The sequence below is a fragment of the Euprymna scolopes genome, chromosome 46 (assembly GCF_053919585.1).
Source record: "Euprymna scolopes isolate OS-2025 chromosome 46, ASM5391958v1, whole genome shotgun sequence".
Lineage (NCBI taxonomy): Eukaryota > Metazoa > Mollusca > Cephalopoda > Sepiida > Sepiolidae > Euprymna > Euprymna scolopes.
In genome coordinates, this window is record NC_136527.1 from 65,288,531 (window position 1) to 65,360,619 (window position 72,089).

Below are 72,089 nucleotides of genomic sequence, written 5' to 3' on the forward strand. Positions count from 1 at the left end.
CTTGATTGTTGCAGGGAGATATTGTTTCATGAGTAAACTCACAATCTTTTGAAAACTTTCGAAATATGTTGGATGAGAATTGGCGCCCATTGTTAGAAATGAGAATGTCTGGTCTACCATACTTCGCAAAATGGCCTCTAAGATAACTGATCACTTCATCTGAGGTCGAGCTGTTCAGCTTATTCACTTTAAAAAACTGCTATGCTGCTCTATCTTGATTAGATATTCTCTTCCATCCCATGAGAAAATGTCAGCAATAACTCATTGCCAGGTCACTTTTGTGGTTATGAGTAGCTCCACTGGTTGACGATCTGCATATGTTGCACAAGTGGCACAATCTTGGACATATTGGCGTATTTCAGTGGACATACCTGGCCAGAATAACAGTTCACTTGCTCTTTTGAGACAAGAGTTTATGTCTAGATGACCAGCGTGACATTTTGGTTTCATTTCCGATCTCACAGAATGAGGTAAGACTATTCTCTGTCCTTTTAGTATTAGTCCATCTTGTGCTGTAAACGAAAAACGCTGCAATCAAAGAAGGGTTTTACTGACTCAGACTACAGTCTTTTGTTGCTGGGTCAGCCTGTCACAATAACCTCGACCAATATCTTCATGATAGGATCCTCCAGTGTCTTGGATCTGATCTTAGAAAGCCTGTGGTCTTTGATGGGGTGCATTGTCAGATTATTCACTGTCATAAGTTCTTCTGCTTTTGGTTTGTCTGTGGACGTACATGAGAGGGTGTCTGCTAATAGGATTTCTTTTCCTGGCTTGTATCTGTGCCGTTAAATGGGCTGGTAAACAGTGAACAAAATAAAATAAATACAATAAGCAAAAGTTCAGATAGAATTCGTCACTGTCAACTTTCTCTCTCAACTTCCAGCACGTGTTCTCCTTACCACCTCTGCCAATTGGCATTTTACTAGAAAACTGACTCCATTCCATTTGCAGTGGAAGATGAGATCTCGTGAAATTCCACGAGATTACACCTTATAAATCCATGGCTGCCATCTTTAATCTCTCTCTCTCTCTCAGATCCCATCAGAATATAAGTTGTATAACCACACAATGCACACACATGCAGGCGCTTTCTTTTTTGCTTATTACATTCAACTCTACACTCCCCCCCCCCTGGTTTCCAGAACACACATGTGGCATTGTGGACGTGGTCGTTTGTTGCGGGAACTCCTACAAAGGACGATTGGCTGGACTACTTTATCTTCATTTGAGCTCTCAGAAGAGACATCGGAAACATTGGCATCAGCGTTAGGGTGTACAGTCATACCATCAGGCTGGACTTCTTCATCAGAGCTCTCAGAAGGGGTGCTGGAACTATTGGCGTCAGTGTTGATGTTCACAGTTGGACCACCATAGGGAATAGTTTGGAAGCGCCTTGTCTAATTTCTGTTTAGGGAAGAGGTCAACGCTGGCACCTGGTCCCCAACCCCATTTTCTGCACAATCCTAGGCCATATGACCAGTCTCATTACATCGCTAGCAGTGAACAGCTGTCAGTCGCTTCCGGCAGTTCTTCACAATGTAACCCTGGCCATTGCACCTATAACACATGACTTCACCACGCAGGCCGGGCCCCTGGGACGGTTTATCATCACTTGGTGTGGGCTGTGCAGCAGCGACTACTGGTTCTCTCATCTCATAAGTATTCTTCATCACGGTCCTGGCCCGGTCTACCAGGCCATTAAGGGACAATGAAGCTATGCTTGAGCTAGCCTGCAGGAGTTGCTTTGCTCTGATTGGGAGCCCTGCCAAAAATTTGCATGCCAAGGCCTGCTCAAGCAGCCCACCAAACAATACCATCAACTTCATCAGCTCGGCCAAATAAATGTCGACAGTTTCGCCGGGATGTAAGGTTCTTTCCTCAAATTGCTCCCAAGTAGTGGCGGGATTGATAGCGAACACCTTGTATAATGCTGCCTTGATCCTTTCATAATCCTGTTTTTCCACAGGACTAAGCTGTTGAGATATCGCGAAAGCCACGCTGATTAGACGTAGAGGAATCACATGTTCAATGCTCTTCAGACTAGATAACAGGCAATGCAGTTCCACTTTCTCCACTCAATCAAGTACCAGGTTCGAACCGCCGAATTCTGGTATTAATTTAAGGTTGAACTTGTCCCCCATTATGCCGAAATAGCTTGCAGTTAAATGGGCTGGTAAACAGCAAAACAGAATAAAATAAATACAATACGCAAAAGTTCAGCTAGAATTCGTCACTGTCAACTTTCTTTCTCAACTTTCTTTCTCAACTTCCAGCACGTGTTCTGCCAATTACCTCTGCTAGGCATTTTATTAGAAAACTGACCCCATTCCATTTGCATACGCGTGCAGTGGAAGATGAGATCTCGTGAGATTCCATGAGACTACACCTTATAAATCCATGGCTGCCATCTTTAATCTCTCTCTCTCTCTCTCTCTCTCTCTCTCTCAGATCCCATCCGAAAGTAAGTTGTATCACCACACAATTTGTACACATGCGGGCGCTTTCTTCTTTGATTATTACATTCAACTCTCCAATCTGATAGAGAAATGATAATGTTGAGTCCATAGTAGCAAGTTTTGGAGCCGTTTAGGTGCTTTTGCTAGTGGCTTCTGGCTGGGAGATCAACACAAGTGGTTTGTGGTCAGTGAGGACATTCACTTTCCTTCCATGCATGTAATGGTGAAAGTTTTCCAAACCATACACCACTGCAAGCATCTCTTTTTCAATTTGGACATATTTTCTTTTGGTGTCTGATAGTGAACGGCTTGCATAGGCGACTGGTTGCCCTTCTTGGATCAGGGCTGCTCCCAACCCATACTCACATGCATCATTTTCAAGTGTGAGTTCCCTAAGTGGGTGGTAGTAGGAGAGCACTGGTGCTTTGCTTATCATGTCTTTGGCCGAAGGTTGATTACTATGCCTCTGACCACGTCCATTTTGTTAAGTCCTGGAGGGGTTTAAGATTGGCGTGAGGTTAGGGATAAATTTCTCAACAGTTTATCATGCTGAGAAGTCTTCGCAGATTTCAAATAGCCTCTGGGGCTGGCATGGCTCTGACTTTTTTCTGGGTCGGATGTTATACCCTCCTTGGTGATGATACTTCATGAAAGCGATAGCATCTAGGCCTATTTTAAACTTTTCAGGGTTTAGCTTTATCCCTATTGTCTGGCATTTTTTGGAGAAGTCTGTGAAGTCATCTATCGTGTTTTTCCTGGTTAGTTCCATAAGCCACCAGGTCGTCAGCAATGATGATGATTTCTTTTATGTCCTGGAATTGCTCTACTAGCTTCCTTTGAAATATTTTGGCTGGCGAGTTTGAACCAAAGGGTAGTCGATGCCAACGGTATTGGCCGAAACATATGTGGAATGTGTTCAAATTGCTGAAGACTTCATCAAGTTCAATGTGCCAATATCCTAAAGATAGGTCTGCCTTGGTGAATATCTTTGCATCCCTATAATGTCATAAAGGATATCCTCGAGGATAGGCATGATTTAGTGTTCGTGCATGAGGGTTTTCTTGAGTTCACGAGGGTCCTGGCATATTCTTAAGGCTCCACTCTTCTTTCTTGTGGGGACTATTTAGCTGACCAATGGAGCAGATTTTTTCACTGGCTCAATGACTCCAAGTTTTGTCAGTCTGTCCAGTTCCTTCTTAAATTCTGGTCGTACTGTCACACTGCCACAGGTGTCCTCCTGTTGGGCATTATAGCTAGAATAGCATCTGACTTAATTTTAGGGCTGTAACTCTTTTTCCATCAAACATTTCTCGATAGTTCTTGTCTATGTTAACCACTGTGGCATGGTGGATATTTTGCTGTTTTACCTCCACTAAACCCATATGTTTTTTTTAGACCCAGAAACGGTTGACAGTCGTCTTCGTCTTTCAATACGACAAACTCCATAGAATATGTTTTGTGCATCTTAGAGTTTTTAAAAATTTTTGTGACATATTTCTAGTGGTTTCATAAGGGATTTGCTCCACATCATCAGAATCCAATTGTATAGTTTTATTTTATTCGCAAACTTCAAAGAGAGTGTGTTGATGGTTGCTCTTGTGTCGATCTTGAAGACAATTTTCTTGTTGTTAAGAAGCATGGGTCACTTGGTTGGTATCCCTTCTTTGCTTCTTCTTTGATTTCATTACGTTCACACAGTAAATGTATTCACCCTCGTCATACTCTGAAGTGTCAGTGTAGTCGGGGCGTACTGTACCTTTGTTCTTTGCTTTGTTGCTTTATTGCTCTTCTGAACTTGCTGAGGCATTTTGATTCAAAATGTCCCTTCTCCATACATGCGTTACATCGTTTACCAAAAGCTTGATATCTGCTTTGCTTCACTGCATGCAAGTAGCCACAGAAAGAGTATTCTTTCTCTAGAGCTATTTCCCTAGCTAGACTAGTTTCGTAGACCCTCATTGTCCAGGCAGTAGCGCCTTCTGTTCCCGTGTTTTGACTTTGAATCGAGGCTTTTTCAGCTGACCCGTAAATATCTACACTCTTCTGTAGGGTAAGGTTTTGGAGTTTTAGAAATTTCTGCATTGTGGTTGGACTTCGGATGCCTTCTACAAGTTGGTCCCTTAGCATCAACTCAGCATTTGGAGCAAAAATTACAAAATCCCTGATAGGAGTCTCAAGTCATTTTAGAAGGCGTCAATGGCTTCACCCTCCTTCTGCTTCCTCTGACGAAACATGAACCTCTCCTATGTTTCGTTTGTTATTCCAACAGCGTATTCACTTAACGTTTGAAGTATATCTTGAACAGTGCAGTCTGCATCCGGGGGTGTCGAACTGTATAACTGTATATCCTCATGGCTTCATCGACTAAACAGTTTTCCAGTACGGCAACTTATATTCTCTAGGTTTTCAGTCAAGTCGGGTCAGCAGTGTATAGTTGGATAATTTTTTGAAAACCAGGTTCCATGAATCTGCCTTGTTTCTGCTGAATACCAGTCTTTCAGGGGCCCCCACGTGTAGGTCAGCTATGTCAGTGGGGACAGGTTAGTGACAGTAGTAGTGGCTACTGTGTCCTCGATAGACATCTTAAAAGTGTGAGTAGAACAAGCAAACAGTCACAGAAATAAATTAATTCTAGTAAGTACTAGAAGTAGATCAACAATCAGCAAAATAAACCAAACAATAATAATAAGCTAATAATAATATACGGTCACAACGTCTTGAGACGAAATGGATTATGTTCCTACAAACATAGAAATAGCAGAAAAACAAAGTTGAAAAAAACCCCCAGCTTACTCAGTTTTATGACAACCTGTAATTCTGCTTTTATAGTTGAGAAGATGTGTTTTCGTTTACCAAAAGCTGCCACCATGTTACGTGTGTAGATATTGGCATAAAAGGACACATAACACAGATCTAGGTAGAAATCAAATATACTTTATTGCCGGTCATGCAAGAAGTAGCACTCTCCCATTCAAGGTGAGTTACCCCAACCAGGGGAAGTCAGTAGGGGAAGTGTTGTTGCAGAATCCAAAGAAAAAATTGATGAGTCAGATGTAGAGATCCACATGAAATAATTCAGTAGAAATAATGATGATCTAAGTTTTTTGATCGTAAATGGGATTAAATTCTAAAAGTGAAAACCACAACCTAAAAAGGGTAGAAAAATTTCACAGTAGGAGAAGGAGCTGTTATTGACTTCCTGATGAGAGGGAATAACTCGGTCTGCTTCCAATGGCCGATGGAAAAATTTTTTTATTATTTCTATACGAATATGACTAGGTGTGTCAGAAACTGACCATATGAATGCGTGAAAAAATATTGAATAATTCGACCCCCTGTTTTTCCAAGCTTATAACCACTCAAAAAATGTAATTCAAGCCCTATTTGTTTTTCAATTAAAGGAGCAAGGACCAAGGTGTCATTAAAAAAAACTTCGGACTTTACAGGTAAATTTCTAAAAAAAATCACTTCTTTTTTTGTTTTAAATTTGAATATATTATTTATTGATCTTTTATCTTCAATTTGTGATGCATAAAACTTTGGTGAGTAAATTAATTATTTACTTTTTAATAGACATTTCAAAATGGGGGGGGATTAAAAAAGTTTGTCTAAAATATATTCAGTTTATTGGAAAGAGCATAAAATTTCACATTGATCCTGAAAATATCGTACAAATTGAATCAATAGAAAAATTTTGATAAATTTTAAAGTTTAAAAATTGAAAAATATTTAACTAGTAAAATTCAATTGATTTCATTACTGTTTTTTTTTTAAATATTTCTATTACTTTTTATACAACTTTAATAATTTATTTTGGAAGTATAATCCATAAAGAAAATAAACAACCGAGTTTTAAAAGAGAAATTACGAGTCTTTTATATTTTATTTGCAGTTTCGTGTTAAGGGTGTAAAAAATTTCCCCAAACTTCTGATACACCTAGAATATGACTTCTTGCATAATATATAGTTTTCAATTTATGTACTGATTTATGTACTAACCTGCAAAATTTTTTATTCCTATGAATATCATATTGCTAACTTATTCCCCCTGAGGATAAGTGATCATTCTTTGAAAAAAATGGGCAAAAATCAGAAGCTCACAATGCTGGAGTCCCTCAGGGGTCCATCCTGGGCCCAACTCTTTTCCTGATCTACATTAATGATCTTCCAAATCACATCCTTACATCATTTGTAGACATTTATGCTGATGACACTACCATCTATGGTAGCACATCTGTCAGTAAACGACCAAGTTCTCTCCGATTCTCTCTCTTCTTATCTTGAGCACATGGTACAATGGGGAAAGTAGTGGCTGGTTACTTTTAATGCATCTAAAACCAAGCTTCTCTCTTTACATCATTAACGTTCTGATCCTCATCTGGCATCAGTTAAAATGAATGGCTCTCGTCTTGAGGAGACCTCAAGTTTTGACAAGCTTCTGAGCTTGACCTTTACTCCTAATCTTAAATGGAACGCATACATCAAATCTGTTGCCAAGATCGCTGGAAAAATGGTGGGATCCTTCTATCGATCCAGTAGATATCTCACTGTTGATGCAATTCTCTATCTATATAAGAGCCAGGTACGTCCAAGGATGGAATACTGTTGCCACATCTGGGCAGGAGCTGCTAGAAAGGACTTGTCCTGCCTTGATAGAGTTCAAAATAGACTTCTTGGTCTCGTACGAGATATACTTTTCTCTTCCCTGCACCCTCTATCTCACAGAAGAGATGTTGCTAGTTTGTCTCTGCTATATCGTTATTTTCATGGAAAGTGTTTGACTGAGCTTCAATCTATGGTCCCACCTCGCCAAACTTTCACAAGAAACACTCATCTAGCTGAAAACACTATCAATAATTCCCTCCACTCGTTATCTAAACCTAAACATAGATTCCATGAACAAATCTTCTTTCTTAGAACTGCACGCCTGTGGAATTGTCTTTTGTTTTCCTGCTTTCCAGCTGATTACAATAGGGTTGTCTTCAAGTCTAACATAAATAAGTTCTTGATGAACCGTTCCACGTATTAACAAATTTACTGAATTTCCATTTCTAACGATTACTATATTGTCCAATTTCTACTGTACACTCTTTAACCCTTATCCTCGAGTGGCTTCTTGGCCTTGATAATGTGGTGATGCCTATGTAAAAAAAGAACTTATTCTAAGTTTTCTTTTTTTGCTTATAATGTTTTATATCATTTTCTTAAGATCTATTACAGATCTGTTTCGTTCACAACCAACAAGCCAGTAAAATTACGTTCCTTACTGCATATTTGAGTATTTTTACCCTTCAGATATCAATCCTAAGTTCAAAGAAAAAATAGTTTTAAAACGAAACAGAGGTATTTTGCTGAATGAATAATGTAAAATGTTTTTTTAAGTCTTGCGCGTGTTTCATTGAATAGTTGAAATTCATCAAATCTTCAGAGATTTTAGTTCCTTGCAAAAATGTACAGCTTTTATTTGTTTGTTTCTTTTTCTTTTCCCTTCGATTTGGAGAAAAAGGATAAATAATGATAAAATGAAATGAGAATCCTGAAAACTTTTGACTTTTAACGTGTTTCATTTCATTTTTTACCATCATTTGTTCTCACCAAGTCAAAAAAAAAAAACAAACAAAAAAAAAAAAAACAGAAAAAAAAAAAATGTATTTTCCCGAGGAACTGAGATCTGTAACTGAAGATTTTTTTGGTGAATTGCGACCATAAATAAATCAATTAATAAACATATCTCAATAAAAAAAAATTAATAAACATATCTCAATAAAAAAAATTAATAAACATATCTCAATAAAAAAAATTAATAAACATATCTGAAAAAAAAAAATACGGGTTTGTATTACTGTACACATAGATTCGAAAAAGTTGTCAAAAAACAAATATATAACAAATAAATGTTATCAAAGGCAAGATAAGTTACTTTTTTTACCAAACTGGATATATTTTTCGTGTTTTTATTCAATGTAACATGTTTATTCAGCTCGAAAACCATACAGTGTTTACCGATGTATTGGAACATTCAAGATGGCGTCTTATTCTCTCTTTAACACGGTAAGTGTGGGAAAAGATGTTATAAATAAAAAAACGGATAAAATACTGTTAAAAACTCGCTCAATATATGTTACCGTGACATAGGTTGACATATATTCGGCGGGTTTTTAATAGTATTTTGTATAGTTTTTTTTTTAATTTATTGATAACACCTTTTTTCATACTTACGGTGTCACTGTCAAAGAGGGTGTGAGACGCCATCTTGAATTTTCGAATACATCGGTAAACACTGCATGTTTTTCGAGCTGAATAAACATGTTACATTGAATAAAAACACAAAAAATATATCCAGTTTGGCAGAAAAGTAACTTATCTTGCCTTTGATAATATTTATTTGTTATATATTTGTTTTTTGACAACTTTTTCGAATCTATGTGTACAGTAATACAAACCCAAAGATACTTATCAAATATTATTTGTATTCATGTTTGTTTTCGTATACTTAAAAAACAAAATTCACAAGATCATATATTCAAGATACACGGGCAATTTCAGGACACTTTCTTAGTAGGAAGTAGCTTATTTTAGTCACGGTCAACATACCTTCCACAAATCGGCCCTGTCATATTTTGTTTTGTCTCGATTAAGCTATTAAAATATTATGACAAATAATATTTATTTATTTTATTTTTTATTTTTGTTGGTGCAATATTCAACAAAGAGATCGACCGTTTCACAATGTGGCATTTTGATTAGCTCGACTTGAATTTTATGCTAAATAGCTCTTCCAGCCGCCATTTTAAATTTAGACTTCGAACTCGGATCATTTTAGTCAACACATTTTATAACCGTTCCTTTCTGGCAAACAATTTATCAAACAAAAGGTAATTATTATTTAAATTTAATTGTTTTTTGTTTTTGTTTTTATTACACCAGCATATTTAAACCATTGTGATTTATTTTTGTTTTTGATATAGAAATTAGTCAGCGTCCCACATTTACATGTAAATGAAGACTGGTAATTTTCTACAATCGTCTACAATTGAATAATAATAAAAAAAAATAGTTTAATGTTTTGTTTATGAGTGCGATGTGAAAGATGTTGATATTGGAAACCGTTGCGAATGTGTCGTTTGGAGGTTTTAATGTTTCAATTATGACGTCACACAAAATAAGCATATTTTACGTCGTTTTAATTAAATTTATAATTTTACCATTTTTATATTCAAATATTGTCTTGCATACTTTTAATTCGGTGGTTATGCACTTATGTTACCGTGCTATTTCTTTAAACAGTATTTTCAAGTTAAACTGAAGTTTTACGATATCTTTTATTTTCATTTTTTTAAGTAAATTGTTAACGTAACGTTATTGTTAATGCAATGTTATTGTAAATTGTACGGGCAAAAATGGACAAATAAAGATTGGGAATCTAGTTTTGAAAGCTGATTCATAATTTTTTTTTTTTTTTTTTTTTTTTGTAGGTTTCCGACTACTTTTGATTGTATTTGAAAGATTAACGACTAAATTTGATTCCCAAAAGGGTGTATATATATATATATATATATATATATATATATATATATATATATATATATATATATATATCTGTACACGTAAAAACAAAAAAAAGTTATAAAAAATGTTTTGACAGCGGGCTAACCAATTCAGCTAAATTTTGTAAGTTAAATAAATTCATATTAAAAATCCTTTAAAAGATAAATATTAGTTTTCTGGGTTTTTTTTTTTAAATCTAATTCATTTTAAGATCTAATTCATTTTAAAAAAATCTAATTAATTTCTTTAAATAATTTTTTATATGAGGATTTGTTATTCGTATGTTTTGGATTATTCAGACTTATTGGGAGTGTTATTTTCATAAGGGTTTCGTCGATATTATCTCCTGCTTTCTTCAGGTGTGTCTTGTTAAATTCGGAAATTTTTCTGTCAAACTCGGGAATCGGGAATTTTTAGTTGTAAATTTCGAACAGACCCTTTATTTATTACAATGCTCTCATTTCATCAACCATGGCTGGATAGCGGTCCTAAATAATTTGCAATTGCATTTTTCCCATCGTTCACACTGAGAACTGAACCTTCAATCTTCAGGAGAATATCACTTTTACAATTGATGTTTTCCATGTTCTACAACCACTGCACCATGGGTTCTTATGAACAGTTCTAGTACAACTTTTAGGAGCCTTAAACCTATTTTACTATTTTATTTTTAGTTTTAAATATCACTATTATTATCACTCTATATTGATATATATATATATATATATATATATATATATATATATATATATATTACTGTATATGTATTATTGTTTTTGTTTACTTTTTATTGTTTCACCTTTGTATAATTTCCCACATTTACATGGGATCTCATATACACAGTTCTTCATCATGCTTTTTTTTCTGTATGACAAAATTTTTCCAGAGAGATGAATAGCTTCTGAGTACTGTCCTAATGATCAAATATACAAAATGTCTTGAGTTTTCAAATGGTGTCCTTTGGTGTCTCGTCCAGATTTCTTGGAGCTGATATCATGCTCTCTTGGTAGTTGTTTTAGGAAAGGATTTTTCTTAAACTGTCCATATCCTCTAGAAATGCATTGCTATTACTACATATTGCCTTTTCTCCATGTTGTAGACAATGGACAGTTCCTTTTCTTACATTATATCGATGGTGGGAGTTGATGTCCAATGAAAGTTGGCTAACCAGAGCGAATTATTAAAACATCTAGGAATGAAAATTTGTTTGCGAACTGTAATGTTGGACAAATAAAGTTCACATGATCTCGTAATGTTTGAACATGTGTGTGGACAGGCCAGAGTATGACTGTGTCATCCACATATTACTACCATGTTGTTGAATTTAGTGGTGTTCATCCTAATGCCGATTCCTCAATGTGTGAATTGGCCAGTGCTAGGGACATTATTGATTCTTTTTGCTGTAAAATAACAGACCCCATCGCAAAATATAAATAGAAGGTCAATATTTTCATTATATGTAAATTGGCATGAAAGTGTATTCTTAAAGTTAGCCTGTCCCATACCACAATCAGTGTCTCCTCGGTGTATACTTTCATGAACAGGCTTATTACATCTAGACTTACCATCTAGTTGGAATGAATGGAAGCATTGTTGATTATTTTTACAAAGTGACCTGAATTTTTGACATATAATGGAGATTTGTCTATGATTTGGGTGATCACTCGGCCTCCAAAGTTCTCTTTCAGCCAATCTCTGGACAGGCTTGAGGTGTGAGAACTTGTTCCGTCCTTCTGGAACCAGAATTTGCTCATGAGCTACGGATAGATGGTCTGGAGCTCACTCTTGAAGGTTTTGAGGGCCTCCACATACTGCTCCTTGGTGACTGTCACTGCTGCACCAGATTCTTCGATGAAGATTGGTCCGATGATGCCTCTGGCCGAGATTGCAGCCCACACCGTGCACTTAGGAGAGTGCAGGGGCTTGGTGGCTACTTCATTGGGTCTGGAAGACCTCCAGAAAACATTCGTTTTGGAGTTTGCCTTTCCATCAAGATGGAAGTGGGCTTCATCTGAGATCCAAAGGAAATTAAGGAAACTTGGTGTCTCCTCGAGCATCTTGACTGCCATAACCCTCCTCTGCTTCTTGTCTGAGGCTGTAAGCGTCTGTATTCTGTGTGGGTAAGCCCTGATATCGTTCACCAGCACTCTCCTACAAGTCTCACGGGACATACCGAGGGACTGACTTCGCGTACACACAGAGCATTTTGGACTCTGCTGGAGAGACTCTCTCACTCTTTCAACCAGCTCGGCTGTTAGCTTCTTGGGACGTCTCGAGTGGCTTGGACGGTTCTCTCTAGCAGCGTCGAGGTTCTCAATGGTCCTATACTTGTCGAAGTGGTCCACCCAGTTCTGAATTCTGTTTTTGGATGGAGCTTTTTCACATTTGAACTGACGCATGAAACTGTCCTGGGTTTTCTTAAACAAGCCTGTCTTGTAGTAAAATTGACTAGCCTTAATTTAAACTGTCACCACTTCCGGTTTGGCGATGGATGCAATGCCAAAGATGTTGCTTTTTTTCACATTCTTTTTCCCCCTTCATGCTACGGGTTCGAGCCTGCCTGCCTGTCTACTACCACTTTTTTTTTTGCTCAACACACACCTCAAAACACCCGGGCAACGCTAGGCAACGCTAGGCAACGCCAGGCACCTTGGCTAGTCATATATAAAACTAAATTATCTCTTTTGTTGAGGCAAGCAACTACAAATGAGTAGATTGTTTGGAGTGATGCTATTGTTTTCAGGAAGAAAGTATCTTTAAACGTTTTCTTTCATTTTTGAACAATTATACTGTAATTAGATAAATTACTCATGCTTTAAACATCATTGAACCTGTTAAATTGAAAGTGAACTTGATTTCGGCAGAACTTCAGCAGCATAAAATTAAAGTTGTAGAACAAATGATAATCGTTTAGTGTTTCGATGCATTGATAATAGTGGAAATGATGAAGATGTATAAAACGCAAATGGTGTGTTTGCAGGAGAGCAGTTACCATTTTCTCAGCATTTGTTGACCTATTATCTACAGATTGTATTATTTAATGCAATTGTCAGAATTATTCAATGTTCATGTGGTCCTGGATATGACCTTAAACTATATCCGATGGTGAGGCCTCAGCTTGCAGGCCTTAGGGAGTTTGGAGCCACCCTTTGATTACCATTGCTCCCAGGTCCACTCTGACCCGGAGTGGTAGCACCTGTTAGGGTACCAACTATGGGTTAAATAGAATACGACTTAAAAAACAAATATACTATATTAAAAATTCGTTCTTTAAAATCACCAGATTCGGCATTAAATAACCTGAAAAGGGTTGATATGCCGTAAAACAAAACAACCAACCAATCAATGTTCATGTGACATGCATGTGAGATTGTTTATGTCGGATTTTCATTGAAATAAATGGAAAAAAGAACCTGTTGAGATCTAAGAAATATGAATTCCCATAAGTTTTTCTCCTTGTGCTTACTCCTTTCAAAACTTTACTTCAGTGTATGACAACATCATGCTTCAGTTGTTTCTCTTATTTTTCTGCAATGGAAGTTTCCTGCTTTAAACATTATAGTAGTGGTTGAAGCACTAGATTTAAAAAATATTTAACAACTTCCAGACACTTAATACTCTTTCAAAACTACTATAAAAACAATGCACTCAATGCTAATTTTTGTATTTTAGCTCAACAATCATGAAGCAACCAGAAAGCTCATGATCACCTGGAATGGAAATAAACGAAAAAATGTCAGCATTACTGTTTACATGGGTGTCACATTAGACAAAACCCTGTCATTCAATAAGCATTGCAAGAAGACAAAGGAAAAGGTGTATATCAAGAACAATTTGCTTTTCATCAGATTACTGTTCTTATCTCTTGAGTGTGGTTTTCAAAACTTTTTGATCGATATAACCTCTGACCTTTTCAGGTGTATCTTGCTGAACTCAGGAATGTCTCTGTCAAGCTCAGGAATTTGGATAAATTTTGAATTGAACCCTTTATTTACTTCCATGAGATAGCATGCTATTGTTTGGTCAGCCATGACTGGATAGAGGTGTTAAGTAATTCGCAATTGTATTTTTCAGTCGCCCACTTTGCGGATTGAACCTTTAGAAGAATTTCACTTTTTACAATTGATTTTTCAGTGTAACCACTGAACCACAAGCCTTTGTGAACAATTCTGGTTCGAATTTTAGGAACCTTGAACCTATTTTTATTTTTAGTTTTTAATATCACTATTTATTACTAATTATTACTATATATTAACGTATATAAAAACATATATTAATTTTTTTTACTTATTACTATTTATTACTAATTATTACTATATATTAACGTATATAAAACATATATTAATTTTTTTTACTTATTACTATTTATTACTAATTATTACTATATATTAACGTATATAAAACATATATTAATTTTTTTACTTATTACTATTTATTACTAATTATTACTATATATTAACGTATATAAAACATATATTAATTTTTATTACTTATTACTATTACTAATTATTACTATATATTAACGTATATAAAAACATATATTAATTTTTTTTACTTATTACTATTTATTACTAATTATTACTATATATTAACGTATATAAAAACATATATTAATTTTTTTACTTATTACTATTTATTACTAATTATTACTATATATTAACGTATATAAAACATATAATAATTTTTTTACTTATTACTATTTATTACTAATTATTACTATATATTAACGTATATAAAACATATATTAATTTTTATTACTTATTACTATTACTAATTATTACTATATATTAACGTATATAAAAACATATATTAATTTTTTTTACTTATTACTATTTATTACTAATTATTACTATATATTAACGTATATAAAAACATATTAATGTTTTTGACTTATTACTATTTATTACTAATTATTACTATATATTAACGTATATAAAAACATATATTAATTTTTTTTGACTTATTACTATTTATTACTAATTATTACTATATATTAACGTATATAAAAACATATATTAATTTTTTTTACTTATTACTATTTATTACTAATTATTACTATATATTAACGTATATAAAAACATATATTATTTTTTTTTACTTATTACTATTTATTACTAACTATTACTATATATTAACGTATATAAAACATATATTAATTTTTTTTACTTATTACTATTTATTACTAATTATTACTATATATTAACGTATATAAAAACATATATTAATTTTTTTTACTTATTACTATTTATTACTAATTATTACTATATATTAACGTATATAAAAACATATATTAATTTTTTTTATTTATTAATTGTATATCTTATCTATTGTTTATAATTGATGGCCATAATTTTCAAATGATGGAGTAAATATTCTTCCAAAATGATTGCAACATCTAAACATAGAATTCCATGGATAAACAATATTCTACTTTCCAAATATTTAACAGTTAATTTACGATAAACTTTAAGAAAAGAAGAATAAAAATAAGAAATTTTCAATGAAGCAAATAATTTATTAAACGAAAACGAAAAAGAAAATTTGACGATATGAAACTAACTCCTTACCACAGTTGTTTTAAATTTATCAACGAAGCAAATAATTGAATTAATTTAGTTGCAATATAAAAAATATGTACGTCAGATCACCGAAGTTAAGCAACGTTGAGCCTAGTCATTACTAAAATGGGTGACCAATTTGGGAAGTCCAGGTGCTGTATGTAGGAGGACATCGACACCTCCCTGTAAAAGTTTCAAAAAACCTAACGTCGTCATCCCCTCTAATGGGGATATACATGCGACTGAGGACGGCTTGTGAATTTCATACTCCCATGGAACTTCCTCCTTCGGAGGAAGCCGATTAAACCCTGAATAGGGTTGGTGCTGACTGCACACAATATCTAAAAATAGAATTCCATGGATAAACAATAATTTACTTTACAAATATTTAAGAGTTAATTATTTTACTTGCCTCCCCATAAGGGCAGAGTTAGACATGTGGTTGGTTTTTAATGTGGCGGAAACCAGCTCCCCAAAAAGGAGCACTCTGGTCACTAATAAAAATAAAAAATTATCAGTTATGAAGGATTTCTCCTCCATTAACTGAGACCTAAAATGAAGTGCAGCATCAGAACAGATACTACACTTTGATCTTGGCAATCCTTTTTAAAACAATATAAATGAGAAATTAAATTTATAATTAATTTTATTAAAAAAGAAAGTGCTATAAAACAAAAAAAAATAAATAAAACGAGACGGGGAAAATTACATTATTAAAAAAGGTAAAACTATAAAACGACCATTTTTATAAAAGTAGAAAATATTTTGAAATGTTTACAATGTCTTTTTAGTACTAATTTAATTTTTTTAAAATTGTTTGAATTGCAAAATAATAATTAATAATAATATTTTATCTAATTTCTTTTTAGTATTAATTTCATTTTTTTAAATTTGAATTGCAAAATAATAATTGATAATAACATTTTATCTACTTTCTTTTTAGTACTAATTTGATTTTTTAAAATTTGAATCGCAGAATAATAATTGGTAACAATTTATTAATGATTTTTAGTACTAATTTCAATTTTTAAAAGGTGTTTGAGTTTTAACCTCTTTCATAGTGCAATGGCAAAATTCAGTGTTTTTTATATAAAATCATGAAATACCAAGTGTTTTTCATGACATAAATAATACAATTTTATTTAATGTTTTTTAATACTAATTTCATTGTTTTATAAATGTTTGAATTTAAGCCTCTTTCATTTGACAATCATTTTTTTTATATTTTTGCAGATTTTTTCTGTAATCACAAATCATAAATTTCTTTAATCACAAATTCAGATTGCCATAGAGCTAGAGGACTACAAGGAATTAGAGGCCATATTTATAGAGGTCTCTGGAGTGGGGGTTTGGTGGTAAGATGTTTGTTCGCATTTTATTTTTATTTCTGTTGTTTGTGTAGTCTAAAGAACAGGGAACAAAATTAAAAAAGCCAGCATTTCCGAAAATGATCTGTTAGAGTAAACAGCTTTCTGCCATCTGAAAAGTAATGATCATTTTGAAAGTTTCTGATTGCTTGGTGGTATTTATTTTTTTGATGGGTGGAATCAGTGCAGCAAGGTCATGAAGTGCCAATTCTATTGAAATATATATTTCTGAGTGCCAATTCTATTGAAATATATATAAATCATGCACGTGGGTGCAACATTGCATTAATGGGATAAAGGTTGGAGTTTTTTAGACAATATAGGATGTATTAAATTAAAGACTCTTTTTCAAGATGGTGTGATAGTAAGAAGAGTTAGAGACGCACCAGCATTTGCAGCCACAATAAATCATGCATTGGCAAATTGTGGTTTTGTTAATATGGGATAATATGGCGAGTGTGAGAAGTTTTCAAGTATTGTATAGGGAGCTCACCTTCTTTGAAACAAAGTTGGCAATAGGTTTTGAGTATTCAGTTCATGTTAATTGTGAATGTTCGGCCGAGGAGAATAATTGAGTTTTATGTCCATCCATAGCCCTTCAGCCCTTCGAGGGGCATAGGCCATCTACAACTTTTGTAGATGTTTTTGTAGCGAGGAGTTCTTTTTGCAGGTGCATATAGCGTCTAGCCTTCCCAAATGGTCACCCATCTGGTACTGGCCAGGCTCAACATTGCTTAATTTCGGTGATCTGGTGATTGTGCCACATGAGTTTTATGTATTATTATCATTTGTTGCTTACGAAAGTTTGTTTAAACTGTTTCAGGAAAGGAGTTGAATCGTTGTAGATTTTATATATTTTACCATCAAGTTGTCGTATTCCAGTAAAACTGGATATCATTTTGGTATTCATTCAATCATAGGCTTAGATATGTTTGTTTTTCTATCCTGTAAAAATAAGGATCAAATGCTCGATTCCTGCAGCTCATTTGCATTAATATCATGTTCAGATGTGCAAGTCATCAAAGAAAATCTGGATCTCTTTTTTGTTGAATAAGGATATGAATATAATATTCACTATTAATAGGATACATGTTAATTTTCATGAGAACAACTGAATGTTATATGCATTCACACATAACGATTATAACATTTGTGGTGGAATGTACTTAAAAAAAAATAATAATTAGCAAAGATTCAAAGATTTTAGACCATGCTGGTATTCTTAAGATTTCTTGAACACTGTAATTAGTCCATAAAAATTTTGTGAAATTTGGAGAAGCAACTGATGATAAGTACATTAAGAATACATAACACCAGTTTAGAAGGAAAGTTTTTTTTAGTTCTGTTTTTCTAAATAGTATTATTCCATGCATACAATAAGCAAATCATATAATCTCCAGTTTCATTCATAAAAAAATCATGGAATTTTCAATTTCATTCATAAAAAAAATCATGGAATGTCCAGTGTTTATTGCATTTAAAGAAAATTTGATGAACTACCAAGATTCTATACACTTACAACATATATTTGCAATACAGGTTTTGCCTCACCATTCTCTAGTTATACTATGTTGATATAGTCGATTATCATATATCAATGAAGGATTATTGACCTAATCATCCTATCCTAATAAATTAGGAAACAATCCAATTCCAAAATTCTTAATCAATTCAAAAAATCGAAAGAGTGACAATTGTTCAGAAATGTTTGTTTCAGATGATATCCGTTATATATATGTTACTGACATATGTTAATATGGATATAAGGTGACATGTGTAATAGACCTTTTCATTTTCAAAATAACCTTAAGACCAAATGCAACCCTAAATACCTACTGCTATTGTAAACAGTGTAATAGATCCAAAATGGGAAATTAAATCTATTTTCTCTTAATTTTCTGATGTACAAATCAGTGCCAGCACTATATGCACCAACATGAAGGTTAAGGTTTTAGTATCAGATAACATGACACACTTTTTATTTGTTCTACTTGACGCCATCAGCAAGCATAGGCATTTAGAGAGTTTAAGCGTTTGTTTATTATGGAGATATAACTAACCATTCTTTATTGCTTTAAATCTTCATGTAAGTGTCTCTTAACGTAGACCAACATTTATACATAATTTGTCTGCTTGCTTAGCATCTTGGATTCTGGTCACCTACATTGTTTCATAGCTTGATTAATTTTGCATCAAAATCAAACAATTTCACAAGTTCATGTACAGCCAAATATACAGAAACTAGCTCATCAGGAATTTGGGCCCTCCTAACTTAGAGGTAGATGCTCTCTCAGGAGCTTACATTGTATCTATTTCATTAAGGTCGAAAACCCAATCGTGCCTTTAACCCTTTCAGAACTTAAATTAAAACACTGTTTTCATTCTCTATCTATACATGTATGTAACTACACAACATATAACAAATAAATGACAAAACGTACTTAAATGTCAAAGGTATTTAAGAAATAAATTGTAAGATGGTCAACATCTGGAAATTTGGAATATAGACTTTCATCATTTATTTGTATTTATATATATATATTACGGAAGATGAGAGCAATTGGTTTCCCTTATTGAGCTCTCTTTAGCCTTTGTCGAGGCTGAAGAGAGTCTGATAATTATAGGCCAATTATAGGTGTTGTTTGTTTAAATTTGAAACCGACGGTACCAATGCTGTTCTAATATTTTGTAATACATAAATAAATATTACGCTCTTATTTAAAAATTCCTTTAGTAAACAAGCATTCTGCTGGGGTTCTCATCCGTAAGTTTACACACACACTATACACACATACCAATATAATTCATGTGAGATAATTTTGATTATATTTTAGTTGGCTTATTCTCTCATTGAGTCTGATGCAGGAACATTCAGAATCAATCTTTCTATTAAATAACATATACGTCTACAAGACTTGCCTTTGTGATTTATATAAATGTTGTGAATAAAGGTTTTTTGTAAAGATAACAATTTTTCGCTTTCACACTCAAACTTGGATTGGCTAGGATTTGCACTAATAATCTTTTTAGTTTAAGTAAAAGTTGTCTTCACGCCAGTGAGATAGTTTTTAATATTTGTAAGTAAAACTATTTTACTTTTTCTCACTTTAAATCTTTCTACAAGCATGTTTACGTTTTCATTCAACAATAAAACGAATCTCGTGAATTTGTTAAATATTTTTACACAAAAACTCATAATAGAAATTGAGTAATTAAATAAAAATATTTTAAAATATTGATACACAAATATGTATTTCTTATAAAATATATTGTAACTGTTTATTTTGTCAGAATAAGTATAAAATTAATCATTTTTTTACATTTATATTTTATTTTTTTTATTTTGCAGAAAATATTAAGAATCATTGGACTTGAGGATTTATAATATGGAATATCTTGCGAAAATATAATTTTTTTACAATTTTTATGTAAATTGCTTTAAAACGAGACAAATTATGCAATTTTAAACTATATAAAACTCTTTGTTGAATCAAATTTTCTGTTTGCATGTGATTACTATACCGATTTATTCACAGGATTAAATTTCTAATCTATAAAAAATTCTACAAATGTGAATAATTCATATAAATTATTTCGTATCGTGCATAAATGTACAATATAAAAATACCAAAACCTAAATTATATTAAAAAACTAAGATATTTCAACTGCAATAATGAGCGATACATCTTACACTGAAAATGATTCATATCCATGTGAAGTGTGTGGTTCGTATTTTTCAAAAAAACACAATTTGGCTATTCATATGCGAATACATACTGGAGAGAAACCATATTCCTGCGAAGTATGTGGTTTTTCATTTACACAGAAACAAAATATGGTGTTACATATGCGAACACATACTGGAGAGAAACCATATACTTGTGAAGTGTGTGGAACTTCTTTTACAATAAAATACAGTATGCTACAACATATGCGGACACATAGTGGAGAAAAACCATATTCTTGTAAAGTATGTGGCACTTCTTTTGCAAGGAAAGATTCGATGTTGGAACATGTACGAAAACATACTGGAGAAAAACCATTTTCTTGTGAAGTATGTGGCTCTTCTTTTACACGGAAAACCCGTATGTTGCTACATATGCGGATACATACTGGCGAGAAACCATATCCTTGTGAAGTATGTGGCATTTCTTTTACGCAGAAACAAAATATGTTGCGACATATGCAAACGCATACTGGAGAAAAACCACATCCTTGTGAGGTATGTGGCATTTTTACATTGAATAAAAATATGTTACAACATATGCAAACACATTCTGGAGAGAAACCATACTCTTGTGATGAATGTGGCTCTTCTTTTACACGGAAAAACAATATGTTGCAACATATGCGAACACATACTGGAGAGAAACCATATTCGTGTGAAGTATGTGGCTCTTCCTTTACAACAAAACGATATATGTTACTACATATGCGAACACATAGTGGAGAGAAACCATATTATTGTGAAGTTTGCGGCTCCTCTTTCACAATGAAACACAGTATGTTGCAACATTTGCGAACACATACAGGAGAGAAACCATATTCTTGTGAAGTATGTTACGTTTCTTTTGCAGTAAAACAAAATATGTTACGGCATATGCGAACACACACTGGAGAGAAACCATATCCTTGTGAAGTATGTGGCATCTCTTTTACGCAGAAACAAAATATGTTGCGACATATGCAAACGCATACTGGAGAAAAACCATATCCTTGTGAGGTATGTGGTTATTCTTTTGCAATGAAACAAAATATGTTGCGGCATATGCAAGCACATGCTGGAGTATGATATATAGAATCCAATGTCTGTCCACATTATCTCACTATTGTGAGCACCATGAGATTTCTGATGAGCTCACAAGGTCCAAACCTCAACAATCTACATCAGCATTACGAAACAATAACAATCAGAACAACCACCGTATTGAAATTGACCAACATTTTTGGATAATACTGTTTTATCAATAAGACAGACCTAAAATACAGAGCCTGATATAGTGTTATGGGACAACAACAAGAAAGAAGCAACCTTCGTAGAATTTAATGGTGTAATGATGCTGGCCTCAACCGAGCTGAGGGTGAGGAGGAAATATACCCGATAAACCAAGTTCAAGACGATTCAAACATGCATTAAAATAAACAGTTCGAATCTTTCAAAAGATTTCATTGTGTTGGAACATATAACAGGTAAATTATTTGTTTGAATGCAGGAAACCGAAAAAAGGAAGATTAACTAGATGTGGAAAAATATGCAAACACATACAAGGGAGAAACCATATTCATGTGACGTATGTGGTTCTTTTCAATGAAACAGAATGTTTGAAACATGTGAACACACTGAAAATTAACTTGACTGTCTACTAGACCTTTCCTTGAGTATTTAAGGTTTCTGTGTATCAGAGTTTATCAGAACAGCTTTGAAACAGAATACTTTTGGCTACACATAAACCCTGACGAAATATTAAAAATTACATAGTATTTGAGGCTCAAATAAAATATTCTCATTATGGCTAGCCCAAATTGGACAGAAACTATATTCCTCTTTAATATTTGTGTCTTTACGGAGGAAATTAAATCTGTTACATGCTAAAACATACAGTAAACATACTTTTATAATTGTCAAGTATATATCACTTGCTTTTTACTTTGATGCAAACTATTACATATTAGATTCCTGAAAACAAATGTTATATGCTGGTGCTATCAAGAATCGATATTCTCATAAAGTATTTCCATCATTTACGATGGAACAACATATGTTGCAACACATTATTATTGTTATAAAGGTTTTCCATCATTTACCATGGAACAACATGTGTTGCAACACACAACATATAATATGATAGAAATTATATTTGCAGGCTTACACATAAGCCTCAGGAGATGCAACATATGCATAGACATAGTTAATTAGATTTATATCGGTGGGAAGTTCTTTTGGCTATTTTAAAAGACAACTCGATTACATTACATGCAAAATTATGTGAGAAACTATTCTTGTGAAATATGTGACGTTTCATTTTCAAAGAAATTTGATGTGTTGCAGAATAACGAAACTAAAATTCGACTGAAATATAATTGTTAACACAAGTTGAATATTAAACGAAATCGTGCATGATAGAAATCAAAGTTTTTCGATTGCAATAAAAAATCTGAGACTTAAAAAACACATATTGTCAGGTATGCACTGTTTCTCTTACAATGAAATCAGGTTTTCAACACATCAGACACATACTATGCAACCAAGGCCATCAACTCCCCGTATTTCCTCCTCTAAACGACAACACGCTATGCAACATATAAATATCTTTGCATGATGTCGCCAAGCTAATCAAGAACCTTGATGCCAGTAAAGCAACTGCCCCTGATGGCATTCCAATTATAGTGTTAAAAAAGCTTCAACCAGAACCCATACTTACAAAAGTGTTTAAGCGTTGTCTTAAGGAGAATTGCTTCCCAACACCCTGGAAACCCTCATCAGTATGCCCTGTATTTAAGAATTAAGGTAACAGGATATCTCCCTCTCAATACAGACCAATAAGTCTCCTGTGTGTCATGAGTAAGTTGCTGGAATCCATATTAAATAAAGAAGTAGTCAACTACCTCAGCAGAAATAACCTTCTTAATGACATGCAATATGATTTCCGTTCTGACAAAGGCTTCCTTTCTAGGGCAATTGCTATTGACATAGCAAAGGCCTTCAATAAGATATGGCATAAAGGCCTACTTTACAAGATTTCCAGCTAGGATATAACTGGAAATGTTTCTCAATTATTAAATCATTTCTCTCTGATAGGCTCACAAGCGCAGTGGTTTATGAGCAGAAATCAGAAGCCCACAGTATTAATGCTGGTGTCCCTCAAGGGTCCATCCTGTGCCCGACTATCTTCCTGATTTCTCAAAACACAGTACCAAAAATGACATAAGTACCCACAATTTTATTTTTATTGTTCAAGTTTTTTAATATCAAATTATAAAATAAAATATATTTGATCATCTTAAAACTTCATCTTGCATTATTTGTTAAACAACGTGGTTGATTTAAATTAAATTTTAATAACATGACGATCACATTTTTAAAATTATGTTATTATATTTTACTCATTAAAAGTTTGTGAAACATGAAAAAAATAAAAAGCTTCTGCTCGATACCGGTGTCGACTTTTAAGAGTCCCTTTTAGTGATTACCTGGTTTGAGGATATTTATACAACTAAACGGCAAATCTGCCAAATAATATTTTTTCCTGTAAGAGTTTTCTTCACCATGTAAGTATTCTTTAAATGAAAATCATAAAGAGTTTAATAACGTTTTGATTTATTTGAAAATACTTTTTAGGAAGATTCTCTCCGCCATGTAAGTATTCTATAAAATTTAACCCAAATACATTTTGTATTCTTAGATATAGATATGCTTGAATTTCACAAAATATTTACAAAGCTTTTATAAACATTTCTACTAAGTATGAAAACACTTATTTTTAATAAATTTTGTTTTATAATGTTTTAACTAAGAAACTTTCAGAGCAGCGCATCATAAAATTTCTTAACATTTTTGCCAAGTAAGCTGATTCAGTCAACACATTTACATTGAATGTCGCATCTATACTTATTTCTACCGCTCCCATAGTAATTGTGAAACTATTTTTCATAGTGTCACTTGTGTTTTGCAGAATCGCAACTATTATTTAATAGTTTCCTTTCTATTGTTTTGATACTACTTTTGATTTTAAATATAAATACATAGCTCTCCAATAAGTACCGCTATCATTTCTGTCAAATTTTAGAATGATACCCGAATAGTGGTTTACGTTAAAAAACGCAGACACATTTGACATTTTTCATATCTGAAAAGCTCTTGACAATACTGAAATATGAACATGACAAGAAAAGGTAGAAACAGCTAATTACTGCATAAAAATTCTCAGTGTTATTTTCATAAGAACCAGAATTAGCGCCCATAATTACAAAGCTGTTTAAGTATTGTCTTCAGGAGATTTGGAAAATCGCATCAGTATGCCCTATATTTAATTCAGGTGATATGTCATCTTCCTCTCAGTACAGGCAAATAAGTCTCCTGTGCATCATGAGTAAGTTGCTGGAATCTGTATTCAATAGAGAAGTAGTCAACCGTCTCAGCAAAAATAACCTTCTTAGTGACATACAATATCACTTCTGTTCTGTTAGATCTACAGCAGATGTACTTACAGTTATATTTCATAAGATTAGTGAATCTCAACGGAGGCTTCCTTTTTATGACAATTACTCTTGACATGAAAAAGGCTTCTGATAGAGAATCGCATAAAGGTTTACTTCACAAAATCTCCAGCTATGGTATAGCTGGAAATGTCTTCTCAATTATTAAATCATTTCTCTCTGATAGGCTCATAAGAATAGTGGTTGATGGGCAAACATCAAAAGCTCACAATGTCGGAGTCCCTCAAGGGTCCATCCTGGGCCCAACTCTCTTTCTGATGTACAGTAATGATCTTCCAAATCATATCCTTACATCATTCGTAGATATTTATTCTGATAACACTATCATTTATGGTAGCACATCAAAGACCGTAAACGACCAAGTTTTCTCTGATTCCCTGTCTTCTTATCTTGAGCACGTGGTACAATGGGGAAAGGTGTTTCTGGTTACTTTTAATGCATCTAAACCCAAGTTTCTATCTTTACATCATCAAAGCTCTGATCCTCATCTGGCATCAATTGAAAATGCATAGCTCGTTTTGGGGAGGCTTCCTGTTTTGACAAGCTTCTGAGCTTTACACCTGATCTGAAATGGAACACGTACATCAAATCCGTTGCCAAGGTATCTGTAAAAATGCTGAGATCCTTTTATCGATCCAGTAGATATCTACTTGCTGATGCAATTTTCTATCTATATAAGAGCCAGATACGGCAAAAGATGGAGTACTGTTGCTGAATCTGGGCAGCATCTGCAAGAAAACATCCTGCCTTGATAGAGTTCAAAATAGACTTCGAAGCCTCGTAGGGGATGCCCTTTTCTCTTCCCTGCAACCTCTTTTCCACAGAAGAGATGTTGCGAGTTTGTCTCTGCTTTATCATTATTTTCATGGAAAGTGTTTGACTGAGCTTCAATCTATGGTTCCCCCCTCGCCAAACTTTCACAAGAAACACTCGTCTAGCTGAAAAATCTATCAATAATTTCCTTCACTTTTTATCTGTGCCTTAACCTAAACGTAGATTCCATGAACAAAGTTTCTTTCTTAAAACTGCACGCCGGTGGAACTGTCTTCCGTTTTCCTGCTCCAGCTGACTACAATATGGTTGTGTTCAAGTCCAACATAAACAAGTTCTTGATGAGCTGTTCAACTTAAATTAACAACTTTACCGGATTTCCATTATTAACGCTTACTAACATTGTCGGATGAACTACTGTACACACATTTACACTTACCCTCGATTGCCATCTGGGCCTTGATAAGTGGCGATGTTTCATAAGTAGTTTTCTCATTAAAAGGAAAGTAAAAATATTAAGTAGAGGAAAAGGATCTAAGAAAATTTTATGAAAGATCTAATAAGTTTTTCGTGGAATAATAAAGAGGCTCTTATTAATTATTCTTATTAATTGTTGCATTTGTCAAACAATTACTGTGTAAACATACAACCCACAAGTCACATATTTCGTGTTTTATTAATAAAATATTAAAAATCATGAGATCAAAACTAAAAGGACCATATATACATATATATTTATATATTAAATATATACAAAACTAAAAGATATTTTTGAAGTGAAAGTGAATTTCAAAAATATTGCGTTACGAATAAATGACGAAAGTGAATTTCAAAAATATTGCGTTACTAATGACGAAAGAGAATTTCAAACATATTGCGTTACTAATAAATGACGGAAGTGAATTTCAAAAATATTGCATTACCAATAAATGACACAAGTGAATTTCAAAAATATTGCGTTACTAATACATGAGGAAAATGAATTTAAAAAATATTGCGTTACCAATAGATGACGAAAGAAAATTTTAAAATATTGCGTTACTAATAAATGACGAAAGAGAATTTCAAAAATATTGCGTTACTGATAAATGACGTAAATGGATTTCAAAAAATTTCAAAAATATTGCGTTACCAATAAATGACGAAAATGAATTTTAAAAATATTGCGTTATCAATAAATGACGAAAGAGAATGTCAAAATATTGCGTTACCAATAAATGAAAAACGTGAATTTAAAAAAATATTGCGTTACCTATAAATGAAGAAAGAGAATTTACAAAATATTGCATTACCAATAAATGACGTAAGAGAATTTAAAAAATATTGTGTTACCAATAAATTACGTAAAAATATTGCATTACCAATAAATGATGAAAGTGAATTTCAAAAATATTGCGTTACTAATAAATAACGAAAGTGAATTTCAAAAATATTGCGTTACCAATAAATGACGAAAATGAATTTCAAAAATATTGCATTACCAATAAATGACGAAAGAGAATTTCAAAAATATTGCATTACCAATAAATGACGAAAATGAATTTCAAAAATATTGCGTTAGCAATAAATGATGAAAGTGAATTTCCAAAATATTGCGTCACTAATAAATGACGAAAGATAATTTAAAAAGAGTGCGTTACCAATAAAAAACGAGAGTGAATTTCAAAAATATTGCGTGACTAATAAATGATGAAAGTGAATTTCCAAGATATTGCGTTACCAATAAATGACGAAAGTGAATTTCAAAAATATTGCATTACCAATAAATGACGAAAGTGAATTTCAAAAATAGTGTGTTACCAATAAATGACGAAAGTGAATTTTAAAAATATTGCGTTACCAATAAATGACGAAAGTGAATTTCAAAAATATTGCGTTACCAATAAATGACGAAAGAACCTGAACATGAATGTAAGTACGTGTATGTACGTATGCACGAATGTGTGTGTACGACGCATGACAAGAAACGTAGTTTTAAATGTGAACAGGTGTTTTGTGTGTGACTAAAAAAGCTCGCATATATTATATATATTATGTATATTATATATATGTATATTATATATATATATATATATATATATATATATATATATATATATATATATATGTATATTATATATATAAGGGGAATATTATATATATTATGTATATTATATATACAATATATATATTATATAATATATATATATATATATATAAAATATATAAGACATTATATATATATAATGTATACATATTTATGTATACAAATTTTCATATATATATTATATATTATATATATAATATATTATTTATATATTATATATTATATATATTATATATTATTCATATATTATATATTATTTATATATTATATATATTATATATTATTCATATATTATATATTATTTATATATTATATATATTATATATTATTCATATATTACATATTATTTATATAATACATATATATTATATATATATTATATATTATTTATATATAATATATATATATTATATATTATTTATATATAATATATATATATTATATATTATTTATATATAATATATATATATTATATATTATTTATATATAATATATATTATATATTATTTATATATAATATATATATATAATATATTATTTATATACTATATATTATATATATATTATATGTGTATATTATATATATATTATATGTGTATATTATATATATATTATATGTGTATATTATATATTATATATATTATATATTATATATGTATATTATATATTATATATATATTATATATACTATATATATTATATATATTATATATGTATAATATATATTGTATATATATTATATATTAATATTATATATATTATATATGTATATGAAATATTATATATATTATATATGTATATGATATATTATATATATTATATATGTATATTATATATTATAAATATATATTATATATTATATGTGTATAATGTATATTATATATATTATATATTTATATTATATTATATATATATTATATATGTATATTATATATATTATATATGTATATCATATATTATATACATATATATTTTTTATATATTATATATGTATATTATATATATTATATATTATATATGTATATTATATATATTATATATGTATATTATATATTATATATCTATATTATATATTATATATTATATATATTATATATGGGTATTATATATTATATATATTATATATGTATATTATATTATATATATATTATATATGTATATTATATATTATATATATTATATATGTATATTATATATTATATATTTATATTATATATAATATATATTATATATATGTATATTATATATGTATATTATATATTATATATATTATATATGTATATTATATATTATATATTTATATTATATATAATATATATTATATATGTATATTATATATTATATATGTATATTATATATTATATATTTATATTATATATAATATATATTATATATGTATATTATATATTATATATGTATATTATATATTATATATGTATATTATATATTATATATATTATATATGTATATTATATATATTATATATATTATATATGCATATTATATATTATATATATTATATATTATATATATCATATATTATATATATGTTGTATATTTTATATATATTATGCATTTTATATATTAATTATATATTTTATCTATATATATAACATGTATAATATATATATTATATATTATATATAATATACATATAATATATATATTGTATATATTATATAAAATGCATAATATATAATCTATACATATATTATATATAATCTTAAAATATATTACATATATTAAATATATTATATATATACATATTATGTATATTATATACATATATGCATACTATATTATATATTGTATACATATATTATATATATATATTATATATATATTACATTATATTATACATATATATATTACATATTATATATATATTATATATATTCTATATATATTATATATATTATATATGTATATTATATATATATTGTATATATGTATTATCTATATATTGCATAAATATTATATATATTATATGTATGTATTATATATATTATGTTTTCAGTATATATATATTATATGTATATATTATAATTATTATATATAATGTTTGTATATATTATATATATATTGTATGTATATATAATATGTATAGAGTATATGTATATTATGTGTTCTTGATATTGTATTCATATATTATATATATTATGTCTATATATTCTATGTATATATTATATTTTTCGGTGTATATATTATATATATTACATATATTATATATATGTATTATATATACTATATGTATATATTATATATATTATATGCATATATTATATATATTATATTTATTATATGCATATATTATATATATTTATATTTTATATAATTAATTTATATATTATATATACTCTATGTATATATATTTATATATTATATGTATATATTTTATATATATATATGTATATATTATATAATATATATAATATTTACATATACTATGTATATATTATGTACATTTTATGTATATATTATATATATTTTATGTATTATATATATTTTATGTATGTATTTTATATATTTTCTATATATATTATATATATTTTATATATATTTATTATATATATTTTATATATATATTATATATATTTTATGTATATATTGTATATATTATATAATATATGTATATATTATATATTATATAATATATGTATATATTATATGTATATATTATATAATATATGTATATATTATATGTATATATTATATATTATTTGTATATATTATATATTATATACATTATGTATATATTATATATAACTTATATATGTTATATATTATATATATTATATATATATATATTAAATATATTTTATACACATTTTATGTATATATTATATATATTGTATGTATATATTATATATATTGTATGCATGTATAATATATAGTTTATGTATATATTATATATATTATATTATATATTATATATATTTTATATATATGTGTCTGTTATATATTATATATATCATGTATGTATTATATATATTTTATAATATATGTCATGTATATATTATATATATATTATATATAATTCATGTGTATATTATTGTGAAATATATTTATATATTGTATATATATTATATATTACATATACGTATTATATATATTACATAATATATTCCATATATATTATACATATTATATAGATAATTATATTATATATAATATATATTATATATATATAATATATATAATGTCTATATACTATATATATATATTTTATACTGTGTATATATTATATATATATATTTTATGTATTGTACATATATATATATATTATATATTGTGTATATATCTTATATATATTTTATGTATTGTACATATTATATACATTTTTATATATTTTATATATCATATACATATTATATACATTGTATATATTGCATATTACATATATATATATTGTATATATTATATATTTTATATATATTATATTTAAATTATATATATATATTATATATATTATATTTGTCTATTATATATCATAAAATTATATATTATATATAGCTCATGTATATTATATATATTTTATATCCACTTGCATACATTATTACAAGGTTCACCTAAACAATCTATTACTCGCTTGGTTCAAATAGGTATTTATTTAGGTTTGTAATATTATAACTGCTTGAGAAAGTATAATATTAACCGACTTATGTAATCCATAGATGTATGATCATAGTTAAGATCTTACTTATGTTTGGGTGTGGGCATGTATGTGTTTATGATCTGTATATATATATATATATATATATATATATATATATATATATATATATATATATACGTGGGTTGAAAAAATAAAGAAAGAAAGAAAAAATAAAGGGAAAGAAAGATAATAAAAAAGTAATACAAAAATAAATAAAATAAATAAATAGATAAATAAATAAATAATAATAAATAAATAGATAAATAAATAATAATAAATAAATAAATAAATAGATAAAAATGTAAAAGTGAAAGAGAAGAAAAGGAAATAAAGAAATAGAAACAAAGTCGAGTGCCTCCTGGCCTTCCGGGCCAGGACGTTTTGAAGGCAAGTAGCTTTGATCAATGTGAGGAAAGCCCTCATATCAGACAATTGCTATTCATTTGGATGCGCCAGAGTTCCCTCTTTTTGGGAGGAGCTCCCCAACATCGTGGGGAAACAAGTACTGGGCAGAAAGCTGAAAGCTTAACTGGCCTACAGCCAGACGTTTATTTTTGTGCCTGCGTGATTCTTAATTAAATTAACAGCTCATTCATTTCTTTTTCATCGCGAAATTTGAACACTTTACATTTCCGTTCGCATCATGGTGTAGCGGTAAACTCTCAGCTTTTCTTTCACTTTTTTCTGCCTTTGCGTCACAGGTTCGAGACTGCCTGCCTACTAACACTTTTTCTTTTCACACACCTACAAACACCCGGGTAACGCCAGGCACCCCCACTAGTTTCATATAAAACACATTCTTAGACCGAAAGCCAGAAGAAAATTTCATTATAATATTTTTTTGTTTTCATCATTTTTATCAGACTAAATATACGACATTCGAGGCCGCCATATTGTTTTTCAAATTTGGTCGTTCTAAGATTTGACAGATTGGCCTTTTTAAGGCCAAATTTGGCCTTTTTAACATTCTATCATGAACTATATTTTTGGCCGCCATATTTTTTTGTAATGAAAGAGCGTAAAAAAGGCCAAATTTGGCCCTAAAAAGGCCAATCTGTCAAACCTTAGAAAGGCTGAATTAAAAAAAAAAACGGTGCCTTGAATGTCGTGCAAAATACATGTCTAAAAAAAAAATGTCTAAAAAAACATGATAAAAAAAAACATAAAAATTAAATTTTTTCTGGTTTTATTTCAACCTTTGGGTCTAATACTGTGTTTTATAATAAAAGTTTTTATAATTTTTTTTTTGTCAAATAATTTACGACGTTAAACTACATATTTACACGAATTTCTTTTATATTTGTATAAAAACCATATGGTAAATGTGTAGTTTAGCGGCGTAAATTATGTGACAGACAAAAAAATGATTAAAAAAGCAACTATTTTTATATAAAACATATTATAAGACCCGAAGATTGAAATAAAACCAAAAAATATTATTATTTTATTATTTTTTCAATATTTTTATTAGACTAGATGTAGGACATTCGAGGCCGCCATATTGTTTTTAAATTTTGGCCTTTCTAAGATTTGATAGATTGGCCCTGTTTACGTTCTTTCATTACAAAAAATATTGCGGTCAAGAACAGTTCCATGAAAGAGCGGAAAAGGGGCGAAATTTGGCCTTAAAAGGCAAATCTGTCAAACCTAAAAAAGGCCAAATTTTAAAAGCAATATAGCGGCCTCGATTGTCCTACATTTAGTCCAATAAAAATGATGAAAAAATAATGAAAATGATTTTTTTCTGGTTTTATTTCAGCCTCTAGATCTAGTAATGTGTTGTACATAAAAATAAATAGTTTTTATAATTTTTGTCTGTCAAATAATTTACGTCGCTAAACTACACATTTACCAGATATACTTTTACTACTAATTGTCTCTGTAAATAAACATATTCCAAGAAAAAATGCTGCTTTTATTATATTAACCCACCTTTTCGCATTGTTTAAAAGGCACTTTGCACAGTTTAGTCAATACATTAAAAAATGAAAATATCGAAAAAAAAAAAAAAAAAAAAAAAGGTTATACTGTACGCATCTGTTTTGGACTGAAGATCTCCGAAAAAAATTTCATTTAATTTGATCGAGTATTTTTATTTTTTTTTATTTTTTTTTTTACAGCGGAAAAACACGTTCTTATGAAAGCGCGTTGAAGTCAGCCATTGTGAAATTTGCTGGAGCTGAACAACATGCCACGGGTGAAACATTATGTACAAGAATACCAAAACATGAGATTCATTTATGAGAAGCGGAATACGGTCTCCATTTTTTTTTTATTGAACTCCAGTTCCGTGTCAAAAGGAAGTGAAGGTAAATCCGAGACTTCTTTACTGAAGATTTCTTTAAGGGGAGGTAATGGTTCATACTATCACAACGGGGAGATAACTCAATGGCGACTCAGTGGCGACGCTCCCTTCCCATCTTTAATTCTAGTTTTTCTTCCTAAAAATCGAACCTTTTGCTCGGTATCATAACAAATTGTTTTTTCGCTTAAAAAAAACAAAACAAACAAACAAACAAAAACTACTTGATGAAATTAAGTAAAAATTTTTTTCGGAGAACTTCGTTTCATAACGGATACGTGAAATATATCCTTTTTTCGATATTTTGATTTTTTAATGTCTTTACTAAACTGTACAAGTACCGTTTAAAATACAAAACATGGCAAGTTCGATCGTAAAAATTTTCCTCGTTCAACAACCGATTTATAATATTTTGTTTTGTCCCATCAAACTATGAAAATAATGCAAGAAATTAAATAATAATTTTACGTTTAATATTCACCGAAAAGATCGACCGTTTCACAATTGAACATTTAAATTAGCTCGGCTTTAATTTTCTGCGAACTTGCTTTTCCGGCTGACATCTTAAATGTCAACTTGCACCGGCCACTCTCGTTTCGTTTTAGTCCTTTTTCCTGTGAAAATAATTTCTTAAACAAAAGGTAAGTATTACTTGAATTTTATGGCTTTTATAGATTCTGTTTTTCCCCGTCATAACCATCATGATTTCCTTTATTATTATTTTATTTTTATATTGAAATGGATTTGGATTCACCGTCCTAAGTTTGCATGTAAACGAAGATTATTTTTTATAATCTCCATCGGTCGAATTAAAAAAAAAAAAAAAGAAAAAAAAAGGGCCTTGCGGACGATTTTAACATTGGAAATCGTTGCTTGTAATTATTTTGATTATTACGTTTTTAATTTAAATTTAATGACTCTAAAAAAAAAAAAAACTGTTTGTAGATGTGAATAATTCAGTTCCCCTTACTTAAAACACATCACACAAAAATAAACGGCGCTTCTATAGAATTGGGACGAGATTTTGTAGTCGATAAAACCAATGGTTTCAACTGATTTTTTTTTTTTTTTGTCAATTTATCAATTCTAATAAATTACAATGGTAACTTCCAAATTATACAGTCGAAATTACCTGAATATACTGAATTATTAAACAACAACTTTCGTGCTAGTTCAGAGAGAATGATCCGCGCTATTTTTAAATCGTATTTCCAAGTTTAATTAAACTTTATATGTTTTTTTATTCAGTTGTAAGGTTGAAGTATAGAACAGGTACAAAACACCCTCCCCTCCCCATGTTAAGAATGGCTTTTTAAAATATAACGTTATTATTTACGTCCGGATCACTTGGTGTATCAGAATTTTTGTAGAAATTTTTGACACCCCTAACACGAAACTGCGAATAAAATATAAAAACTCGTAATTTCTGTTTTAAAAGTGGGTTGTTTATTTTCTTTATGGATTATACTTCCAAAATAAACTATTAAAGTTGTTTTAGAAATATTTTTTTTAAACAGTATTGAATTTTACGAACTCAATATTTTTCAATTTTTAAACTTTAAAAATCTATCAAAATTTTTTATTGATTCTATTTTTACGATATTTTCAAGGTCAATGTGAAATTTTATGCTCTTTCCAAGAAACCGAATATATTTTAGACAAATTTTTTTTATTCACGCCCCCCCCCATTTTCAAGTGTCTATTAAAAAGTAAATAATTAATTTACTCACCAAAGTGTTATATATCACAAATTGAAGAGAAAAGGTCAATAAATAATATATTCAAATTTAAAACAAAAAAGTAGTGTTTTTTAGAAATTTACCTATAAAGTCCGAAGTTTAAAACCTTTTAAAAAAAACAAACACGTTATTTGTTTTTTTGTTTTTTTTTTAATGAAACCTTGGTCCTTGCTCCTTTAATTGAAAAAATGAAAAAAAATTAGGGCTTGAATTACATTTTTCGAGAAGTTATAAGCTTGGAAAGATGGGGTGGAATTATTCACTATTTTTCACGAAATTTCTGACACACCTACCGGATCACTCTCTGCACTAGTACCACAATTTTAATTGTGTTAGGAAGTGAAAAATTTCCGCCATTTTGTTTAAATCAAAATGGAAAATTATTTCTTTTTCGAATTCTCCTGTATTTTACGATCGTTTCATCAAATTCTCTTTTTATTTTCTTTAATAAATAATTTTCTGCCTGATCGATTTTCGTAATTTTTGGATATAATCATATTAAAAATACGAGGAATACATAGGTATCATTGTTTCCATGTGAAAGTCAATTTTATGATTTCCGAAATTGTGTCCCAATTGTGTAGAAACGCCAAATAAATGTCAGAGTATCCATTAAGTTGTAAAAATAGCCTCGAACCTGCTATGAAAAAAAAAATGACCCAACGACACTGGTATATATTGCTTAATGTAAACAGAAGTTTGTTTAGATTCACGTAATTATTAAAAATATAATCCTGTGATGAAAATTTAATTTAAATTAATAACGTTGTTTAACAAATAAAACAGAGAAATAATGGAAGATGAAGTTTTAAAATGATGAAATGTGTTTTATTTTATTATTTAAAAATAAAAACATTGAACAATATGAATAAAATGTTGGTTTTATTCCCGAAAAGAAATAAGGAAAGATGGAGTTAAATATTGATTAAATGTCTTTAATTTAATCACGTGATTATTGAACATTTACATATTTAATTATAAAATAAAGCGCATTTCACCATTTTAAAATTTCATCTTCCATTATTTCTTCTTTTATTTGTTAAACAACATATTATTTGTATTATTTAATCTTTAAAATTTTTAATTAAACAATAAAAATTTAAAATAATTAAATAAAACACATTTAAACCTTTTATTTGGTAAACAACGTGATTAATCTAAAATGAATTATATGCAAACAAACTTATACTGGTGGCGACCCAATGCGCCCCCCACCTTTTTTTTTTGATAGCAGGGTTGTACAACTAAATGGCATATCTGCCAAAAATAGTTGTCTACAAGTACATACATATGATTAGATTGTTTCCGGGAAGAAAAAACTTTACATATTTTTCTGTTTTTCTTCAGTTTTTACAAAAAAAAAAAAAATCAACCATCGGTTTAGATACATCATTTATTTTTTAAGTACCTTAAACGTGAACAAACATGCAAAATTATATGCAGACCTTCTACATAATAAGCGTTGCATAACAAAGGGTGAACGTTTCGATGCAGATATTGTAGTAGAAATGATGTATGTTCCTGTAAAAAGCCATTTAATGTACTTACAGAAGAATAGTTACCATCTTATCGGTGTTTGTTGACTAAACAGTTGTATATACGGTGAACTACAATACACTACAACTGGAGGTAGTCCAGATTGTTAAAGTTGGAATTATCGAACTTGGTGTCTTTTTTTTTATATATATTTTATTGTGTCTCTTGCCTTGAATGGGTATTCAATATGCCCTCTGGCCAACAGTAACATGTGTTTTTTCTATGCAGTAGGAAGTACTAAGTGCCGTTAGATATGTTGGTAATATTAGAAAGTAAAATCCAAAGAAAGAATTTCCAACCGTTATGCTTTCCTTTTCACAATTCTCGGTATCGAACCCTAGCGCACATTTGTCCGAGACTTACTTTTGCCAAAGAAATACCCTCACTCTCTGACACACAGGCTTTTTTAAAAACTGGCTGCATCTCATTCGCATATTTCCCCCAACTCTCGTTACCTCACATGGCCACCACTCCATAAATAGTAAGAGCAGCCATTTTTTTTTCTTTATCCCTTCCCTGAAATGGACAGCACATTGTATGAGGTCAGAGTTGTACTACTTCTTAATCACATACCCCCTAATTGGTCTCATAGTCCACCATTTATGCTGAGCATCTTTGTTTGCGGTGCAACCGTTGTATAAGTTCTTCAAGAACTTCATCAACCTCCTCTTCTTCTGCTGGCAAGGAAACTTTCCAGATGTCCAAGGTGTGATGTAGTATTCCATTAACTGCCACTTTGTTTTTGAAGAGTACTTCAGTTACAGTACCTCTTCCCCAATGGGTTGCACAATGAAAATTGGGTGGTTTCACTCACACCTCTTCACCACTGTTACAACTAATGGATGTCACCATTTGTATGCGAAAAGAGATCGGTTTGGCACTGACTTTTTATCTTGGCCAATCCTTGGTTCCATATTATACCAAAATACAGCTTCTTGGGCCAAAATTTGGTTTCTCAATGCCACAGTTTTTATAGTGCAATGATGGCACTCTATAATTCCATTACCATTTGGGTGGTATGCAGCACTAAAATATAGCCTAATGTTCCAATTTGCACATAAGTCTCTAAAAACTTTCGAGCAGAAAAACAAATTTCCCAACACCTCTTCTATTATCCCTCTTTCCATAAAACACATTCTCGACAATTCTCTTCACTTCTGCTATTTCATTTCTGATTTTTCACTTTGTTGCTACTCTCTCAGCCCACAGTTAATCATAGTTAAATGCACGTTATGTTGATAACGTGTAATATTAATAGGCAGTCACCGCCATATAAGAAAGTAAAGTCCAAAGAAATAATTTCCAACCATTATGCTCTTGTTCTCGCATTTCTCATATTTCTGCCAAAGAGATACCCCTCTCTCTCTCTCTCTCTCTCTCTCTCTCTCTCTCTCTCTCTCTCTCTCTCTGACACCACAGGCTTTTTATTTAAAAAACTGCTGCATCTCATTTTCATATTTACCCCCACTCTCGTTACTACACATGACAACCAGTCCATAAATAGCAATTTTCTTCAACATGCCATTTCCCTTTCTCATGCCTAGCTGATGCAGGGTTAATCGATTGACATTCCCTACATTGTTCTACCACCTCATTTGTTGCATTGTGATGTGCAAATTCACTTTTCTTGCTAAGTATAACGTCGTTCCTTTCCAAAATGATACAGGTCTTTTAGATGCTCTACTGCACAACACACCGAAGCCATGTCTTTCTCTTTTCTTAGCCTTTCTTCACTCTGGTTGTTTGCTTTATTCTGTGATGGAACCAAGGTGACAGTTGCCTTCAGTCCAAATTCCTGGATCTGTAATCTCTGAACGTATATACCATGCACTGGATAAAGCAAGGGAGAGCAGTAGCCCTAGATATATCTATGGCTTTTGAAAGGGTATAAAAGGAAAATTAGATCCTATGGATTCTGGACGAATATTTAACATAATTAAATCCTTTTTCAATAAGAGAGGAATCCAGGTTGTCCTCGATGGCCGTACATCTAAACAATATGATATGAATGCAGATGTACCTCAAGGGTTGATCCTTAGACCTTTATTATTCCTGATATTCATAAATGACCCTCCTGATAAAATAGTCTCAGAGATGGGTATGTTTGCTGACGACACCACACTCTATAACAGACACGAAGGGAAAACAATGGCAATAGCGGAAACCCTAGAGGAAAACTTCTAATCTCTAGTGAAATGAGGTCAAAAATAGATGGTCACATTCAATGCTGCTCCTTTTGTCTTGATCCACTTATCATCAGACACATCTGATTTAATCCATGATGCCATTGTTGTGGAGTCTGTCCTAATGTTCACTATCTGTAGCACCCATTTTAAAGCCCTTCATCATAGCATCGAGTTCTGCAACATTGATATGGACGCTATCATTATTTTTTTTTTTAGCCAAGCAGCATCTTTAACAGTCACTCCTCCTATTTCCAATAATATCCATAATGTAAAGCTGCTTGCATCACTCCATATTACTTTTTTATTATTGTTTTATGGTTCCTTTTTATATGCCATTCTCCTTTTACAAGGGGTCTATTTTTTCACTTTTAAATGACTTCTTGTATCATGAGCAGCACTTCTTGATCCTCCCAACTGTCTGCACCTGTCTGCCTTTTAATAAAACTGCACACAGTTTGCAACCATCTAACTACAGGGCAATGGCCAACCAAGTTTCCACATACAGAGAAAAGCTCTCTCCTGGTCAGGCCATCTTTGGCTTCGGAAATTTCGTTTCATCTAAAAATCTACTTTCCTGCCTTATTGCACTGTAATCTTAATCCCAAAGCCATTCCATTTTCCAATGACTTGGATGGTTTTGCTGTCACTCCATATGTCACGACATGACCTCTTACCCTCTCGCAGTCATCTTAGTTTCGTCACCAGTACATCATCAATGTAAGAGCAGGTATCTCTCTTCACCGCATCATCTTTAGCCAACACAGTCTTAGGAACTGCTGTCATGATTTTCGGTGCGTAATTCAGTCCAAATTATTTTCAGTTTTTTCTTCTTTTTTAAAAAATAATATTGCATAAAGTTCCATTTTATGATAACGTGAATCCGATTCATTTCATAAAAAGAAAAGTTCAATATCCGCTGCTTGTCCAACCTGCAAAGGGTGTTTATTCAAAAGTCATGGGGAGGTTGCACATAAGAAAATACCTTTCGGAATTATCATGCCCAACCTTCCCATGTTAAGACCAGCTTTCGGAATGAACACCCCTAACCTCCCCATGTAAAGAATGGCTTTCAGAATAAACGCTCTTTGCAAATTGGACAAGCAGCACACATTGCCCCCCCCCCTCCAAAAAATGTAAGGGAAATCATTTTTTAGAAGTTTCTCAAACATTTTTTAATTTATATTATCGACTACTGCTAGATTTGTTTGTTTCTTAATTAATTAAACTGGAGTAAAAAGGTTAAAACTAAATCTTAAATAAACCAAAGTGAGTTTTTCTTTAACTGATTTTTTTTAACACAAACACTAAACCTTTGAAACGAAAATTTATAAAAAAAATTTGAAATATCTCACAACACAAATAGTTGTATTTCTATTTATTTTGTTTACTTTCTGGCTTAAGAGACAATATTTAAAAAACAAAAATGGAATAAAAAACGTAGCACACAAAAAATTTGAAAAAAATATTTAAAAAAACAAAAACGGAATAAAAAACGTAGCACACAAAAAATTTGAAAAAATATTTAAAAAACAAAAACGGAATAAAAAACGTAGCACACAAAAAATTTGAAAAAATATTTTAAAAAACAAAAATGGAATAAAAAACGTAGCACACAAAAAATTTGAAAAAAATATTTAAAAAACAAAAATGGAATAAAAAACGTAGCACACAAAAAATTTGAAAAAATATTTAAAAAACAAAAATGGAATAAAAAACGTAGCACACAAAAAATTTGAAAAAATATTTAAAAAACAAAAATGGAATAAAAAACGTAGCACACAAAAAATTTGAAAAAAATATTTAAAAAACAAAAATGGAATAAAAAACGTAGCACACAAAAAATTTGAAAAAATATTTAAAAAACAAAAATGGAATAAAAAACGTAGCACACAAAAAATTTGAAAAAATATTTAAAAAACAAAAATGGAATAAAAAACGTAGCACACAAAAAATTTGAAAAAATATTTAAAAAACAAAAATGGAATAAAAAACGTAGCACACAAAAAATTTGAAAAAAATATTTAAAAAACAAAAATGGAATAAAAAACGTAGCACACAGTATTGGAAAAAATATTTAAAAAACAAAAATGGAATAAAAAACGTAGCACACAGTATTGGAAAAAATATTTAAAAAACAAAAATGGAATAAAAAACGTAGCACACAGTATTGGAAAAAATATTTAAAAAACAAAAATGGAATAAAAAACGTAGCACACAGTATTGGAAAAAATATTTAAAAAACAAAAACGGAATAAAAAACGTAGCACACAGTATTGGAAAAAATATTTAAAAAACAAAAACGGAATAAAAAACGTAGCACACAGTATTGGAAAAAATATTTAAAAAACAAAAACGGAATAAAAAACGTAGCACACAGTATTGGAAAAAATATTTAAAAAACAAAAACGGAATAAAAAACGTAGCACACAGTATTGGAAAAAATATTTAAAAAACAAAAATGGAATAAAAAACGTAGCACACAGTATTGGAAAAAATATTTAAAAAACAAAAATGGAATAAAAAACGTAGCACACAGTATTGGAAAAAATATTTAAAAAACAAAAACGGAATAAAAAACGTAGCACACAGTATTGGAAAAAATATTTAAAAAACAAAAATGGAATAAAAAACGTAGCACACAGTATTGGAAAAAATATTTAAAAAACAAAAACGGAATAAAAAACGTAGCACACAGTATTGGAAAAAATATTTAAAAAACAAAAACGGAATAAAAAACGTAGCACATAGTATTGGAAAAAATATTTAAAAAACAAAAACGGAATAAAAAACGTAGCACACAGTATTGGAAAAAATATTTAAAAAACAAAAATGGAATAAAAAACGTAGCACACAGTATTGGAAAAAATATTTAAAAAACAAAAACGGAATAAAAAACGTAGCACACAGTATTGGAAAAAATATTTAAAAAACAAAAACGGAATAAAAAACGTAGCACACAGTATTGGAAAAAATATTTAAAAAACAAAAACGGAATAAAAAACGTAGCACACAGTATTGGAAAAAATATTTAAAAAACAAAAATGGAATAAAAAACGTAGCACACAGTATTGGAAAAAATATTTAAAAAACAAAAATGGAATAAAAAACGTAGCACACAGTATTGGAAAAAATATTTAAAAAACAAAAATGGAATAAAAAACGTAGCACACAGTATTGGAAAAAATATTTAAAAAACAAAAACGGAATAAAAAAAGGTAGCACACAGTATTGGAAAAAATATTTAAAAAACAAAAATGGAATAAAAAACGTAGCACACAGTATTGGAAAAAATATTTAAAAAACAAAAACGGAATAAAAAACGTAGCACACAGTATTGGAAAAAATATTTAAAAAACAAAAATGGAATAAAAAACGTAGCACACAGTATTGGAAAAAATATTTAAAAAACAAAAACGGAATAAAAAACGTAGCACACAGTATTGGAAAAAATATTTAAAAAACAAAAATGGAATAAAAAACGTAGCACACAGTATTGGAAAAAATATTTAAAAAACAAAAACGGAATAAAAAACGTAGCACACAGTATTGGAAAAAATATTTAAAAAACAAAAATGGAATAAAAAACGTAGCACACAGTATTGGAAAAAATATTTAAAAAACAAAAATGGAATAAAAAACGTAGCACACAGTATTGGAAAAAATATTTAAAAAACAAAAACGGAATAAAAAACGTAGCACACAGTATTGGAAAAAATATTTAAAAAACAAAAACGGAATAAAAAACGTAGCACACAGTATTGGAAAAAATATTTAAAAAACAAAAATGGAATAAAAAACGTAGCACACAGTATTGGAAAAAATATTTAAAAAACAAAAACGGAATAAAAAACGTAGCACACAGTATTGGAAAAATATTTAAAAAACAAAAATGGAATAAAAAACGTAGCACACAGTATTGGAAAAAATATTTAAAAAACAAAAATGGAATAAAAAACGTAGCACACAAAAAATTTGAAAAAAATATTTAAAAAACAAAAATGGAATAAAAAACGTAGCACACAAAAAATTTGAAAAAAATATTTAAAAAACAAAAATGGAATAAAAAACGTAGCACACAAAAAATTTGAAAAAAAAATATTTAAAAAAAATTGTGAATACTTTTTATATGAATCTAAAGATATATTTACAAAAAAAATCTCTCGAATGAAATTTTATTGTTTATTTTTCCTATATTTTGCGCTGACAAATTCAGTAGCAAGTTCGTGTAAAAGTTGCTTTAATAAAAAAACAGCAGCAGGAGCAAAAAATCGTACATAATTAGTCGTACAATTTTAGTAAACCCCCTTATGTACAATCAAAACACGACTAAGTGTCCGATTCTGATCCTGCTGATGCAAGCAACTTTACATGTTGTTTTTATACGACAAACAACAGGAGCAGTCAGTCGTACAATGATTGGGAATTGACAACCTAATATTTGCTATAGTTACTTTCTATATTCTTTTGTTATATTTGCAGAATTTCTTGCAATAAAACAACACAATAAATCTATTTGAATGACTATTCATTTTTTTGGTGACTTGAAATATGCCAATATCTTAAGAATTTAGAAGTTTAAAAGCTCAGAAGAAAAATCAAGAGAAATTTGATGAAGATATATTACATTCCAGTGGCATAGCAACTATTTTTGTCACCAGAGGAGGTTGTAAGATTCTTCCTCGCACTGGCCGTTGATAATCTGTAAACCTTTAAAATTCCAGAAAGTCCTTACAACATTTCTTTTAACGGAATTACAATCTAATTTTTGACTACTATTATTATTCCCTGCTTTTTAATTTTTCTATTTTTACCACAGAATGCAACTTCCTGGCACATGTTGCCCATCGCAGATCACATATTGCTATGCCACTGCTGCATTCACCCTAGCTGGGTGAACCAGATTTCCTTAGACGAGGAAGTTCATGAGAATATTAAGTTTACAAGCAATCCCCAGTCACATGTATATCCTGGTTAAGAAGATTTGGGTACAGTTTTGCCAGGAATTGTCGATGTCCTCCTACAAACCGTACTTTGTATTCTTAGATGATCTCTTAAATGTAATTTATTTTTAATGGAAATTCCTTGAAGTTTAAAAGGAGGGACATCATATTTAAAGTTTATATGTATTTATATTTCTGTTATTATAGAATACTAGCAGAACTACATAAGTTCGACTGGACAAAATATTTAAAAGAATATCTTTATTTTCTTGGGGTTCTAATCGTATTAAAATAATAAGACTAGAACATGTATAAAAAAATCATTTGAAGTTTGAAGAATTTCGAAAATTTTAAATGGAAATTACCGCAAGTTAAAATTCCGAAAGGTGTACAGAATACTAGAAAATTAAAATTTATCATAAAAGTGTTCATTATTATCACTGAATTCTAAATCTTAAAATTTATCATAAAAGTGTTCATTATTATCACTGAATTCTAAATCTTAAAATTTATCATAAAAATGTTCATTATTATCACTGAATTCTAAATCTTAAAATTTATCATAAAAGTGTTCATTATTATCACTGAATTCTAAATCTTAAAATTTATCATAAAAGTGTTCATTATTATCACTGAATTCTAAATCTTAAAATTTATCATAAAAGTGTTCATTATTATCACTGTATTCTAAATCTTAAAATTTATCATAAAAGTGTTCATTATTATCACTGAATTCTAAATCCAAAGATCTAACAGACTATACTAAAATATACAAAAAGTAAATTATTATAAAATTTCTCCTAATTCCGATTAAAACATAAGAAACATATAGCAATTCTAACCTATTTCATCATCAATACAGGATTATTCCTAGCGAATTTTAAAATCATTTTTATTTCTTGAAAAGAACATGTATAAAAATTAATATTATTAGTTAAAAATGTATATTTATTTCTTTTTTTCTATATTTACAGAATAAATAATAAAACAACAAAACAAATCCTTCATTAAGTTTGGATGGATATTTATTTTGTTGGTGAGTTGAAAGATGGAAATGTCTGAAGAATTTACAAAAGTTTAAATGGAATTTACCTGAAGTAAAAAAATTCCAAAAGAAGACATGCAAAATACTTGAAAATTAAAATTTGAAAATTATTATCACCAAATATCACAATCTAAAGATTTAATAGACAAAAGTAAATGATTATAGAAAATGTCAAATTTAATAACGAATTTTAAACCTGATACAGAAGCAAAACCAAATCGTTGTGAAATATCTGGAATTTCCGGTTCAACATACAAGAAAGAAAAAGAAATAAAACAAAGAGAAAAATCGTATTCTTGTCAAGTTTGTGGTTTTCCATTCTCACGAAAGTCACATTTGTCACAACATTTGCGAATGCATACTGGAGAGAAACCATACTCTTGTGAAACCTGTTGCATTTCTTTTTCACGGCGATCGTATTTGTTGCAGCATATGCAAACGCATAGCGGAGAAAAGCCATTTTCTTGTGATGTGTGTGGCGTTTCTTTTTCACGGAAAGCACACATGTTGCAGCACAAGCGAACACATACTGGAGAAAAACCATATTCTTGTGAAGTATGTGGCGCTTCTTTCCCACAAAAGTCACATTTGTTGCAGCATGTACGGGCGCATACAGGAGAGAAGCCCTACTGTTGTGAAGTATGTGACTCTTCTTTTACACAGAAACCGCATTTGTTGCAACACATGCGAACACATACGGGAGAGAAACCATATCCTTGTGAAGTATGTGGCCATTCTTTTTCACAAAAGGCACATGTATCGAGACATATGCGGACTCATAAACAAAAATGATGAAAAAATTAAAGAAAATAATGTAACCATATTCTTGTGAAGGATGTGGCTCTTCTTTTACACTGAAATCAACCAAAACAAACAAAAAGAGACTGTAAATGCATAAAAGTATAAAATTAAAAGAAAATGTTCATATGTGAAAACAAGGACATTCATTAAATTTTTGCAAGTACGAATTTGAAATCATCTCCCACAACAAAATGCAAGATATGTTAAATTAATAACCATTGTTAATTGAATTTATGCAAAAAATGTTCATATTTGGATTCTGTGGAGTACGGTTCTCATCTTGAGAAAAAAAGACCAAAGTAAAAAATAGAAAAAATATATAAGAAAGGTGATTTGTTTTCTATTATGTTATATAATGAGACATCATAGTGGGCCATAGTGTTTGCACTATCAGCCGATCTCTACCTATCTCTTGTTCACCCATTAGCAAAATACTCAGTGCGACCTCTAACTCTCCTCCTCTCTTATATTTCCTTTTTGTCTAGTTTTATTTCTATTTCCTATTTATGGGACAGGGCATAGGCTATGACTGCCTCTTATATGCTTGATGTCCAAATTAAATTCTTGTAAGGCGTCATGAAAATAATTTCCCATTACGTAATCCATAGCTGGAAGGAGAGAGAAGGAACTAACATTTCATTTTAACTTCTATATGTTCTGCACTATCAGCAAAACTCCAAGTCTTACTATAATTTAATTTGGACATCAAGCATATACGATGCTCTGTTCAGTAAAAATGAGGAAATAGAAGTGAAAAATAGAAAAATAGGGGAAAAAAAGAGAAATATAAGACGTGTCCTTTTTTTCTATTATGAGTAGAGACATAATGAGAAATCATAGCAGGGCCTTGATGTAATTATGGCCATCCTTTCTTGGTTTGCACTACCAGTCAGCCGATCTCCACCCAACCATTGTTTGACCATGAACAAGATACCTAACTCTTCCACAATAAAGTGCAAAATATGTTAAATTAACAACCATTAATCATTGTTAATTGAATTTACACATTGAAGGACAATCTGCAGAATAATGAAGTTATGCACAATCGGAAAAAAATATTTTGTATATTTTCTTAGCATTCTGACGAACTTTGAATTTATTGGCACATATGTTGTTTTGAGATGGAAGAATGTTTATTGTAAGTCACACAAGGTCCCCTTGCTGGAAATTCTGACAGTATACAAGTTATTTTTATAGTTTTCTAAGTGTTCCACTTCAGCTATCTGCATTATGCAATGTATAGAACCTACCTCACGTTAAATCCTTCTTTATGAGAGGAAAAGATACCAACTTCATGTACTTAAATGGTGCAGTTGACATATAAGGAAATAAACTTATGGCAATAATTATAAAAAAACATCTTTTAACTATCTTTCCACCCTCTCTCTCTCTCTCTCTCTGACTCTTCTGCACCCACTCTAACTTATATTTCGTTTTTTTTCTATTATTTCCGATTCCATTGGTTTGACTTGAAATTCAATATTAAAAATTTCGAATTTCGCTATTATAATGTAAGTTGTACAAAAAATTATATAAATTCATTTTATTTACAAAAAAAAATCTTCATTAAACTTACGGTTCATGTTGTTTATTTATTTTATTTTATTTTTTTTTACAATTAAAATTTGGGTAATGTCAGTAAATAGAGTTTGCGGTTGATATGAGAAAAATAAGGCATTAAAATAGTTATCTTAAATTCTTATTAAACTTTATTACATGAAGAGTCATTTCGAGTGAAAAGTTCATTTTACACATCTGGGAAACCAATGGACTCTACTTAATCGTCATTATACAGTAATTCAAAAGTTGTAGTATCCAGAAATTATGAAAAACGATAAGGTAGGAAAAATATATTAAAGAAAACATTTTTTGAAAAAATTAGCGAAAATACAATGGCTAAAAAAAACAAAACTGGAGAGTACCAAGAGGAAGTAAATAGCAAGTAACTATTAACAATTAAAAAAAAATAAATTGTGCTTTAACAATCATGAATATAAGTTACTTGTTTTTTATATCGCGTCTGTACAATGTCCATACATGTTTCACATAAAGAAGAGTGGGGAGTACTACTGCCTTGAAGACCATGATTTTAGTGGCCAATTTTAGTGCATGGTTGTAAAACATGCCGCTGTTGAGGCGACCAAAGGCGGAGTGGACTGCCCTGATTCTGTTTTCTACATCTTTCGTACATTTGGGAGTAATGATACTTCCTAGGTAAGGAAACTGATCAACTTTATCTAGTGATTGATCATTTATGATAATGTTGGTATAAGGTAGCAGGAGTCCAGGTGGGTGTTGGACTAGTATTTTCGTCTTTTTTGTATGGACCTGCATCCCAAAGCATTCGTAGGCTGCATTGTATACATCTGCTAGTGATGAAAGGTCCTGTGCAGTCTGACCTGAGGTGGCATTGTCATCAGCATACTGCAGCTCTCGCACTAAACATGTGGAGGTCTTAGTTCTAGCACAGCGTCATGCAAGGTTGAAAATTCTCCCATTTATGCGAAAATGGAGATTGATTGTCTGGTGATATCTCATTTAGCATTGTTGCAGTGTAGAGTGAGAAACATGTTGGAGCCAAGACACAACCTTGTGTCAGCCCACTATTTATAGGGAATGGCTCAGAGAGGGACTTCTGTTGACATACTCTCACCACCATACCCTCATGCAGGATGCGCACACCAGGATAATAAAGTTAGGTGGGTAACCAAATCTAGCGAGGACTGCCCGTATGGCAGGTCAAGTACTTTGTCAAAGGACTTTTTTAAATCCCAGAAAATAAACATGATGGGCTGCTTGTGTTCAAGGTTCTTTTCTTGCAATTGACGTGTGCAAAAGATTATGTCAGTGGTTATGTGCGATGGTCAAAATCAACACTGGGATTCTGGCAGAACATCTGTGAGGACGAGGAGGTGGTCAAGGAGGATGCAGGCGAATATCTTGATTGTAGGGCTTAGGAGAGATATACCCCGATAGTTGTTACAGTTCTCCCGATCTCCTTTTATGAATATTACTATTGTTGCATCACAGAAATCACTAGGGAGGGTCTTTGTCTCCCATATTTTCAGTATGAGGTACATGAGACTATTCCTCAGCTCTGAGCCACCAGGTGTGAGTAGCTCCAGTGGGATTTTCTCAGGTCCAGGGGTTTTGCCAGGTCTCCTGCGTTTTTAGGGCTTTGTTAAAATCCTAGATGGAAGGTGGCAACGCCATCCAGTGTCGGACAGGGTATTGTGGAGTCAGTTGTAGGAGGTTGTTTGGGGTAACAGCCTGATCGTTGAGAAGTTTCTCAAAGTAGGACCTCTATCTTAGTAGAATTGCCTTAGTGTCAATGATAGTCACATTCAGGTCTTTTAAACCACACACTGGTGACCGAATGGAGCCAAAAAGTTCTTTTCTTGCTGCATAGAAATTACGCAGGTCTCGTTGGTCAGCATAACTTTGTATTTCCTCAGCTTTTTTTGCCACTTTTTTGGTACTTAGCGGTTTAAGAAACATTGATTTAAATCATTCCAATGTTAAGATTTTTGCAACAATGTTTATTAGACAGGCTTAGCTAATAAGTTTCTCGTGGAAAAGATATAAAGTTTAAGATTACTGATTTTATGAATAGAATGACACACGTGGTTATTTCCTGAGGAGAAGAGAAAATCATCAAGTTACATAAGTTCGTCGCATATAAAAACAGCAGTTTGAAATAACTTTGTTGAAAAGAATAATAATTTTCGTTTGGTATGGTAATTTTCCATGGTAAAAATTTAAGGTGTATTTAAGGTGCATGATGCGTGCAAAGATATGTTGGGTTATTTAACGCCTCACAAAGACGGAGTCCAGCATACATTCTAAGAAAATTTCACCTGTCACAATTCGAATTTAGATTCCCATCCCTCAAATCAAAGTCGATGGTTGGGCGCAGAACTTGTTAAGTGTTGAGTCATTATGTTGAACTTAGATAGCGGTGGTAAATCAAATCGGCGAAAAATCAATGCAGTCACAATCTCGAGTGATTCAGTTCTTCCAAGACGGAAACTAGCAGCGAACTGACTTGCATCCAAAATTCGATATTTTATAACGAGATCGGAGACTTCTCATTGGTTGATTGTTCTAACCGCAGTTATAAATAAAAACGTCCAAATCATTGGGGTCATACCCTCATTAAAAATCCAAAACATTTTAACACTATAATTCCTGTAATTATAGGAAAAACTTAACATTTTTTTTAAAACTACCTGGTGAACCAAATGCAAGAAAGATTGAAACTTGAAGAATTGTAAAATATCTCTCAATTGAAATGTATGAGATAGCGAATGAATGTCTTGAACAAAATAAGACAATTGAAAAAAGAGATCGGTATTCTTGTCAAGTGCGTGAGATTAAATTTATGATGAAATAAAACTTAATAAATAAACTTAATGAGAATAAACGCCATATATATGAGAATGCACACATTATTTGTGGAAGTTTCAATGCGAATCATCATTGGAAAAAGAAAATTTAAAAACGCATGTGAGAGTATGCACACAAAAATGATCTAAAAACGACATGGTCTCTGAAAGAAATAAAAATTATACCAAATTGTGATAGGAGCGACTGGATTAATAAAAAAGAACCTTCATAAATACTTAGAAGCCATCCCTGGAAGACCAAGCTGTAACAAAATACAGATAGCAGCCATAAAGGGAACAGCATCTATTTTTAAAAGAGCCCTCGGATATAAATTTAAATCATAACAGAATCAAGTGTTAGCTCCAGGAGGGAGCCCCTTGATCTCTTCAAACTTACTGAAGTAAAAAAAAGAAAAAATGAAAACAACAAGGCCGATAGCCATTAGTCGCGTGCTCTCGTGTAATGAATGAATGAGTGAATGTAGGATTGCCATGAAATCCTTAAAGATAAACTAAAATTACCGAAAAATGGGCTGAAATGACTTAAATAAATAAAAACTAAATGACTTAGAATGACTTTAATGAACTTAAGGATGAATTGAATGACCTTAAAAATGACTTGAATGCTTAAAAAATATCCTTCAAAAACAACTTGAATGATCTGGAAAATGACTTGAATGGCTTTGAGACTGACTGGTTGTAAAGTGGGTGATCATTTTACATTAATATACAGAAAAGTGATCCCCCACTTTATATCACAAAGTTACAAACATAAGTACAGCATGTAGTAAGAACAGATACTACACTTTGATCTTGGCCAAAAGGCAAAGAAAAGGGTATTTATTTTCTCCCCCACCGAGCAAATTAGGCACAAGGCCGATTTTCAATGTGAGGAGTGAGGGGAAATGGGGACCAACTCCCCGGGGAGAAGGGGAGCTGGATAGTAACAATTGGTATGAAGGGTTGCCCCTACATTGACCAAGGTCTTATATGTGGGGTTGCCCCCACATATGGTCTGTGCTTACAGTATCTGCCGGAACAGATACTACACTTTGATCTTCATATATAATTTATTTCGTGAAAATGAAAATTACAATCAAGATAATTCAATGTAAAATCTAAATGAATTAAAAGTAAAATTCCAATTTACAAAACCAATTTAGGCACAAAGCCCTATAAGATCTGGGAGGGAGAGTGTTGTAGGGTTTTTGTTACTAAAGTGAAAATGGAGTCTTTGGCGACTTTACTCTTGACTGACAACATTTACCACAATACCTCATTCATTCTGTGGACTCTAAACTAACTAATGAAAACCCCAGCGTTTGTGCAAGAAATTTCTGTATGTGTGTGTGCACGCAATTTTTTTTTTTTTAATTATTAAAATGTGTGTGTGTGTGTGTGTGTGTGAAAAAAGATCAATTCATTGGAAAATAAAAAGTTCTTGAATTTGAAAGAGAAACAGTTCGTGTTGGGGAGTGGGGAATCTAGAAAAAATATACAAAAAATAAAATATCTTAGTGCATTGTTACTAAGGTCCCTCCCTGAGCTAATCTAGAAAGTAAGATCCCCTACTGTTTTCCGGGGCACCGAAAACAAGCGGGAAGATCCCTAGTGGGGATTGGGAAGAATTCTTATCGGGTGTAGGGAGGAAAAATAAATAATTGTCAAAAACAAAAAAGGGGAAGATGGGGGGGGGGGCAGGCGGCGACATTCGAGTAGGGGTTGACCAGGGGGTGATAAAATAAAAAGATAGGGGGGTAGTGGTAGGGTAGCCTCGGAAGGTTCTCTAGTGCCAAAAACAAACAATCGGGGAACAGGATCTCATTTGTACCACCAGTCAAGAGTCTCTTTACTATTTATTTGTCTAACCTAGCGGGATGGGCTCTGTAGGATCCAGTACCGCATGTGCCATGCTTATGGTGGTTACACAAATTCAAACTTGGCGCGTCATCGGATGCACAAGCTAGTGCCATGCACCCACCTCTTGTCAAAGGCCATTCGAGGCAACCTCTTCCAATCGTATCTGATCTTTACTTTAAACAGATGTTTAAAGTAGACGATCAGATCCCAATCCAGAACAGATATCCCTTCGCGGACTTGCTTGAGGCGTGTGATCCATACTTTGTCTTGGCCAAAAGGCCAAAAAAAGGTTATTTATTTGCTCCCCCACCGAGCAAATTAAGCACAAGGCCGATTTTTAATGTGAGGAGTGAAGGGGAAATGGGGACCAACTCCCCGGAGAGTAGGGGAGCTGGATAGTGACAATTGGTATGAAGGCTTGCCCCTACATTGACCAAGGTCTTATATCTTTATATTTAATTTATTCCGTTTAAAGAAAACATTACAATTAAAAAAAAAATCCAATATATTGATCTTGGCCAAAAGGCCAAGAAAAGGTTAAAATCTAAGGACAGCATCTATTAACAACAGACCTTTGATCTTAACCAAAAAGGCCAAGCACAAAAGTGTTACGGATAGACCGACCAACCGACCAACAGACCTACGGACTGACGGAGTAACTTATAGAGTCGCTTGCGTGCGACCAAAAAACAACTGAACCAGAACTACATTGACGAGGAGGCTTCACTACAATGGCTTAAAAGTGACAAATTTCCATTTGATGAAGAACGATTAATTATAGCTTCACTAGGTGTATCAGAATTTTGGCCAAGCTGCCATAGCAAACGACTGTTTGAATGGACTCCCCCAATGTATACAAGCATATATCAAAATGAAAATGTAATTTCAAACCCTAATTTTTATTTCAATAAAATGAGTAAAGACCCAATCTTAATATCATAAAAGGTTTAATCGAGAAATATACAATTTTATTTTTTCTCCTCAATTTTGTTTGAGAAAGTTTTCATGAGAAGCCAAAAAAAGTAATTCTAATATAAATATATAACTGCCAAATAATCACTTACCTGTTCCATTTTACTAAGATGGTTTTATTCTATTCTTCCTGTATGAGAATTTATCAATATTATTTATATATTATAATCCATATATTTTTTAAATGAAAGGCTTTTTTAACCAAGACTCACGGTATACCGTGTCTCCAATAATAATCTTTCGTCCATTAAAGAACCCGGATGTTAAAGGAATTCTCACTGTGTTATCTATGGAAGGATGTAAGTGGAAAAAAATAACTATTTCAAAAACATTGCTTAAGTAACTGTTAACGCGCCGATATTAACTGTGCATTTCTTTATGGAAGCTACTTGTTCCCTGGAATGTTAAATATTAATAGTATTTTCTGTTAAATTGTGTTCATTCTACGTCCCCCCCATGTGGCCATAAAGTGGGTGCCCATTTTACGTTAAATTGTAATAGAAAAGTGACCCCCACTTTTTGACCACAAACATTTCTTCATATCCTGGAAACTATTCGTTTACCGTAATTTTAAGGATTATTTCCGTTTTCAGCGTCCCCGAAAACCTATAAAAGTGGAAATTTTGAAGGAATTTTCGAGGGTGGAGTAATTCTTCATATTGTTAGAAATTTCAGAATGCAAGGGCGATAACCGCGTGATTTACAATCACGCGATTATTTCGACGAATGGTATTGCGTTGTTCAGTTGCTAAGGAGGATTCAGAATTCGCGGGAATTTTGTTTAAAAAAACAAATTTCAATATGATGCCGAGCAAAGCTGACACGCGAAATCTCGCTCCAGGCCTAATGAACTAAGGCAGGGTTCTACCCCATTTATTTCTCCGCTCATTTAAATGTGGATACTAGCCAGAGGCTAAACTGTTCTATGGAATAATTACTTCATTATCTTTGCCCGCGAGGGGGCATATTATTTTATGAACATGCGTTGTTCGTATTGACAGTCTGCAAGGATTTCGCGAACCCTTAACCAATTCTACGAGCGGCCGAGTCTACCAGCATCTTCACAAGAAGAAAACTACCTTCGCCTTTCAAGGCATGAACTACAACTACCTTCGCCTTTCTAGGCAAGAACTACCCGCCATTTGGCAGAAGCTAAAGATGGCACTCTTTTGCAATATGGACTCCTCATTTACCCTTTTGTAAATAAAATTATTCTTGGATTTAAGGTGAGCCTTTGTTGCTTTTCTGAGTCTCTTTCATTCTGCCATAGGCAAAAACGAGTAAGAGAATTTCTTACAATATTTACCCTATATGAATAAACGAATATTTAATGTAATAATAACGAACGATATCAAAAATATAAAAAGAAAACTTTAGGATTGATATTTTATATTTTTCAATGTGAGTAAGATTTTACTCAAATAATTTTGAAAATGTCTTTAAAACAAGAAAATGAATAAAATTTTCCAGCGTACATTTTGAATTCAGAATAAAAGTATAAATGTTTTTATTTAATCAAGAACATAAGAAAATATAAATTTTCTTGGATTTAAATTTCAAAATAAAAAGTTTTCAATATTTTTTTTTAAACAAGAAAATAAATAAATTTTTCCATCAGACATTTTGAATTCGGAATAAAAGGTTTGGATTAAATTTTTTTTAAACAAGAAAATAAGAAAATATAAATTTTCTTGGACAGATTTATAAGCCATGATAGAAAGTTTTCAATAATTTTTTTTTAACAATAAACTAAATATATTTTTCTAGAAGACATGTTGAATTCGCAATAAAAGGGTTTTAATATATTTTTTGATACTTGTACAGTTTAGTCAAGCCATTAAAAAAAATGAAAATATCGAAAAAAAAAAAGTTTAAATTGTACGTATCCGTAAGTTCTCTGAAAAAAAATTTCACTTAATTTCATCAAGTAGTTTTTTTTTTGTTTTTTTTTTACAGCGCAAAAACAATTTGTTATGATACCGAGCAAAATGTTTGATTTTTAGAAAGAAAAGCTAGTATTAAAGATGGGGAGGGGGTGTCAGCGCTTTAACTGGAGTTATCTCCCTTTGACATTTCTAAAATTCAAACATTTTTTTTTTTAATCCAAGATGACCGCCTCCAACGCGCTCTCATAAAAACGTGTTTTTTCCGCTGTAAAGAAAACAAACTCCTTGATGAAATTAAGTGAATTTTTTTTCGGAGAACTTCATCCCATGACGGATACATACAATTTAAACTTTTTTTCGATATTTTCATTTTTTAATGTCTTCAAGTACCTTTTTAACAACAAAATAAGACAGATTTAATATGTTTACAGTATTTTTTCTTTTTTTACAAAAATATTAATTTAAAATTTGTTGTACTAATTTTACATTCTGGATGAAAGTATAATAATTTTAAAACAAGAAAATAAGTACAATTAACATTAACAGTTATATATGTGAATTAACAATGGAAAAAGCAATTACTTTAAATTTTACTAAGACTAAGATTTTTTTACTACAACTAAGACTATAACTAAATTTATTTTGTAAATAGGCAAAAAAAAAAAAAATGCCAAGGATGTAAAAAAAAAAATGTTAGATAAAAATTAATTCGTTATTTGCATAGTCTGCTGCTAATTCATATTTAGTTAATACCATGTTCAATTAGTTCATCTTCCTTATCATATTCTACAGTATACTTGTTATTTTCAAAACTAATTACTAGACCGTTGAATTCTTGATCTACATTATTATCCTCGCAGATATATAAAGTACTCCTACCTATGATACTGCCTAACAAAATATCCCTAATTTCTACATGATCTGGGAACTTCTCTATCAATAGGTTATTTGCAAGAGATGGATGATTTCTTTCTAATTGTTTTCTATGTTTATCTGAAATTCTTTTCTTAACAGTTTTATTGTTTTTTATATTGAGTATTTACTTTATGGTCTTCTGTGCTCTGTTTAATTGCTTAACTTATTAACTTATCCCGAAATTCTACATCTACTTTTCCACCATGGAGGACATCTAAAACCTTATTTAACGTATCTAAAGTAGATGAGGACAAGAAGTCCCGGCTAGCCAAAGGTGCCAAAAGGATTAAATATAAAAAAAAACGAAATAGTTGTGTCGACGTGACAGGAGTAAAATTATATTAAATGAAAATACTGATATATATATATATATATAAAATTTGTAAAAAGTGCAAGAAGAAAAGCAAAGGATCTTATTCCACCGACAGACGTTTGCGCGCACGTGCGTTTGCAACTCTCAACATGGGTAAAAAGAACATTAATCAGCTTCGGTTATCTCCCTTTGTATATATGCTATCCAGCATTATCTCCCTTTAGCTATTTTTGCAATATTTCATTTTTTTTGTAGGAATTTTTGACACCCCTAACACGAAACTGCGAATAAAATATAAAAATCTCGTAATTTCTCAGTTAAAAGTGGGTTATTTATTTTCTTTATGGATTATAATTCCAAAATAAACTATTAAAGTTGTTTTAAAAGTAATAGAAATATATATATATTTTTAAAAAACAGTAATGAATTTTCCGAACTCAATATTTTTCAATTTTTAAACTTTAAACATCTATCAAAATTTTTCTATTGATTCTATTTTTACGATATTTTCAGGGTCAATGTGAAATTTTATGTAAATATAATATTTTAGACAAACGTTTTTTTTTTAATTCACGCCCCCCCCATTTTCAAGTTTCTATTAAAAAGTAAATAAGTAATTTACTCACCGAAAAGTAAATAATTAATTCACTCACAAATTGAAGAGAAAAGGTCAATAAATAATATATTCAAATTTAAAACAAAAAAGTAGTGTTTTTTTAGAATTTTACCTGTAAAGTTTGAAGTTTAAAACCTTTTTTTTAAACCACGTTATTTGTTTGTTTTTTTGGGGTTTTTTTTATGAAACCTTGGTCCTTGCTCCTTTAATTGAAAAAAGAATTAGGGCTTGAATTACATTTTTCGAGGAGTTATAAGCTTGGAAAGACAGGGGGTCGAATAATTCACGCCTCTCATTTTGAAATGTCTATTACAAAGTAAATAATTAATTTATGTTTCAAAGTCTTATATATCACAAATTGAAGAGAAAAGGTCAATAAATAATATATTCAAATTTAAAACAAAAAAACCCCCGTTTTTTAGAAATTTACCTGTAAAGTCCGAAGTTTAAAACCTTTTTTTTTTAAAAAAACACATTGTTTTTTTTTTGTTTTTTTTTTAATGAAACTTTGGTCCTTGCTCCTTTAATTGAAAAAAAAAATTAGGGCTTGAATTACATTTTTCGAGGAGTTATAAGCTTGGAAAGATGGGGTGGAATTATTCACTATTTTCACGAAATTTCTGATACACCCGCTGCCCATGGATTTTGACAAGACCGTCTTAAAAGACAAGATGGCCGGTGGGCAAAAATAATTTAATCTGCTGACGTCAATCACGGATAGTCCATTAGTTGCTTGACACTGGTAATCACCGGTAGTCACTCGTGGATATCTCCATTCAGCAAAGTAAGTTTTAACGTGCTCCCCCCTGTATTTAACACGATGTAACTATAATTTAATTCAATATTATCATCCTAAGTTTTTTACCATTCAAAAGAAGAAGCTTCAAATAAATTGCTAATATTTAAAAAAAAAATTTTGCAGCATGCAAAACTAATGAAAATGCGAGACAACATCGACTCTTTAAAACACGTTCTTTTGAAGAGACGATTTTTTTAAGCTGTTGACACACATATTTTAAAAATCTAGCAAAAATTAATTTTCCTGAAATTTTTCAATATTTAAAAATAAATTATGCCGGCTGATCAAATTTTTAAACTTTTTTTTAAAGCTAGAAAGATAAAATTTTAAAATACTTTATATATATATATATATATATATATATATATATATATATATATATGAAACTAAACTAAAAAAAAAACGCGCGTTCACTCGTGGTGTTTTTATTCATTTCGGGTTGTATTACTCTACACATAGATTCGAAAAAGTTGTCAAAAAACAAATATATGACAAATAAATGTTATCAAAGGCAAGATAAGTTACTTTTCTACCAAAACTGGATATATTTTTCGTGTTTTTATTCAATGTAACATATTTATTCAGCTCGAAAAACAAGGTGTTATAAATAAAAAAAACTAGAAAAAATACTATTAAAAACCCGCCGAATATATGTCAAGCTATGTCACGGTAACATATATTGAGCGAGTTTTTAACAGTATTTTAACCAGTTTTTTATTTATAACACCTTTTCCCAAACTTACCGTGTTAAAGAGGGAGTCAAACGCCATCTTGAATGTTCCAATACATCGGTAAACACTATGGTTTTCGAGCTGAATAAACATGTTACATTGAATAAAAATACGAAAAATATATCCAGTTTGGTAGAAAAGTAACTTATCTTGCCTTTGATAACATTTATTTGTTATATATTTGTTTTTTGGCAACTTTTTCGGATCTATGTGTACAGTAATACAAACCCACGTATTTTAACAAACTGAAAATATGGATATAAAAAAATGATTTTGCATGTTATTTTTGTTATGTGGTGAAATAATCTTAAATAAGAAACATGATTTTTTCTTTAGGTTAATTATTTTTTTACTGTGCAATATTTCATGAATTTATTAAAAATATTGTTTTTGATTTTGAAAAAATATTGTGGTTCATTTGCATTTAAAAATATTGTGGTTCATTTTGATTAAAAAATATTCATTTTGATTTTAAAAAAATATTGTTCATTTTGATTAAAAAATATTCATTTTGATTTTAAAAAAATATTGTTCATTTTGATTAAAAAATATTCATTTTGATTTAAAAAAAATTCATTTTGATTAAAAAATATTCATTTTGATTTTAAAAATTTCATTTTGATTTAAAAAATATTGTTCATTGTGATTAAAAAAATAGTTTAATTTTAATATTTGTTTATTGTCTTAACTCATATCAAATGTTTTGCTTGTGTTCTGCTTCAAATATTCATAATCTTACATGCATAATTTTCATTTAATTATATTAAATAAACTTCAAGTTTATTTCAAATCAAATCGTGTTCCTTCACTTTTTTAAAATGTAATTTATAAGTAATTAAAGAACGCATTCTAATCTTTAAAATCTATAATACAACGAAATATTCAATTGCTTATAATACTTAAACAAACAACTTGTGTTATATTATGTTTTTATTATTTTTTTATTATTAATATTAGATGAGTTTCAGTATAAATCATCGTGTTCTTTCTTTATTTTAATCCAATTTTGAAGTTTTGTAACGCTGTCTGTAAAAATTACTGTTCATTATTGACAGTCTAAGTTCCACATATCTTGCTTGTTGGGACCTCGGCGATGACGTCATTTTTTCAGCTGGCCGGCCATCTTTATAACAAAGGCCACGATTTTGACCACTCACAGCTCCATGGATCACCAAATCTTAAAGAAATACATGAATTCTTTATTTAATATATTGAAATTTTTCTTTAGCGATTGGAATTTTTTTTTAATATCGAAAAAAAAAAAAAAAAAAAAACATTGGATAAAATAGGAAAAAATGTTGTCATCGGTCAATATTAAGTGAATTATGTAAACCTAAAATAAGCTTCCACACACACAAAAAAATACGAGAAAATCAACGTGGTTTTTGGAAAACAAAGTTTTAAAATTTGAACTTTACAGGTAAATTTCTAAAAAACACTTCTTTTTTTGTTTTAAATTTGAATATTTTATTTTATTTATTGATCTTTTATCTTCATTATCTTTGGTGAGTCAATTAATTATATAAATTTAATAGACATTTCAAAATAGGGGTTGAATTTCACAAAAAAACTTTTGTCTAAAATATTAAATTTGATTTATTGGAAAAAGCATAAAATTTCACATTGATCCTGAAAATATCGTAAAAATTTAACCAATAGAAATTTTTTTTATAGATTTTTAAAGTTTAAAAATTGAGAAATATTTAACTTGTACAATTTCAATTGATTTCATTACGTAAAAAAATGGCGGCATGGAAGGCGCGCGTCGCCGCGCCTGTACTTTGTAAACACTGTTTTATAAATAATAAAAATAATATTTCTATTATTTTTAAACAACTTTATTAGTTTATTTTAGAAGTAGATTCCATAAAGAAAATAAACAACCCACTTTAAACGGAGAAATTACGAGTTTTTTTTAATATTTTATTCGCAGTTTTGTGTTAGGAGTGTCAAACATTCCCAAAAAAATTCTGATACACCTATAGCTGCACAACGAATTTAGGAAAACTCGTCCCCGGAAAACTTGACCCCGGAAAACTCGTCTCCTTTTGCTAGGTAGGAAAACTGGTCTCTTATTGAATAAATATCGATTGAAAACACATTTTATGACCGTTTTTGAAGAAGAAATTGTCTTTAAAAGAAAATACACATCCCATCATATTAAAAAAAAAATATTTTTACTTGCTTACTGTTGTTTTAAAAAAATTAAATTAATTTGTCTAAGTTTTCGTTTTCTACCTAGATTTGAAAGTTTTTGGTCTTTCAACTTATTTTAAAGAGTTTATTTAGTTTAAAAAAAAAAAAAGTAATGTCGAGTGTTCCTTATGAACAAAAAAATGTCCGACATAAGAGGATAACGTTTTAGGAGGATAATTGCTCAAAAATAGAAAATTAAAGAAATTATTAACGTAGATATAGATTTAAAACAAGCCCCCCCCCCTCCAAAAGAAAATAAATTTGTATAACTTTAGGTAATAATGCACATTTTTTAAAAAATATTTTTACATGTTTATTGTTTTAAAAAAATTAAATTGATGTTTCTAAGTTTTCGTTTTCTACCTAGCTTTGTAAGTTTTTGGTGTTTAAACTTATTTTAAAGAGTTTATTTAGTTAAAAAGAAATAGCAAGTAATGTCGCACTCGACATTGCTTAGTAAATAATTTTTAACAAAAAATGTCTGAAAATTAAAGAAAATACTGAGGTAGATATAGTTTTAAAACGAGCCTCCCGCACCTCCAAAAGAAAATAAATTTGTATATTTTTAAGTACTGCACAAGTGCCCCGAAATGATTTTTAAACGATACCCTCCCCTCCCCATATTAAGAATGGCTTTTGAAATAATAACGTTATTATTTCAATGCGGTTCCAAAATTACATAAGACTGTTTCATGTGTGAGGATGCCCACGGATAAAATATAACATAAAATCAGTTGTTGTGTTTACTCGGCAACCATCTTTATTTAATACTCTTCTTACACCGGTCACCTCCAAGGGGCGTTACTCCAAATGGTGTAACATCTGTTGCTGTTCATGCAACATCTTCCCTTTTCTCAAAGAAAGAAGAAAACAAACAACAAAAAAATAACGTCTGAACAGAATTATAATAAAATATATATAAAAAAGTGACCTAGGCATTCATTGGGCAGACTACCCTCCTGCTTACCAGGGATTATTCTGCCCTTCCCTACTTTATTTTGCGTAGTCCCTGAATCTCACAGGATCTCTCACTACTCTTCCCAACCATGTTGTCCGTAGGCTTGCTTTTGTTTGTTCGGGGCTTGATATCATTGGGGGTGGTGTCGGGTTAACTCCCTCTCCCAATTCACCTTCATACCCAGGTTGGCCTGTGTCATCTCTCTCTTCTATGCCATTACCTTAATTCCTGACTATTTCGCTCTGCACTCCGCATGGCTGGTGAATCAACAATGTAAGTGGGGGTGCTTCTGCAGTTTTTTTTCAAGTCGACCCTATTCCGTCGATATAGCTCCCCCTTCACTTTTACATTGTATGACCGCTCATCCAGTCTCTCCCATACAATTGCCTTCTTCCACTCTCTCTGGCCCTTTATGTGGGGTTTCATCCGTACTACATCTCCTGGGTGTAACGGTTTAAGTGGTTTAACTTTGTGGTTAAAAACTGTTCTTGTCTCCTGCTGTCTCGTTTGACACACTTTTTGAGGCTTTTGGCCAATTCTGGTCTGAGTAACTCCTCTCAAGCAAGTTGGGAGAAGCGTTTTTGTTCTCCTTGACATCAGCTTCTGAGCTGGTGATAAGAGACCCTTAGATGGTGTATTCCTATGATCCAACATTGCTAGGTATGGATCAGCCTTATCCTCCATCGCTTTCCAGAAAAGGTTTTTTGCCATTTTTACTCAGATTCCACTTTCCCATTTGCCTTGCTATTGCTGACAGGTGTATGTATAAAACACCACTTTTTAGCAAAGGTGGAAAATTCCTGGCTGCTAAATTGAGGCCCATTATCAGTTACCACCTTATCTGGTATTCCATGTCGGGCAAAATGATGTTTCAGTTTGGTTTCTACTGTCTTAGCTTCTGTATTTTGAAGATGATCAATTTCCCAGAAGTTGCTTATGTAATCCACAGTACAAAGATAGTCTCTATCTGTAAACTTAAATAGGTCCACTCCCACTTTCGCTCAGGGTCTGTCAAGAACTTCATGAGCTATTAATGGATCGGCTGGATTGGCTACTTCGTATTTTCTGCATGTGGGGCATTTTGAAACATAGTCTCTGATCTCACTGTTAATGTTTGGCTAATACAAACATTCTCTTGCCCTTCTGTAACATCCTTCTATTCCTAGGTGTGTAGAATGCAGCTTCTCCTTCAGTATAGGCCACTGGGTAATTGGAATCACTACATGATTACCCCTGAAAATTAACCCATCTTGTAGAGTCATTTCATTTCGTATACCAAAAAACGGTCTCACCTCTGGGTCAAGATGTATTTTTTCGTCTGGCCATCCCTCCACAATTACTTGCTGCAACTGCTGCATGCGTCGGACTTCTTTTGTGGCGGAGCGCAGTTCAAGCAGCCTCCTCTCTGTTACAGGAATGTATCAGCTTCCTTGACATCATTTTCATTGTTCATATCTTCGCTGTTCACTCCGTGGATATATGCTCTTGATAGCATGTCTGCAAGGAACATCTTCCTACCTGGATGGTACAGAACGGTAGCATCATAAGCCTGTAATCGCATCAGCATGTATTGCAGTCGTTTGGGGCATTTTACCAACTCTTTTTTCATGATAGCTTCTAATGGCCTATGAATGGTCAGTACCGTTATCTGTCGACCAAACGTATATTGATGAAACCCTTCGGTAGCATAGACTACTGCTAGCAGTTCTTTTTCAATTTGCGCATATCGGGTTTCTGTGTAAGTCAGCGCACGGCTGATATATGCTAGCGGTTGACCTTCCTGCAGTAGTGCAGCCCCCATACCCTTCTCACTTGCATCACATTGAATGACCAAAAGTTTGTTGGGTTCATAGTATCTCAATACTGGTGCCTCACTCACTAACCTTTTAATTTTTTCAAAAGCTCTTTCATGAATTTGGGACCACGTCCATGGCACATCTGCCTTCACTAAATTCCGAATTGGGCCATCACGTCGGAAATATGTGGCAGAAACTTTGCCAAGTAGTTCACAAATCCAGCCAATCTTTGCACACCTTTAACATCTGTTGGGCATGGCATCTCTTTTATAGCTTTTACCTTCCCAGGGTCAGGAAGTAACCCATCATTGGTTATCGTGTGACCTAGGAAAGATATAGATGTTTGTCGTAGGTTCAATTTTCCAGCATTCAATCGAATCCCACGATCACGGCATCTCTGCAACAGTTTTCTCAGTTTTTTGTCATGATCAGCTGTTGCTTCCTCCATTGTTTTACCTTTCCCAATCACCAGAAGATCATCTGCTTTGTTGATCACACCCTCTAAATCCCATACATTGTTAATGAGGGCCTTTTGAAATATCTTTGGAGTTGGAGTAATCCCAAATACTAAAACTTTCCACCGAAACCGACCAAATGGCGTGGTAAATGTAGTCAAACGACTGCTGACTTCATCCAATTTCAAATGCCCAAATCCATCTCGTAAATCCAGAGTGGAAAATACTTTGCTGTCAGCCAGTTCTGGCAGCAAATCATCCAATGTAGGTAGTTGGAAATGTTCCCTTTTCAAAGCTTTATTTAGTGGTCTTGGGTCTATGCAAATCCTTAGATTTCCATTTTTCTTCATCACCAATGCCAATGCACTTACCAATGGAGTTGGCTCACTTACTGGTTCAATAACTTTCTTTTTAACCAGTTTCTCCAATTCAACTTTTAATTTGTCTTTCAGTGCGACTGGCACTCTTCGTGCTGCAGCTACATTTGGTGTTACTGCTGTATCCACCTCCAAATATACCGCTCCAGGTAACTGACCCAATTCCTCCTTAAATACATCTCTGAGCTCGTTTATAATGCTGTCAGAGTTCTGGCTGCTGGATTCATCCACTTGGGAAATTTTGGCTATCATTTTGAACTGGTCCTGGTTGATTGTGATGAGTGCCATCTTCTGAATTGCATTTGCTGCCAGTAAAGGATGGAAATGCTCTTTTACAGTGACAAACTTAACTGCATATTTTTGTCCAGTTTTGGGGTTTATCATTTTGGCTCGACACTTTCCCAATGGCTTCACTTCTGTTCCATTCCACATGACCAGTGTCTTATTTGAAGGCTCCAGTGTTTTCCCCATTACATGCTTCTCATTCAGTATGTTTACTGATGCTCCACTGTCAAGCTGAAAAATAATTGACTTTCCTTTCACCATCATTTCCGCTTTTATCACCTCATGATTCACAGCGTTAACTTTTTCTTTTATTGTTACACTGTCTACCTGCCCATAGTCTGAAGAACTACTACTGTCATCTTGATCCTCGTATTGTTGCGTTTTGACAGTCTGCACCTTCTTTTTCCTTGCTAGTCTGCATTTCACAGAAAAATGATTTTTTCCATTACAGTTGTAGCATGTCTTGCCAAATGCAGGACATACTTTCTTGTTCGGTCCATGTTGCAGTGTATACGCTCTGCATTCTCTCACAGTTTTTTTCCCCTGGCTTTTTCTTGTGTCTGAACTCCATTCGGTTCACTCTCTCAGGCCTTAGGATACTAGCTTGTAACGTAGCATTTTCAGACAGTTTACAAATGTCTATACATCTTTGTAAATCCAGCTGTCTTATTTTAAGTAACTCAGCTTGTGTCTGAGGGTTACGTATTCCCAGCACGACTTGATCTCTGAATACTGAGGAAACGCAATTGTCATAAAAATTGCACGTTTTTACTAACGTCTGAAGTGCCGTAATAAAAGATTCCACGGTCTCCGTTTCTCCTTGCTTTCTCATGTGAAAAACATAACGCTCGTAAGTTTCATTTGTTTCCCCTATAGCATATTTATCAAACGCCTGAATAATTTCCGTAGGCGTTCTTTCATTATCGGGCGTTGAAAAGTGAAACCCATAGTACACTTTCAAAGCATCATCCCCTAACGTATGAAGCAAAAGTGCAGTTTGATATTGTATCGACTGGGTTGTCAGATACGTAATAATAGCATAATTATGCCATTTCAGCTTAAATAGCTTCCAATTCTCTGTCAAATTCTGCTCCATACAAAAGGGTGGTGGTGGTCTTATGTCAGCTACCGGTCTGTTTATTGCACTCATGTCTCCTTCCGACATTTTTTCCTCACCACCTCGTGGCGTCGTAATTTTCACACCGAAAAATTTAACGTTACTTATCTGTTTTTTTTTCTTTTTCTGCTACCTTTCCATCGTTTTGTTTTTTCTTCTCTTTATTGTACATCCCACCGCTGCCACCATGTTTCATGTGTGAGGATGCCCACGGATAAAATATAACATAACACCAGTCGTTACTCGGCAAACATCTTTATTTAATACTTGTCTTACACCAGACACCCCCAAGGGGCGTTACTCCAAACGGTGTAACACCTGTTGCTGTTCATGCAACAAAGACTGTGTTTTCTTTTTTGTTGTTTTGTAATAACACAATAATTATTTAAACTGAATTAATTCTTGTAAATAAAATACTTGCTTTCTTCGATAATACGTGTTTTCTTTCTTTATTTTTGTTTCGTAATGACACAAAAAGTGTTAAAACTAGAGTATTTTTTAAATAAATATTTGGTTTCGTTTTTCGTATCTTGACTCTCTGATCAAGTTTTTTTTTAAGCAAGAGTTAAAAATATTTCTTTTTTTAAATATTATGGGGTTGCATGCATAGTCTCTTTTAAAAACAATATCTCCTTCAAGAACGGTCATAAAATGTGTTTTCTATCGATATTTATTCAATAAAGGACCAGTTTTCCTACCTAGCAAAAAGAGAGGATTTTTCCGGGTACGAGTTTTCCGGATACCAGTTTTCCGGGTACGGGTTTTCTGGAGACGAGTTTTCCTAGGACGAGTTTTCCGGGCACCCGGGCACCCTGCACAACACCAAGACTTACTCACAAATTGATTTAAGAAAATGGCTGGCCTACAAAAAGACCGACCGATGCATATTCTGTCACCAGGCCCAAGCCACCTTATGTCTAGATGCATGATCCATCTAGCCGATAGTCATTACACTGCCCGCCACAACAAAATATGTAGATACTTACACTGGAAGGTCTGTAGAGAGATGCAATTAGATAGATCGTCGAACGTCGGGAACATGAACCACCACCGATAACATCAAATGGAAAAGTGACAGTGTTCTACGACAAAGACATACAGGCAGGCAGATACATAAAAGACAAGGCCATCAAACCAGATATTGTAATATGGAACAAGCCTGAAATGACTGCACTCATTATCGACGTCACAGTTCCAAACGACTTTGGTCTTAATAGAGCAGAACGGGAAAAGATAACAAAATATCAGGACTTAAAAATGATCTAAATACAACATGATCTCTGAAAGAAATAAACATCATACCAGTTGTGACAGGAGCAACTGGCCTAATAAAAAAGAACATTCAGAAATACATAGAAGAAATCCCTAGAAAACCAAGCTGTAAGAAAATACAGATAGCAGCCATAAAGGGAACAGTGTCTATTCTTAAAAGAACCCTCGGATATAAATTTAAATTATAATAGAATCAAGTGTTAGCCCCAGGAAGGAGCCCCTTGATCTCTTCAAACTGACAAAAGTAAAATAAAAATAATAAAAAAAGAAAAACCAAGAGAGTTGCGATCTTGATTGAAGTGAGTGTTCCTAATGATGGAGGTCTGAACAGAGCTGAAAGAGAGAAACAGACCAAATATGAAGGTCTCATGTATGAAAAAAAAAAACTGGAATCTTGGAGAGATATCAATCATACCAGTTATCATAGGTGCCACAGGGCTTATGAAGAAGAACCGGAAGTCCTACCTAACTAATATTCCTGGTGGACCAAGTGCAAAAGAGATCTAGACAATTGCACTTAAGAGAAACGCCAAGGATACTAAAAAGAGATCTCGGTTGGTTTTAATAAAAAGCAGGGGAATGTTGGCAGCTGAATGTTGGAAGAAAATTAAAAAAAAGAAAAAGAAAAAAAGCAAGGTTCTTAAACAGTGAGGAAGGGAAAAAAATAAACTATATATTAATTACTTCTGGAAAGAACTATGAAAAAAAGTAAAGAAAGAAAGTGAAAGAGAACATATATCCTTAATTGTTTAATCGAAAATGATGCGATTTAATTAATGAAAAAAGTTTTTCATGAAACATAAATGTTTTATTAAAAAAAGAAGAAAAAAGACATTATTATTAAAAACAGAAAATGGAAATGACGTATTAATAATTGTCTAAACTGTGCGAAGCCATTTGAAAAACAAAACATTTCCTGTACACAAATATATCAAAATATAATTGTAAAAACATTTATTGAAAAGTTTGCGTAAGAAAATATAATTTTAATAAAACAATTTTGTAATGAATTTTTATAAAATAGTTTTTTTTTTAACAAATAAATAATTTAAATGAAACATTTTTTTTTATTAAAGCAGCTTTAAAGGGTCAACAACAAATTAATTTAAATGAAACCGAAAAATCATTATGCAGTTTAATTTTGTTAATTATTTCAGCTTCGGCCATAGTTTAAAATACTGATTTCTCCCTCGGATTTTAACAACAGGTACGCGAAAAAATGGCGTCTCCATTTTCGGCGATAAACTGTAGAAGTACCGCTTTTTTAATAAACAATTTTTTCTAGAAACTAAGAAAAAATACTATATATTTTTCACCGGATACAAGGTATGTTGCCACTTAAACGTAGGGAGGGTTTAAAAAATTTTTTTTTTTTTTATTGTCATCTTAGATATTGATGTCCATTTATGGATCTTGTCATCCTATTTCTAATTAACACATTATATAATCCTTTTTTCTAAAATGGGTATAATTTATATTAATTCAGAGCATCAAAAAGTAAAAATTCCTGAAGTGAATAATTTTGATGTTTTATTTCACTTCAGAATATTCAAAATAAAGCACCATTTCAATTTTATGTGTCAACAAAGATCAATTCCTCTCAAGAATTTTTCTTATATAGACGAACAAAAAGAGAACAAAAACGTTACAATTATAAAATCACATAGTTTTACTTTTAACTAAAAAAATAAAATTTCATTTGTAAGCGAGAAGAGAATGTCTCGCCTCGCCATCTTAAAAAACAAAAGGAAGAGTGTTCAATAATTATTCAAACTTACTAGATAAGCCTTGCAATACTTAGGATTTCTCATTAATAACTTAAAATTGTTTCCAAGTGATTTTTGATCCCCGGCAAAAGGAATTTTTTTTTTGGAAATTTTGCGCAAACATTAAACATGACATGAGTAAAAAAAGTAACAGAACGGGGTTTCCAGGAAAACTCCGGTTGCCCCTGTTTTGTTACGTTTCTATTAATAACAAGAGGACAAGGATATATCATCGTTCAGACTAACATGGCCGACTGACCAAGTCTCGTGTATTCACGTTTATGTCCGAGAGTTTACATTATAAAACATTGAACAACGGTGTGTGTGGAGGGGGGGCAACTCCCACCGATCCAAGGGACATAACATCTCCCTTTTTTATTTACGAGGGGTGTGCAATAAGTAATGCCCCTGGCCCACTTCCAGTTGTCTGATCTAGCTCAAATTTAGCATGTGCAATGATTTATATCTCTAGGGGTTATGTGGCAAATTATAGCTTTGAACTAATAGTGGTTTCTGTTTTGCAGGTGTTTGAACCAAGTCAGGTCTGAAATGGAGCCTGTTGAATGTCGAGCAGTGATCTGGTTTTTGTATTTGAAAGGACGCACACCACACGAGACTTTTGATAAAATGAAAGAAACTTATGATGATAATGCCCCATCATATGACCTTGTGAAACGCTGGCATCGTGAATTCAAACATGACCGAAAGTCTGTGGAAACAGCTCCCAGACCTGGTCGCCTCCTTTCTACCATTGATGAGGCATCTGTCCGTCAAGTTGAGGCTGCCATTTTGGAAAATCGGCACATTACTATTCGCCAAATAGCCTAAGATGTCAAGATTAGTACAGGGTCTGTGGAAGCTATCGTTCATGACCATTTGCATATGCATAAGGTGTCTGCCAGATGGATTCCCAGGTTGCTCACACCATTCCAGAAGCGAGAACGCATCGAGTACTCAAGGATGAATTTGGAGATGTGCTAAGAAGAGGAGAAAGTTTTTCAAAAGACTGATTACACGGGATGAAACCTGGGTCCATCACTATGATCCAGAGACCAAAGCCCAGTCAATGCAGTGGAAGCACTTGGACTCACCACTTCCAAAGAAGGCAAGGTCATGCTAACAGTCTTCTGGGACCAGGACAGAGTAGTAATGACAGATTTCCTGGCAAAGGGTACCACAATTACAGGAACCTAATATGCTTCACTTTTGAGGAAATTAAGGGAAGCTATCAAAAGCAAGAGGTGGGGCAAGATCAGCAAAGGTACCCTCTTCCTGCCAGACAACGCTCCAGTCTACAACTCGCATGTCGCCAAATCAGAAGTACGGGCGTGTGGTTATGAAATCCTACCCCATCCTCCCTACTCTCCTGACCTTGCACCCTCTGACTTTCACCTCTTTCCACCCATGAAGTTGTTTTGGAAAGGAAAGCGTTTCCCAGATGATGCAGCCTTGATTTCTGAAATCACGTGGTGGTTGGAGGAGCAACCTGGGGTGTTCTACAAAAACGGTCTACAGAGAGGCATCAAACGATGGGAGAAATGCATAACTGGGTAGTTCCTATGTAGAGAAAGACTAATAACTGTATCAAGTTTCGTTGCTGTACTGCTACGGGAAGTGGGTCAGGGGCATTACTTATTGCACGCCCCTCGTAATAATGTTTGATATCCTTCAGTATTCAAGCTATATCATCTCTCTCTCTCTCACACTCTCTCTTTCTCTTGATATAATATCTATTAAAAAAGAGTTCATTTATATATATATATATATATATATATATATATATATATATATATATATATATATATATATATATATATTATAGATCTAGCTTGATAGGTTGTCTTGACTGTCATCCAGATCTGGTTGTTGTATACTCTTGAGAGGTGAGGCTTGGGCATGCTGTTCTGGCTGTTTCTTTCCTTGGTAGATGACTGTCTTCATGGGACTCCGATGTGTGAGCCTCGACTATTTCTGGTGGTTTGGGTATGATGTGTCGTCAATTGCGTCGGATTATTGTCCCTTCTTCTTTGGTCCATAGAATATAGAAAGATGGTGTATTTGCCATTCCAATAATGATGCCTTCCTTGTTTGGAGGGTTGGAGCTTCTGACCCATACTAGTGTGCCATTTTCGAATGGTTGTAGCTCTTTAGTTTTATGTGATAGGCGGTGTGCGAGTCATTGTTGAGCCTTCTGGTTCTTTTCCCTCTGTCTAGAACTCTCAAGATCGGGCCATCTGGGGTTTAGTAGATTCGGGTGAGTCAGGACATTTGTCCTGAGGCGTCGCCCCATTAACAGTTTACTGGGGCTAAACCCACAGTCCATTGGTGTTGCTCTGTGTGCAAGCAAAGAAAGATATGGATCATTTGCTTTCTTCAGCATTATTTTCATTGTTTTTACACAGGCTTCTGCAGCTCCATTGCTTTGGGAATAGCAAGGGCTGTTTGTAACATGCTGAAATCCCCAGTCGTTTGCGAACATGGCAAAGTCTTTTGAAGTGTATTGGCTTCCTGGGTCAGTTCTTAGGATGACAGGTATTCCACGTCTGGCAAAAATAGCTTTGAAGCTCTGTATTATTACACTGTAAGCAATTGATGGCGAACTCTGCATATTGAGAGAAGTAGTCGACAACTATGACATAGCTGCTGCTTTTAAACTTAAACAGATCAGAGGCTAGAGTATGCCGTGGTCTTATCAGAAGCTCAGTTATCATGAGGGGTCAGGCAGTTGGTGTGTTAGCTCGACGCGTTTTGGCAGTTTTTCACAGTCCTTTTGAATTGGTCGGACAGTCCTGGACACCATATGGCTTGGTGAGCTCTTTGTCTACACCTGGTAATTCCTTGATGACCAGAATGGATTTTGGCAATGATAGTCGGTCTCAGTAGTGAGGGGATTATGATCCGTGTGCCATACATCAGTAATCCATTCTTGCATGTGATTCTGCCACGGTAGGTCCAATAGGGTTTAATTCATGCTGGGACATGATCCTTTAATGGCCAGCCGTTTCTTACATATTGTAATTTGTAATATGTAGTTGCTGATTTCATCAGTTGTAGTGGCTTCCTCCAACTCTTTCAGACGTTTTTTCTGTGGCAGGTAAAGATTCCATCATGGTGTGGACGAACGCTGTTGCTAACTCTTCTAGGTCCTTATCTTGTTTGGTGGGTACATTGCCAGATAC

At 31.7% G+C, this 72,089-nt stretch overlaps 1 long non-coding RNA gene and 1 pseudogene across 2 annotated transcripts; one reads left to right on the forward strand and one right to left on the reverse strand.

Annotated features, from left to right (window-relative positions):
• The first annotated feature begins 9,087 nt into the window (after positions 1 to 9,087).
• LOC145271456 (uncharacterized) lies at positions 9,088 to 47,786 on the forward strand. 2 transcript variants are annotated; one of them, XR_013865885.1, is made up of 3 exons: positions 9,088 to 9,334; positions 33,783 to 34,605; positions 45,340 to 47,786. It is a non-coding gene; the product is annotated as an uncharacterized LOC145271456 (long non-coding RNA). The 2 variants fall into 2 exon arrangements; XR_013865884.1 differs by lacking the exons at positions 33,783 to 34,605; positions 45,340 to 47,786 and adding an exon at positions 20,282 to 24,083.
• Positions 47,787 to 51,299: 3,513 nt separating this feature from the next.
• LOC145271788 (U2 spliceosomal RNA) lies at positions 51,300 to 51,434 on the reverse strand (annotated as a pseudogene).
• Positions 51,435 to 72,089: the final 20,655 nt, after the last annotated feature.